The following is a 72089-nucleotide window of genomic DNA, read 5'->3' on the forward strand; positions in this document are numbered from 1 at the left end:
CATAAGTTCCAGGCGAACCTTATTTTAAAAACAATATTTCCCCAGAATGTTAATGTGCTCTTAGTTTTTATCATTACCGCATGTTTTCTTATTTCAGCATCATTTATTTATATATTATAAAACAAATCTTGACAAAAGAATACAGAACACGTGAAATGAATTATTGAAAACAAGTTGAAACATAAAGCATTTCAATATGAAGTAAATTTAAAAGAAAGGTTAATGATACAAATGACTCTAATATTTACTTGTCTCAAATAATTAGAATTGTATATTTAAATTGTCAACTCATTGTTTAATGGTTGTTTTTTTTTTCGATTATTCGTCATAAAATGCAAATTCCAGTTCACTTAATAATAAAACATTTTATTTCTCGGAGATTGCGTTTCAGAAGTCAGTTTAACTAATATTCCTTGTTAACCCTAATTTTATAGTAGACGCTAATACAAATATTTCACTTATTTTTTAACTTCTTTTTTATGTACGGAATTTTCTCGAATTCGTTTTCTTCGACGAAACATAAACCAATGTTCACAAAACTAACTAACAAGCTGTTTAACTGATTAATCATTCTTTATCTGTAACTGAATCAATTTGTCATTTGATACTGCTGATATTGTTCCCTACACTTTCAAGAGGGTCCTAGCACTTAAGTCACGCTTAGCAGATCATGTGAAAATTTCATCTACAGAAACAACAATAAGAACATTTAATTACAAAAATAGTCTTCAACAACAGTTGTTAACTTACGTGTGGAACAAGAGGAAGTGACATTAATGAAACCGGAATATCTGTATCGTTTGGTTTGAAGAAGCATTCTTTGGAAAAGGAGATAACTTCATTTAAGGAACAAAGTTCTTCATTTGATTTTAAGAATTCTCCTTTTACATCAGCATTACAGGTGGTTGGATAAAGCTGTAAAGAAAATCTGAAGCATGCACTTAACACCAACATAATACTACATTGGAAATTACAATATATTCAATATTCATGGTGTATGTATGAAATACATATTTATAAGTTTACAAATATGAGTCATAGAGTAATGAAAAATCAAAAACTAATTTAACTTATTTCTAAAGACAATTCCTATGTTGTTCATTTCATACGAGGCCCGGCATGGCCAAGCGTGTTAAGGCGTTCGACTTGTAATTCGCGGATTCGAATCCCACTCGCACCAAACTTGCTCGCCCTTTCAGCTGTGGGGCGTTATAATGTGACAGTCAATCCAACTATTCGTTGGTAAAAGAGTAGCCCAAGATTTGGCGGTGGGTGGTGATGACTAGCTGCTTTTTCTATACAGGGGCGTCAAACAGTAGCTGGCTACATTGGCATGTAAGAGAGGGCATCCTTTATGACTGAAGTGCGCTAGTGTGTAAATGACTGGATCTTTCAGCAGAACAACGCTGCAATCCACAATGCCTGCAAGCAAAGGACTTTTTCATGGGGAATAACGTGATTCTTTTGGACCATCCAACGTGTTTGCCCGAACTGAACCCCATTGAAAATGTTTGTGGGTGGATGGCAATGGAAGTCTATAAAAATGGACGTCATTTCCAAACAGTGCATGATCTTTGTGAAGCCATCTTCACCACTTGGAATAACAATCCAGCCAGTCTTCTGCAAACGCTTATATCGATCACACTAAAGCGAATGTTTGAAGTTATTCGCAATGAAGCTCTACTCAAATAAGTGGTTGAGTCTTTTTCTTCTTCATGTGTCAAATCTGCGGCAGACATCGACGACCATGGCATGCCAGACTTCTCTGTTGTCAATCCTCCTTATCAACTCGATGTTGCTCATTGAGTTCTTGGTGACATAGTTATTGAGGCTGTCGATATATTTAGTTTTTTGACACCCTCTGCTTTTCCTCCCTTCTATTTTTCCACATAGCATCTGTTTCTCTATCCCATTCTTCCTGCAGATGTGTCCTAGAAATTCCATTTGTCTCTTTCTTATAGTTTTCATGAGGGACCTTTTGTATCCTGCCAGTTCCATGACTTCCACATTTGTTTTTCTTTCAGTCCATGATATTTTTAGCATCTTTCTGAGGAACCACCTTTCAGCAGCTTCTAATCTCTTCTCTGTATCTTTGTTCAGTGTCCAGCTCTCGCAGCCATATAAGAGAACAGACCATACATATGATTTCAAGGTGTTAATTTTAGCGACATTTGTTATGTTCCTGTTTGTGAATATGGACTTCATTTTATTGAAGTTTTATTGAAAAAGTTAAAGAACCTTCTAGAAGAAGATAAAGAGCTGAAGAAGAAATACACCGTATGTGTGACGAATAAATTTGATATCCTTGACAGTTTGAATACTGCTGAAAAAAAATGGCAAAAAATGAAGGAAAGCATCCACGAAGCTGCTAAAGAACATATTCCTACTACCAGAAAAAGAGTAAACAAAAAATGGATTACTCTAGAAATCCTTAATCTAATGGAAGAGAGAAGGAAAGCCAAACCTAATAAGGAAAAATACCAAAAAATAAATAGACTTGTGAAGAAAAAAATGGAATGTTGCCAAGGAAGAATGGATTAACACCCAATGTACAGAGACTGAAAATAACAAGGTAAAAGACAGCAAATATATGCATAAAAAAATTAGTGAAATGACAGGAAAGACTCCATCAGCAAAAACAGGATGCTTAAAGTCTAAGAATGGAGAAATCTTGATGGATAAAAAAGATATACTTAACAGATGGTCAGAATACATTGGGGAACTATACAATGACAACAGAGGCCCAACCCCACACATAGGAATAGACACAGAAGGCCTTCCAATTATGCCTGATGAAGTGGAACATGCAATGAAGAAGATACATAAAGGCAAAGCAGCTGGTCCAGACGACATACCCATTGAACTTTTATTAGCCCTAAAAGAAGTGGGAATCCAGGAAGTTACAAAACTACTGAACAATATTTATGACACGGGTGAAATACCGGAAGACTTTAAAAAGTCAGTCTTTATTGCATTGCCGAAAAAGCCCGGAACAACTGACTGTGAACAGCACAGGATAATTAGTCTAATGAGTCATCTTACCAAGGTTCTTTTAAAAGTGCTCACGTCTAGAATGAGGAATAAGATAAGACCAGAGATTTCTGATACTCAGTTTGGATTTATAGCCGATAAAGGCACTAGAAATGCAATTTTCGCTCTAAACATGCTCATGGAAAGATCACTGGAAGTACAAAAGGATTTATATCTATGTTTTATCGATTATTCTAAAGCCTTTGACAAAGTGAGACATGGTGACCTATTCGACATGTTGTCAGACCTGAACATCGATGCTAAAGATCTAAGAATCCTTAGAAACCTTTACTGGCAGCAAATGGCAGCTATCAAAATTGAAAATGAATTGAGTGAATATAGACCAATTCAAAGAGGGGTGAGGCAGGGATGTGTATTTTCACCAGATCTTTTTAACTTATACAGTGAAATAATCTTACGAAACATCAATGAACATTAGGGAGTCAAAGTAGGCGGATGCAATATCAACAACTTGCGCTACGCTGATGACACAGTCCTCATTGCGGACTCCGAACGAAATCTACAGACTCTCCTCACAACAACAGTAGACGAGAGTGAGGAAAAAGGATTGCAGTTAAGTGCAAAGAAAACAGAGTGCATGGTTATCTCAAAACAATCAATTACACCCACATGCAGCATAACCAGCAAGGTTGAGTCTAATAACGCAAAATGCATATTTTTTCTTTATGTTCATTGGCCTTAATATTTTGGCCAGCAGTGTATGTGAAACAATATGTTTTAAGAACGCGCTCGAGAAGATCTGTTTAGATATTATATCAAATTTTAACATAGACCTTCGTAAATACCTGAACTTTTAATGATTTTAGATCCATATTCTCATAAAACGTGTTGTGCACATGCTGCAGTGATTTACATCTTCTTATTCCCATTTGCGTATTTGCTGATTTATCATATAATAATACTGAGACCTTTATTTTCTTTTTATTCATCTAATTTACTAAGACCACATATATCATTTGAATGTATATATCTTATCTCTCTCTTCTTCATTCACAAATTCTCTTTCTTATCTGTTGCCCCCCTGGCATGGCCAAGCGTGTTAAGGCGTGTGACTCGTAATCTGAGGGTCGCGAATTTGCATACTCGTCGCGCCAAACATGCTCGCCCTTTCAGCCGTGTGGGCGTTATTATGTGACGGTCAATCTTATTATTCGTTGGTAAAGATTAGCCCAAAAGCTGGCGGTGGGTGGTGATGACTAGTTGCCTTACTTCTAGTCTTACACTGCTAAATTTGGGACGGCTAGCGCAGATAGCCCTCGAGTGGCTTTGCACGAAATTCAAAAAACAAGCAATACCTCATTAAATGCACGTATTTGATTAAATTATGATATACGTATACTGTTAAAAACATTCTGTACAGCAAAACCGAAACACTTTAAGAATGATGAGAACAAAAGAAAAGTTCTACTATTTTCGAAATATCCGTTAGCTGATTTGTTTTGGCTAGGCTTATTCAAAAAAAAATTGTCATTTTCCAAAGTAGTATAACAGTTTCAATAGCTCCCAGGAGAGGACACTGTTTTAGCTTGTACCAAAGCAGTTACCACGGAAAAGCTTTCTGATTTCATAGTCAGTCGTTCTACGTAACGGACAACTTTCGTCATCTGGTTTATTAAAAGCCATGCTGCAGTGTTGTGGTTTAGTTTCTGCAGTGACAGTTGTAATAGTATTTCTATTTGGTCAAGGTAAGCTTACATTGTCAGTAAAAGTACATTTACCTGAAAATGTAGCTTATGATACTAGTGTGTTTTTTGTCTTAAAACATAAAACTAATGTGTATTAGAGATGTTTGCCATATAAATATGCATTCAATAATTCTTGAATTCAATTGTGCAACTACAGAATCGATGCACTTTTTTCCATGAACATGGATGTTTGTTTGTTTTTTGGAATTTCGCACAAAGCTACTCGAGGGCTATCTGTGCTAGCCGCCCCTAATTTAGCAGTGTAAGACTAGAGGGAAAGCAGCTAGTCATCACCACCCACCGCCAACTCTTGGGCTACTCTTTTACCAACGAATAGTGGGATTGACCGTCACATTATAACGCCCCCACGGCTGGGAGAGCGAGCATGTTTGGCGCGACTCGGGCGCGAACCCGAGTTTATTTGTTTAAAGTTTGATTTTATAATGTTAATGCTGATTTGCTGGGGTTTATGCTACATTAATCTGGATTTAATAGTTTTATGGAGAATATGTGCAATATGTGGTGGTAGTTTATTTTGAATATGCTCTTTTGATGTATTTTGAAATCTTTAACATTTGTCTTTGTCTCTATGTAAGTGTATAAACAAAAAACAACAGTGTTTTAGAGTAAGTCCATAACAAATTTTTACTCGTAAAAAAAAAATAAAGTGAAACAATTAAAACTGTTATCCTTTGCTACCAAATTACAAAAGTAGCATACTATAATGGGATTCTTGCTTATATGATGCTGGAAAAGCTTTATTACGTGATGTATAACCCATAACTTTATGAAATGTTTTATCCTCTGTGCATGTAGATTTGCAATAGTGGTCATGATTTTTCTCATTTTGCCTTTGTTTCCCATCATGGAAAACCTTATTTTTCTCCATTCTAAGGGTGCAGATATGATGTCATGAATAACTCACACGCAGATCTAATGTACTGGCGCCATCTATATAAATGTAATAACACTGTATGTTGTATGACCACGCAAATACTTCACAGGGTGTGGATGGATTTTCACCAAAACTGGTATGGAGGTTCATTAGGTCCATGGAGGGGGGAATGCACAAAAATTTTAGGTTTTGTAGTTTGAGGTTTTTATGAGTGTTTTTTGTAGGTTTTTTTTAAACACTATTTCTCCTCTCTTGATGGATTTTCACCAAATTTGGCATGAAGGTTTGTTGGGTCCTTGAGGAGTTGCATGTAAACTTAGTTTCACTTTTTGTGTTTTGCTGTGTGTATGGGCATTTTAGGTTTTTTTAAAAATTATATATAAAGGAAACAACTTTTCATTTCTTAAGATAACCTTTTCATCAATTGTGAATTTAAATAACTTTTGTCCAATGTGCGGGTACCCCAACTAGTAATTTTAATTTTACTTTTCTCTTTGAAAATTATAGCTCCATCATTGTTATGTAGTGCTGATTTTCTTACTTGTATACTGTTTACGCTATGTAGTGTTAGGCTATTTTTGTTATGCCTGTGTGTGTGTTTCAAAGGAAAATGAATCATGGAGCTTTAAAGAATGCAGAAAAATGAAAGTTTAAATGATTTTTCTTTTATGTATGTGTGAACTTCACAACACAAGTGTTACAAAATGACAGTCATAATGTAAAAGTATTTTTGTATTACAATTATTAAATTAAAGTTAGAACTATTATTTTTACATAAATTCGATATGCAAGTATGCACTTGACAACTAAGAGATGTTTACATGTCTTGGTAGCATCAAAGACTTGTGTAAATATTTTATCCAAGTGATATATTTGTTTTCATTTTTACATGCACGCACACATGCATGTGTGTATAATATATACAATCTTTTTTTTTTTCTTTTTAATGTGTATTCCAAATGGCACGTGAACTTGATGGTCAAAAAGATTTGAAAGAACTAGTTCTAGCATCCATTTACCAAGGTAACTTTATTTTAAGCATCTGAAAAATATTAACTTCTGTAATGACTTGTTAGATACTAATTTTGGTACTAACTTCAAACATACCATGATTTTTGGAAGTATTTGTTTTTGAAGTAGTTTTGATAAGAAAATTATTCTGTACTTTTGTTTCTGTTGTCATTTACAGTAGCACTGGAGTCTTTAATGCTGATGTAATAATATCTCGTATAAATTTCAGTGTTAAAACTGTGATAAGTAATTTGTTGTTACAGGTGTAATGCATGTAACTATATTTCAGCTAATCAACTTACTTCAGTATTAAATGAAGGCGTAAGAGTGTCTGAAGATGACATGTTTAATGCCTGTAGTGGAGAAGGTGAGTACTAGCTTTGAAAAACAACTTGATAGAAGCTTGTAATGAAATAGAATCTCTTGTTAATGTCAGAATATTTCAGCATTAATAGTTAAGCAAAGAAATTTTGTGAAGATATGACTATATAGTATTTTCTTTAGTTTAAGAAATACAGGTCTTTAATTGTGAAACGGTTTTTCACACATCCTTTTCCTGTCAAAAACAGCTATTTTCATATGAGTCGCATGTTTTCTGATTGATCGCTGTTCGATAAATGTAGCATGAGATTCTCTGTAATGAAATAAAGCAGCAAATGGACTAGATTGCTAGTATGGTTGAGCAAAAATAACAAAGGCCACTCTTACAATAAAATAACATTTGTTGAGTCTTTGAGATTATCATTTTCCCATATATTTGAAAATGTATGTTTGGGTGTTTTTGTTATTGAATTACAAAATGCTGGTATAAAACTGTTTTTGTTTCCAAAATAAAGTTGATTTATAACTTGTATTTGTTTTCATTATTACAGTTCTCTTTACACAAAAACAGGCTGGCTTAAACATTTTGTACTGTAACATTGTGAACGTAATTAAAAAGGAGAAAACAAATTGTATAATCCAACTTAAATGTTGTATTTACCTGTTTGCACAATCTGATAGTCCATTCAGATGAAGATCACTTATAAGGCTTAACATGGTTCTCAAAGCTTATTGGTAAGGAAATATTAAATGTTCTCTTAATATTGTAGCTTGTTTATTACTTATTTCATGATTTAATAATTCTGCTGCTTACAGTTGTGGGGGAAGAAAGCAATAACACTCATGCAGAAACTTCAGTTGTTGCAAGGAAGACAGGCCTGTTACTTAGTTTACCTTTGCCAAAATTAATAAATATATCTAGCACTGTAAATAGACATTTGACTCAACTCTTGGTAAGTTGTATATTTTATAGAATTTATCTTATCATAAAATCATCCAATTTAACAATGGTAGTAAAAGCATAGAAAGATGGGTATTGTTTGTAGAGACGATTTTTTAAAACATTTTTGTGTGTTTAAGATGTTGTGGATGTATTTAACCTATAACCAGATACCTGTTTTATGACTGAATACAATGTTTTATACCTGATTAAAACAATCTTCAAATAATATGGGCCTGGCATGGCCTAGCGTGTTAAGGCGTACACTTCGTAATCTGAGGGTCGTGGGTTCGCGCCCGAGTCGCGCCAAACATGCTCGCCCTCCCAGCCGTGGGGGCGTTATAATGTGACGGTCAATCCCACTATTCGTTGGTAAAAGAGTAGCCCAAGAGTTGGCGGTGGGTGGTGATGACTAGCTGCTTTCCCTCTAGTCTTACACTGCTAAATTAGGGACGGCTAGCACATATAGCCCTCGAGTAGCTTTGTGCGAAATTCCAAACAAATCAAATAATATTTGAAAAGAGATTTTATTTTATTTAATGTGTTACTTTTTCAACAAACAAGAGAAATGGAAATCATTCGTTATAACAATTGCTGCTGTTTCAAAAGATGAATTCATCATTTTCCAAAAAAGAATTTGAATTTGTTCTATTGAATTATGTTTATTATTTGACTAAGTATCAATTAATAAATGAATGTTTTAACTTAAAAAAACAACAGATATAATTAAATTCTCTTTAGTTTCCTTTGAAAATATAAGCACTGTAAAAATAAATAAAAAAGACAATTTATTAATTTCTTTTGTATGTAGTTGTATAGCCAGTAAAAAAAACAAAAAACTGTCACAAAATAGATTTTAAGGACCCAAAGTATTGATCAGGTTTGTCCAGAAGTAAAATTGAAACCACAAGCTGGTCAAAAATTGTTTAAGTTAATTGAGAAAGTGAACACAATAATATAAAGGACAAGAAAAGTCTTAAACAGTTACAGTTTCAGAAAAAAACATTATAATTTTCTGCTTTTTGTTTCTTTTTTTGAATTTGTGTACTTGTACTTATATATTGTAAGCCATATTTTACTTTCTAATTTTCTGATAAATCTATCTTTATTTAACTAATATACTGAAGTTCATTCCTCTTATTTCTCTTCCTATCATATAGTCGTATGTCTCAGAGAGGGAAGAAGAAAGACTGCGAATGCATGACGAACTTCATACTTCAAGAGAGCAGCTTCATTTTCTTCATGAAAGTCATTGCCTTTGTCACAGATTGTGCCCTTCTCCTAGCAACTTGAATGACATTCAATCTCGACCAAATAGCTACATGTCTGTAGCTTCATCAGTATCGGAAGGACCAATAGACTTCGTAGATGAAAGTGAAGAAACAACAGGTTTTGTGATAACACATTTCATAGAATGATACTTACACAGCATATGTCAGCCACTGTTTCTTATTGTATATTGATTCTTCTTTATATTATAAATCAGAATGAGGCAAGGGTTTCAAAGTATAATTTTACTTCATAACCACAGTAATAGATGAAAACCTCAAGGAGTCTGGAGATGAGGAAAATGAGTCAGAAGAACATCAGGACTGTGATCTTGAAGGTGAAGACATTGGTGAAATCGGGCAAGTTGAAGATGAGGGATACAAAGACACGGAATACCTTTTGTATGAAAAGAAAGGAAAATAAGAATATCTTGGGACTGAAAGAAAAGCCAAACTGGAATTTTCTGTTGAAAATTATACAGAAAACGATGTAGAACATGTTGAACCCTTTGAAGAAATTGTGCATCCTGAGGAGAAACTAGCAGAAATCTCTGAGAAAGGATTCTTAAAATTGAATAAAGATAAAATACAGCCCAGAGAATAATTGAGCGAAGATTGTGATAAACAAGCTTTGTATAGTAAAGAATGTAATACGGAATACGAGTCGGAGATTGGTAGTAAAGCAGTAACTGAGGAAGATTTGAGCAGTGTAAAAGAAATGGAACCATACAATTTGGAGGAAGAGGAAGATAACAAAGAACAAAGATTGTGTGAAGAAGATGAAGAAACCAAACCTGAGACTGAAGAACACTTGCAAATATTAAATTCTGAATAGCAAAAATTTTTAATACAGGAAAAAAATACAAATGTTTTTATACTTTATAAATAATCATTATAAATACTTTTGTCCAAAATATTCAAGGGCTATGTACATAACTTATAAGAAACTGTGATGAAAAATTTTCTCTTTGAAGTGATTCTTAAATAATTATTTTTCGTTGTTTATTGTAATATTTGAAAAGTAGTTTTGGAATATAAATTATTAGATATTATTGGACTGTGTTATTAAACATGTTTTTGAAGGTGGAAAAAACTCTTTCATTATAGACAAGATTACCTGTTTAGCTAAGTTGAAGAAATCTTATGAAAGTGAGATCTATTTGCTCTGAAGTTTTACATTGGTATCTATAAGTGGTTCAGATTACGATGGTATAAATTTTTCGAAAACGAAATCATTATGCACTTAATTTAAAATGTTGCAATAAATGTAAAATTCATTTTGTTAATAACTTGGTTTGGTTTTTGTTTCCTTTTTAAACCCGAAGCTTTCTCTAAGGTATTATGTTCATAAATAAACAAGAGGAAATTCTCAATAGCCATGGCATCTTAAATTCTTTTAGGCAGGATTAGAGTAAACTAATCTACGAGATCTTGAAGGTGGTTAAATACGCTCCCCCCTAGTACAGCGGTATGTCTCCGGATTTACAACGCTAAAATGAGGGGTTCGATTCCCCCTCGGCGGGCTGAGCAGATAGCCCTTTGTGACTTTGTTATGCAAAAAACACACAAACACACTGGTTAAATACTACAATCGAAAGAGTTTGATCTACGAGCCCAAAACTGCAATTAGATCTCGAATCGGTCAGGAAATGAAGGAACTAAGAGCCAAGTTTTTTTTTTTTTTCTTTTAAGTACAAACAATACCTCAGAAGCGTTCTATGAGCCGCACACCCTAGATTAATAATAAAAGAAGAAAAATACATGTCTTATCGTGATACACTTAACATATGGGTTACATACAACACGTCACGTGTGTAGAAGTAAATAAATTAACCTTGGTTCTCGAATCAACAATGGTTCGTGAACAAAGTGTAAGTGTAGGAAACATTACGTTTTATGTCGTGTTCAGTTTAGAACAACTGACCAAAATAAACTAAATTTTAAAGCCTTACCTTACCGAATTCATATTAGTGCAATTAAAAATGGAATAACTTCAATGAAATCGACTGTATCAGCAAATAAAAAAAATTATTGTATGAAGAATCCATGTTTGACTACCTTTTTACCTTGATGTATTGATTCGTTCGTTATACACTAGCGTTGTTCTGAGGTTATATATTTTTCATACAATAATTATATTCTAGTGCATCACCATTTTTTTATATTTGTAGTACACAAGCATATTCATACAGCGGAAAATAATTAAAACCTTTAATTAGTCTGTTTTTAAATTCTAAAGTTACACTTATTTAAACCTTCGAATTTCCAAAGGGATCTGAACGTCGTCGCCTTTCGAAACACTGTTTAATTAGGGATATCGTCAATGTAGCCAACTTCAGGGATGGAGTGCCAGATTTTGGTGTTATAAAGACTTAAAGAACTCGTTCATGGAAAACTTTCACCAGAAAATATTACACTACTTCAGTTATTGATGACTAGTTCAATATTATTGATGCTTTTCCTTGGTTTTTGATTAGTGGAAAGTTTGGGGACCTACAACGCTCAAACCTGGGGCTTGAATTGCGCGTGAAGGACAAAGCACATATGACTAATTCCTTATGTAACTATACACTAAACTAAATGTTCTTGGTGTTTTCGAAAACAAAATACTTGATTGTCGATGGTTACCGGTTAGTTGAATACTGTTTAAACCAATTGTTCTTGGTGTTTTCGAAAACAAATTACTCGATTGTCGATGGTTACCGGTTAGCTGAATACTGTTTCAAGTAGTTCTGTATTACTGGTAATTATTTGTTATCTAACGGACCTAACTTTTACAGTGATAAAGAAGAGCCAGGTTCTAGTTCTTATTGCTTTTTCTCAGTCAACTACGTGGTCACTGTTTATTTTGTTGACATTTTTATTTTTATGGAAAAAGAAATTACATTATTTTAAAACAAGTCAATGTATCTAACAATTCTTTTTCAAATAACGTCTGAGCTTGTAGCTCAAATGTGAAGGTAAGGTAAAAAATACTGCGTGTCAAAGGTAAGTAGATGATTAATATAATTGGGTATATGCCAGTGAAATGTGAATTTTTAATCTACTTTTTCTGTTGAAAGCATAATGTAATACGAACAGACATGCTTCCTCCGTGCGTTTAAAATTTATTTTGAAATGTTTAACGTACGATAAAAGTTTCTTAAAAGAAATAAAATAAAACGAACTTTTAAATCTGTTAACCTGATTGATGAACATGTCTCCAATTGTTGTAAATTTGATATCAGAATTCAAACTCGTTCAGAGAATGAGTAATTTCCCTTTGTTTGGCATTGGTTACCATAGTAACTTATCAAGCATTACCTACAGCTCTGTTTTTCAAAAAACTGTATTTTTTATACAAATATACTCATTTGCAGGTCACAGATAAAAAAGGAATTCATCTGTGCACTGAGATATAGTGATCAATACTGTGAAAGCACTAGTGCGTAGTGTCTGCACATTCATTGCCACACGGTATTATGTCACACTGTGATCCACAGACACGAGGAGTCGGACACAACTGGGATTTCCTACCTTAAACTTTTTAAGTCTGTCTTTTGAAACGTTCAGGTAGGAAATTTTCCTTATAGTTATATTACTGGGTTTTTTTTTTCATGCTCGCTTCTATTCAGAAACCAGATCTTTGCTATACTATACAGACGTTTAAGATAAGCTTGGCAAAATATAAGTAAATTTAAAAATAGATACATTTTTAGCAAAGGTACTATTCAAATTTACTATGAAAAATAAAAATATTAGTTGAATTTTTTCAGTACAGAGATAATCTGATGCCGTTGTTTTCCTACTTGCAGTTTCAAAGCTGGTCGTTTAATGGTTATTATTTCATATTTTATCTAAACATTTTGGAGTTGCCAGTGGCGAGTCGTATTTATTATTATGAAATACTTTTCAACCACCTACCAATTTGTATTTTACTTATGTTCTATCCACTCATCCAAAATTAAGTGTTTTTTTTAATAATCTGAATTTGTGACTTACGGTCCTAATTCAAAACAGTAAATCAGCATGAATTTGAACAAGCTTCAAAACTGCATAAAACGCTTTCACAAACAAAGCTCATAAAAATAAATTACAAAATATTTTTGTATTTTCAAAATGTGTTTTAAGTATCGTTAAAGTTTGCTTAATCCAACCGTATGTAGGCTCGGCATGGCCAGGTGGATTGAGGCGTGCGACTCGTAATTTGAGGGTCGCGAGTTCGAATCCCCATCGCACAAAACATGCTCGCCTTTTCAACCGTGGGGTTGAATGTGACGGTCAATCCCACTATTCGTTGGTAAAATAGTAACCCAAGAGTTGCCGGTGGGAGGTGATGACTAACTGCCTTTCCTCTAGTCTTACAGTGCTAAATTAAGAACGGATAGTTCTCGTGTAGCTTTGCGCGAAATTCAAAAACGAACTCACAATAGTATTCCAACAGTTTAAGTGGTGGATATATTGTTTGTTGTTCCTGTATTCGTAAATCTTTTTAAGTGTGTCCAGAATTGTTTTGGATCAGTTTTGTGATTTAGTTCGGAACAGAAGGTGTCCCAGTTTTCTTGTTTTTGTTGTCGGATTAAATGTCGTATCTTATTCCTTATAGTGTTGATCTGTGTTTTAAGTGTGGGGTTGCGATTTTGTATGTACTGTCTGCGGAGTATACGTCTATCTTTTATTAAGTGTATTATGTCTTTATGTGGTTGCCATGAATGAGTTGTTGTGAAGTGTTTTTGTTTCAGTATAGAACTGTTGGCTGCATGTTTTAGACACTCAGAGATGATATGACAGTATGCATCTATATCTGATGCGTCCGCGGCAATATGTAGTACTTCCGTCAATAGCAGCAACGAACCTACAACCAGTTCTAAATAACATCGAAGAATACTGCCAGAAATACAGAATTAAAATCAATGTTCCGAAAACCCAAGTGATATTATTCAGCAGACTCAATAAGCTGAAAAAAGATCCACCAAAGCTCTACATGAATGGATCACTTTTACTGACTGCTACTTCTGCTAAATTTCTAGGTCTAACATACGATTAAAAATTAACGTGGTTACCGCACACTAAAAGTATAATGAAACGAATCTGGGAAAGAGCAAACTATGCAGGAAGTCTTTCAGGTAAAAACCAAGGAACATCTCCAGGTAATATACTTAAAATCTACAAAACGTACATTAGACCCGTAATAGAATATGCATCACCTGCCTGGATTAACATAGCACCCACACATCTACAGAAACTTCAACGTATACAAAAATCAGTTCTAACTTCAGCATATAAAGTACCACGTAGCACCTCAACCACATTCATGCACAAGTATGCAAACATAGACACAGTATCTGAAAGACTCTTGCATAATTCTCTAAAATATTTCAATAAGAATTGGCATAAAAATGACTTAATGTGTGATCTCGACAGATATCACGACATGATGTAAATAGTCCTAAATACCTCTCCTCTTTTAACATGTATTTAAGAAATATTGCACAAGCTGGCCACCTTGCACTAGACACTTAATCCTTGTTTTTTTTTAATGATCCTAAATTTTCTCATTATTTTAGTTTATTTTATTTTTTCTTTCTTCTTTTTATTTTTTATTTTTTTTTATTCTATGGCTACTACTAGTAGTAGCAGCATTTTCTCCATGGAGAAAAGCAACAAAAGGAGAAAAACACACACACACACAAAAAGAAATATATATGTATATGAAAAAAATCAAAATGAAAATCAAAAAAAAGGAAAAAAAATACAGAAAATGTATTGAAACAAAAAAAGGAAGAAATAATCAAAGGAAAAAAAACAAAAAAACTTGTGCGTCCATGCATGGACTGTGCCCTGAAATGGGCCTGAGTATGGTGTTATACTCCTACTCTGGCCCAAAGCTATTATAAAACAAATCCCTGAAAGACAGACGCTATCAACGTTCGGGAGGGAGGAAGAGATCTAATGCACCTGACCCTCCTGGGTATTTAACATCAATACCCAAACACCCACACAGTGAAATTCGAACTCCAACAGTTTAATCAGAAACACGGACCAAATGGCATGCATCATCAGAAGTTAAAAGTTAAAACCCATATTGAAATGGATAACTACTGTCAAATAATAACGGAGTGCCTTCAGAAAGCAGCCAATAAAACAATACCAAAACAACACCATAAAACAACAAACAATACATGGAAACCCAATACAGAAATAATCACCCTAATCAAAAAACGAAGACAATTACGAAGACAGTACATGATAACAAGAGACAGAGAAACAAAAACGCAAATAAACAATATAAGAAATCACATCAGAACACAAATAAAACAACAAAAATAAAATAAATGGGACAACTTCTGCTCAAAACTAAATGATAAAACTGACCAGAAAAAATTAAAAGACTCATCAACGATAATACAGTCACAAAGAAATATCCTGCACTCAAACACAATAATACAATAGCGCACACAAATAAAGAAAAAGTCGAAGCTTTCAAAGCTCAACTTCAAAATACATTTAAAACTCACTCTGATCCAGATATAAATACATATTTCTACAATAAAGTCACCAACCATATACTAAACAATAAAAAACAATTTGAACCAATTTTCCCAATAAACATAACTGAGACAAATACAAGACCTAGCACAAACTATGAAAACTTTGAAAACACGATACTAACGAAAGAACCACTTGAAGCAATAAAAAACAAAACACAAATCTCCAGGTGAAGATGAAATACAAGCCATCCTTCTAAAAAAGGGCACTCCGAAATTGTTTGACCACCTAAAAACACTTTTTAACCTATCTCTATCCTCAGGATACATCCCAGTTTCTTGGAAGCTCGCTAATATATTAATGTTCCATAAGGAAAGAAAGCCAACAAATAAATCTAATAGCTACCGACCAATTAGCCTGACAAGCTGTACAGGCAAAATTCTCGAAATAATAATCAGTAATAAATTCTCCACATTCTTGGAGATAACATCAAAATTACCAAAAGAACAAAATGGATTCAGGAAATTTAGACAAACGACAGATCTCTTAATCAGATTAACCGAAACTATAATAAATAGCTTCAATAAAAAAGAATGCACTGTCGCTTGCTTCCTTGATATCGAGAAAGCATTCGACACTGTATGGCACGATGGTCTAAGGTTCGAATGAATGAAATTGGACTAGTGCGTGGAATTATTCGCTGGCTATCTAACTTTTTGGAAAATAGAAAGTGTAGGGTTAATGTAGAGGGTACCTTTTCTGAGTACTTTACTCCAGAAGCTGGTGTCCCTCAGAGAGGGGTATTTAGCCCTATACTCTTCATCATGTATGTAAACAATATGCCATTGAAGGATTCAAATCCTGGATTCTCTTCACAGTTTGCAGATGATGTGGCAATCTGGAAAAGTGCTGCAACACCAACAATAGCAGCCACAAACATACAACCACAACTCAATAGAATAAGCGAAAAATATAGAATAAAAATAAACACAGCAAAAACACAACTCGTAGTCTTTACGAAATTGACAAAACAAAAACAAGAACCAGAATTATATATGAATGGCACACTACTTCACACTGCCCCATCGGCAAAATTTTTAGGTCTAACCCATGATTCAAAATTAACTTGGATTAATCATGTCAATGAAATTAAAAATAAAGTATGGCGAAGAACTAACTATGCTAGAAGTCTAACTGGCAAAAAGAGTGGAGCATCTACAGATAACATACTAAAAATCTATAAAACATAAATTAGACTAGTAATAGATTATGCAGCTCCAACATGGATAACTGTAAGCGATAAAATAATTACAAATAAACTACAAAAAATCTAAAACACACTTCTCACAACAGCATACAGAGTTCAAGGAACTACATCATTTCAATTCATACACAAATATTCAAACATACCAGCCATACCAGATAGACTCCTACATAATACAATAACGAACTTCGATAAGAATTGGATGAAAAATGAATTACTATGCAAACTAGATAGGTATCTCATACATGATGAAGTTAGTCCTAAACATCTCTTTCCAGTCAATTTATATTTTAAGCATAAAAAATAATAAATAAATAAATAAATATAATAAAAATTAATTAAAAAAAAGTGCCACCAACAAACTTGACATTCTGCTGATAGAGCAAAATAACAACCACATATGTACCACAATACATGAAAAGGATCAGAATAATATTTAGTTCACTCTGACTTAAAAATAAAATAATTACAAATTTCAATACTGCAAAACCACATAAGTATGGGGAGGAAGAAGAGGTCAAAGAGAACCTGACCCTCCAGGGTATGAACATATCATACCCAAACACCGAGAGAGAGAGCGAATGATGATCCAACAGTTTGCGATGGCTATTGTTGAGTTGTTGCCTTCCCTTTAGTCTATCGTTTAAAAAATGACTGACCAGAAATACAGTTATCCCTTCTACGTCTTTCCCGAAAACCTGAAAAATAAAAATAGGTAAGTAATTCCTAACGTGGAATCCTGTGTTGATATGTTTTCTGAGTTTTGTGTATTAATTTGAATATTCAAGATAAACACATAGCTAACTTTGGTTTGTATAAATGCCATAACTCTTTTACTGTACTGATAAAAATGATGAAAAACATCAAAATATTTTTAAAGAATTATATATATATGTATACCGAGTATTGCTAAAGCATTTTAACATTCAAGAAACATAATATATTCACTTTGTAGTTACGTATTTGTTAAATTTTACATATTTCCTTACTACGGTGATTATTTTGTCTGCCACGCGCAAGTAGCATTAGGTTCTTACATACCTTTAATCCACTTAATACTTTTATCATTAATCCCATCACCAACATAGTGATAATTTACTTTGGAAAGCGCCATCTCCTGCTTCCTGCATTTATTAGTTATTGCTTTAAATTATAATAATTTGAAGCATTAATGATAACCTTGTCATAAGAAAGTCAAGCAATAAAACATTTTATCATTTTTATCGTATATCCTTTTTACGCATTGTACTTGACACGAAATAATAGGTGTTCTGTTGATTAGTTCAGCAATTAAAGTAACTTTCTCTATTCTCTCGCTTAAACTATGATACGTTAGAGGGACATAATATGGCTTTTCTAGGTGAACCTCTTCCTAAGAATCAAAACAATAGCGCTCAAAATTTACGCATTTAAATACTTTATTAACGTTATGTATCTATGATTCTCTATTACTTTGGCTGTAGAACATAATTTTAAATTCATAATATCGCTATCAAAATTGATAGAAACATACTTAGTTGTAAGGTAAGTTTTTATGTTTGCTTGAATGGTGGTGGATTGTCCAGTACCGCTAATTTCAATAAAAGAAATACTTATAAACTGATGTGTAACTTTGTGTATTATAGCTGAACATACATGTATTTATACAGAAGTATAAAATGGACTTCAATTAATAATGATCTTTTCAAATAGGACTCGTATATATATATATATGTGTGTGTGTGTGTGTGTGTGTAATTATTAAAAGAGTTGAGCGACATCAGTGTTAATTAAGGAGTTACTTATGTTTTTCATTCTTTATAAATCATCACTATTATACTTTAACCCAAAGTGTCTGTGAAAGCTTATTGATTAGTTATTGGGGATTCTGTCATAATAAATATATATAATACGTCTGAGAGGTTGTTTTGTTTTAACAGTTCGAGCCGAATCACCAGCTAACATTGTCATTGTTTTGAATAAAACTGCAACTTCTAAATCTTTACATCTTCATAAGGCTCACAAGACTGTTATAAAAAGATGAACAATTCTTTAACCTACACAACCTTGAAAGTGGCAAAAGAGTTCTGAGCTGCTATATCGAACCTATCTTGATATATGGTTGCAAATTATGAACAATAAATAAATAAATGAAAATAATCACTTAATGCAAACGAAATTTGATTACTACATAGAATGCTTACGGTTTCCTTGAAAGACCGGTAGACAAATGAAGTTCGATAACAAGAAAAAAGGAAAAGAACATTGTTAACAAAAATATAAAGACGGCAAGCAGCATTCTGTGGTCACGTGAAATAAGAAAACTGTGAAAAGCTGTGGAAATTACACTACATTTAAACTTTCGACTATGCAAGTGTTTCAACAGCAACTATTCTGGACATAGCAGTTGAACTTGCATGTGATAAATCAATTAAGCCTAAACAGAAAACATAATCATACATGTAACTGCTGTATTAATTTATCCAGGAAACCAAACTTATCTACGACAGAGAACTAATTATAGAAATAGTTGTGGAACTACTGTGAAAAAAGAAATTAATGAAAATATGTAGTTAGTGTTCATAGTAAAGGAAAACAAGTGTTGAACTATTGTGTATAGGAAGCTAAAAAACACGAAGAAATAGTGCATATAGGAAAATAATCATGTTAAAAGCTGTAAGATCGATCTGTATAAAAATAACTCAAACACAGAATCAGTGTAACCAATCAAATTTAAAGTTAGCTCAGTTAAATGTAGAATTTGTTGAAGTTTAAATTGGTGTCTTGAGTAATTCTATATAAGCTAAGGAAAATGTTTTGTAAAGTTTATGTAATTCTATTTAAGCTGAAGAAAACATTCTGTACAGTGTTTTATTGTGTTAATTCTGCATAAGATATTTTCGTCTATAAATTTAACGACAGTTATCAAATGGTAAGTTCTCTCTTTGTGACTAAGAAGGACTGACATTTAGAATTGAAAATGAAAAAATAAACAAAATTTTAAAGTAATTTAACTTTAATATTAGTTTAGTAATTATCATATTGCACTGGCTACTACAGCTACAATAGTTCAATAACAGATCAACTTGTATAAGATTTTTTATTAAAGTGGAAGTCAGTAAAATAAATAGTATTATTACCTGTACTATAGGCACAATTTTCTACAAAATGGAGACGGTTATCTTATATGTTATGTCTTAAAAATAGGAGGAGAAGGTTTTGTTATTATTTGGTTAATATGTTTTAATTCATACTAAACATGAATGTAAAGTAGAACATTTCATGATGTTTAAAAATAAGACACCATTGAAAGCATCTAACACAGAATGTGACTTTAAATATCCTAGGTATAATCCTGTGTGTATCGAATGAACTACTAGATTACTTTAAACACGCATTATAGAAATTACAAGTATGGTTGGTGAAAATAAATGATGTGTTCGTACTCACGTTCTCGTGAATGAGACGTAGCGGTACACTACACCCAGTTAATTGTCTTCACAATGGGAAACAATAAGAAAAGCTTGGATGTAATAGAATGAGGCCATAACGTAGTGAAAGAACGGAAGTTGCAATGTAACAACAAAAGTTTCCTACAAGCTCAAGTACTATTATATAAATATAATTATACTGTCTGTTGTATTTCTATATGATAGTACTATCTGTTGTATGGATGTTGTAAGGCATGAAATGATTTTTACCAAACTGGTATGCGAATTTACGAAGTCCTTGTGGGTGTACATACACATTTTCAGATTTTCACGAAGTCCTTGTGGGTGTACATACACATTTTCAGATTTTCATGAAGTCCTTGTGGGTGTACATACACATTTTCAGATTTTCATGAAGTCCTTGTGGGTGTACATACACATTTTCAGTTTTTCACGAAGTCCTTGTGGGTCTACATACACATTTTCAGTTTTTCACGAAGTCCTTGTGGGTCTACATACACATTTTCAGATTTTCATGAAGTCCTTGTGGGTGTACATACACATTTTCAGATTTTCATGAAGTCCTTGTGGGTGTACATACACATTTTCAGTTTTCACGAAGTCCTTGTGGGTCTACATACACATTTTCAGTTTTTCACGAAGTCCTTGTGGGTCTACATACACATTTTCAGATTTTCACGAAGTCCTTGTGGGTCTACATACACATTTTCAGATTTTCACGAAGTCCTTGTGGGTCTACATACACATTTTCAGTTTTTCATGTTGGGTTTTTACAGCCGTTTTTATGTTTTTTACCAGTACTTCACCAAATTCTGTATAGAGGCTCATTGGGTTCATTGGGACAACTATGAAAATGCAATTTCATATTTTATGTTTCGCAGTTTCTACAGGTCTTTTTTAGTTTTTCACAATTACATATGAAGGAAGCAGCTTTTCACGACCTAAAACAGCTTTTATTAGTCATGAATATACGTTACTTCGGACTAGGGGACGATTACTTCTTATAGTCTGTAATATAGAAAAGAACAACAGTACATTTCCTTTGCTAAACCTAAATAATTAAGAGTATCACATAGTTACTGTTCAATTAAAATCAGCTCCTAATTTTGGCTAATTCTTAACACGACACATTAAGACTAATACACATTCAACGTAAAGTTGACTAAATGTTATCGTATAATTCCGGTCTCCAAATATAGGTGAAATTATATATTCAATCAAATTAGAGCTGCTTTAAATCCTTCAGTTATATTCTGGCTAATAAACGAACTTAGTATATACTATTCTCATAGCATAATCCGATTGGTTGAAATTTAACTTACGCCCTCCTCCCTCGGGTTAGCTCCCCAGTGGCTCAGTGGTATGTCTGCGGACTTCCAACGCTAAAAACCGTGTTTCGATACCCTTTGGGGGCAGAGCACCTACAGCCTGTTGTGAAGCTTTGTATTTAATTCAAAACAATAACACCAACCATCGGGGTAATCAAATTGATTTTTCGGAGTATCACATTTTGGTAATTAGAGTAATAATAGCTAATAAATTGTCATTCTAATTAATTGCAATCACAGTTGGATAATTTTCACTTTATCAGTTGATTCCCATTTGAATTCAACTAAACCAGCATCTATTATAGGCTTCATCCGTGTTCGTCTAATTCAATGCTGCAGTACAAATAGAGTAATATACTATGCTGTACGTTCCTCTATTGTTCAAAATTACAATTTTAGTGATAACAAACACAAGTTTATTACCTAAATAGTTGAATTGTTCCTAAATATTCTGTAGCAACACATTCAGTAAATATCCGCACACATGTGAATTGAATGTGGTTAGTGAAGAATGTCCAACATCGTTATTAAAAATCATATTATCAATTCATGGTCATTTTAGACATCAATTCTCATTCTTATTGGCCATCATGGCCAGGCGGTTCGGGCGTTCGACTCGTAATCCGAAGATTACGGATTCAAATCCTCGTAACACCAAATATGCTCTCCCTTTCAGCTGTGGGGGTGTTATAATGTGACAGTCAATTCCACTATTCGTTAGTAAAAGAGTAGCCCAAGAGTTGGCGGTGGGTGATGATGACTAGCTGCCTTCCCTCCTGCCTTACGTTGTTAAATTATGGACAGTTAGCGCAGGTAGCCCTTGTGCAGCTTTGCGCGAAATTCAAAACAAGTAAACAAGTTTACCGTTTAATTTTCTGATATAATTCATTTTATCCTATATAATAACAAATGATAAAATAAAAATCAAATAATAATGTTAACCTCCAGTCTTTTATGACTATTTTCATTTAACTGAAACTTAGCACTATTAATTCAGTAGGTGCCTAACATTACCTGGACATAAAGAACATCTATCTTAAACAACAGTGTTACCCACTTCAGGATTAAACTCACAAACTGTCAGGAAATGGGGATAATTTTGACACAATATTTATAAAAAAATTCATACTCATATACTATCTTCTGATAATAATGCATATGCACTGCTGGCCAAGATCTTAAGGCCAATGAACATAAAGAAAAAATATGTATTTTGCGTTGTTAGATTCAACCACTTATTTGAGTAGACTCTCGAAAGATAAAAATAAGAATAGGGAAAATAAAAATAAAAACCTTTTTTAGCATTTAATAGGGAAAATAAACACTATGAAGTTAGCCTAAATACTAGCTGGTCAAAAATTTAAGACCATACTGAAACGAAGCGTTAATCGGTAAACACGTAACGAAATTTAATAATTTGTGTTCAGGCATTATCGTTGTCAACATCTTCCAGACATCTCCTGTGTTACATTAGGTAAAAACATGGCAAAGGCTAAAAAGTTGACAGAGTTTGAAGGTGGCAGAATTATCGAGCTGCAAAAGCAAGGTCTCTATCAACGTGCCATCGCTGGTGAGATTGAGTGTAGTAAAACAGCTGTTGCAAATTTCTTAAAACACCCTGAAGGATACGGAACGAGAATTTCAAGTGGTCGGCCCAAGAAAATTTCGCCTGCGTTGAGCAGAAGGATTCGACGGTTTGTCCGGCAAGACACTATCCGATTGTCGAATCAGATTAAGCCCTTACGGACGCAGAATGCAGCTCAAGAACAATAAGACGTCATCTACGATAGAAAGGCTTTAAAAACCGTAAACGTCTTCAAAAGCCACGTCTCCTTCCACACCACGAAACAGCTCGGTTAAACTTTGCTGAAAAGCACCAAACATGGGACGTAGAAAAGTGGAAGAATGTTTTGATCTCTGATGAGAAAAAATTTAACCTGGATGGTCCAGATGGCTTCCAATGTATTTGTTTTGTTTGTTTGTTTGTTTGGAAATTTCGCACAAAGCTACTCGAGGGCTATCTGTGCTAGCCGTTCCTAATTTAGCAGTGTAAGACTAGAGAGAAGGCAGCTAGTCATCACCACCCACCGCCAACTCTTGGGCTACTCTTTTACCAACGAATAGTGGGATTGACCGTCACTTTATAACACCCCTACAGCTGAAAGGGCGAGTATGTTTAGTGCGATCGGGATTCGAACCCGCGGCCCTCGGATTACAAGTCGCACGCCTTAACCCACCTTGCCATGCCGAGCCAAATGAGATACGAACGATTTTACCATTCGGTATGGAAGGTCAAAGCATCATGATAGTAAGGACTAGAATGAGCAGATGGGAACGCTTTGAAAGCAGCTACAGGCATAATATTATACCCGACTTATTGCACAACATCCACCAAGGTTGTTCTAAATTGTTCCTGAATACCTCTTCGCGCAATTTGGAAACTTCCATGTTTATTGAGTTTGGCCGTTAAGTTCGTGATGTGCTTTCCAATCACTTTTCACAGTTACAACAGCAAACCAAAAAATCTTTTAGTTCAAATTAAAAAATATATTGGGTAGTTTTTAACAAAAATGGGTCCCTCTGGATTGTAAGTGGCCTGTGAGTAAAATATTATAACTTAAAGGTAAGCTGGATATTGCATAACTAGAAAAAACTATAGTTTTCCAGTTAACGGTTTCATCAAGTGATTTGTAACTAATACGGTAGTATTCCAGTTTACGGTTTCATTATGTTATTGTGAACCAGTACGGTTTAACTATTTCATATAGGATTTTTTTTTATAAGTTGCGCTGACTGATCGCTTCCTTTCTTTCCATTTACCATTTTTAACAGCCTGCATCTGGCTTGGCATAGGATCCACAATAATCCAGAAATAACATGGGAAAATTCCTTATATAATTACAATACACACAGAAATTTGTATTCACAAGTGTGTCATATAATCTTGTCGGTGTTTTCACCCTATCATAGCTATACAACAAGGTGAAAGGCAACTCATAAGTCCACATCATCTCTTCCCGTCATGCTTTTCACCCTATCATAGCTATACAACAAGGTGAAAGGCAACTCATAAGTCCACATCATCTCTTCCCGTCATGCTTTTCTGTTCGTGTCGGAGACAAACTTTTATCACATTGTTTGTCGGGAGTCTGTGTAGTATCTGTGATATCGTTTCAGAAACACCATTTGCAGATACAGTTTCGTAAAAAAAGTGAAAAATGAAGTTATATGTACAACTTGTCTGGCAATGTTTAATAACGTTACGGACCAAATTCATCTTCCTTCGGGCCAGAGATACATTTTCCTGAGAATTGAATTTACGTAATCGTTTGTAAGAACGATGATAAGTAAAGTTTCAAATATGTCTTTTAGAATTTATTGTTAAGTAGTTTAGGAAATTTTACAGGTTTCATTTTTTTCAAGTACATATACACCATTTTGTTGGATGTTATACATTTGAATACACAAATATCTGTGAATTTGAAAAATGAAAACAGTTTATATTAATTGTCTATAGAAACCATGGGCTGCGGATATTTCAAAGACATAAACTGTTCTGTGACTAAGGGATACTTGTTGGAAAAGATATTCGAACACAAAGCAGGAATTAACTGCATGGCCCTCAGTGAGGACGGTTCGTTGCTTGTTACTGGGAGTGAGGACATGACAGCGAAGATGTGGAGTACCCACACTAATTCCGTTGAGCTGCTCGGAACACTCGAGGGTCACACTGGTTATATCATGTGTTGTGCTGTCCATAAACAGTTTGTCATCACCGGATCATCAGATAATACTCTTAGAAAATGGTCAATGACGACAGGTGAATGTCTACACGTGTATGAAGGACACGAGTTGCGAATTAGTCGAGTGATATGCAGAGGTGATTATATCCTTTCATCATCTTACGACAAGACTGTTCGAGCCTGGCTGTTTTACATCCACGACGAACAGACAGATGCTTGTATTAGAATCTTTGAAGTAAGTATAAGGTGAGCAGATAGTGAGTTTAAAAAAATGTGTCTTCAAGAAAATGCTAACATTATTAACAAGCTAATTAGTTTTCATAATTCGATAATTACGCTTATAAAGATTTTTAATAACTATGTTCGAGCTTCGCATTTCATGAGTTTCTGTTAAAACGTTCTTGTCAACGTTCACGAAACTTTCTTCGTTCGCAGAATTATCTACATCAATCTTCTCAATCAAAGTTTGTATTTCACTAGAATCGTCATAACAAACAACTTTTAAAAAAGGAAGGTATTTAGTAGCTTTTTAAAAAAATGAGAGGATTAAGTAAATTTTCCCTAAATTTTAAAATTAGAGAAGATAGGAATTTATTTTTTTATGAGAATTATTTAAAGAGTAGAATTTTGCACTTAAAAGACAAATGTATTTCTACAAATCATGAATCTAATTTAACTGCAAAAATAATGACGGCAGAAAAAAGAACAGAATATATTTAATCAATACTTACTGTAACAAAATGTCCGATAATTTATCAATATCTAAAGAAATTATTAATTAAATAAGAAATTAATATTTAATTAAAAACATTTTTTCCGCTTTACTCAGGTTCTAATCCCACTTATTGATAGATGAGGTAGGTGAAAAATAGTTTCCCGTCTGCGTTACGCAAATTCCACCATATAGAGAGCCTTCTATAAGAGAAATCTTAAGATGGCGCTGCAAAATTTTGATATTTCCGGCTAAGACAGGATTTACTGTACTAATGTTCAATGGTAATCCACTGAAGTTAAACGGTTTGCAATATTCGAAATCTGTAAATGTTCCTGGTTAACTATTTGTAGATTCCCGATTAATAAGTGTTTATCACAGTTATAGCTTCCGATGCATAAAGTATACCAACTGTTGCAAACCAACAATATATAATATCTCTTTGTGTTGCATTTGTCACCTTTTATAAGCTTGAGAGGAGATTTTCTAGAAATTTTATTTGGCTCAATAATACTGACGGTACCCTAATGTTTTCTTAAAACATATATTGTTGGTTCTTACACTCGAGAATCTTCTTCAAATTTAGGAAACAGGAAATTTCGCAGTACACATTTGACAATATAATTTATATATGTTTCTCAACATACATTTCACTGAAACACACATTGATATTAAAATAAATATGTAATAGTACATTCGATACATGATTCTGCCCTGGAAACAAAAATAATTCCAAATACTGAAGACGGGCTTGAAGACAAGGACAAGTTAAGTCTCAGGGTAAATGTTTTTACCAAACCCTATAATTTTTTTAGTTCATGTAATCAATAGAGAAAATGGTTGTTCAAAAGACATTATTTTTGGACTGTGACATCGTTACGAGTGGAAGCAGACTTCATAAATTTATGGGCAAAATAATTGTATATCTTCTTGGAAAGTGTTCTAACTATTAAAAGCACTCTTTATAGTTCTTTATATGGCTTACTTTTTTGTTGAAAAATGGAACTTCATAAATAATAAACATGGTACCAAAATTTTAAAAAAGAGTTTCATAATAAAGAATATATAGAATTCAGTGATGTCGAGAAAACCCACTTGTAGAGAAATTTATATGTAAAAAACGGCTCGTTTGGGTTGGGAAAATATTTTACATAGAAGAGCGAACAACGTTTCGACCTTCTTCGGTCATCGTCAGGTTCACAAAGAAAGACTTCTATATTGGAAAAAAAAGTAGAAAAATGGAAACCAGATTCAAAGAACATAAAAAGTCACCTTCACACGTTTTCGAACACTGAAAGTCAAATAAATACAACATAACCATAGAAAACACTCAAATACTAAATAAAGAATCAAACATAAACAAACGCAAAATTAAAGAAGCCTTACTTATACAACAACTCAAACCCAAAATAAACCAATATAATGGAACGCCTTTATACCTATATTAATATAATAAAATAAATAAAATTATATATTCAAACATCTAACACCGCCCTCTACGTTCCGACACTCAGTTGCACAACCCCTTTCAAACATGTGGTCAGCTTCCGGTCAGTTACCTCTTTCTTTGTGAACCTGACGATGACCGAAGAAGGTCGAAACGTTGTTCGCTCTTCTATGTAAAATATTTTCCCAACCCAAACGAGCCGTTTTTTGCATATAAATATATAGAATTATCAAAGTTAAAACACAATCCTGAAAAATAGCTTTGTGATATACTAATTTTTCATATCTATCTTCTTGATTTTGAATGTCCAGAAAAGGAAACATTGGTTGATTTTGATAATTAGTAATCCATAACTTGTTCTGCCTGTTAAACACCAGAAGATTATCTTCAACATGTGTAATACATAAGTGATTATTTAATCTTAGTTGAACATTTTTTTAAGTACAATTTGTTTAGAATTTGGTGCAAAGTTGCATAAGGGATATTCGCGCTAGCCATCTCTAATTTAGTAGTGAAGGCACCACCTACCGCTAAGTTTTGGACTACTCTTTTACCAACGAATAATGAGATTGACCGTAACATATTAACGCCCCCGTATTTGAAAGGGCCAGTATGCTTTGTGTTACGGGGATTCGAACCCAAGACCCGCTAAAGAAATCTGTCGTCACGTTTCAAGTTTATAACTTTTCTCAGATAACTCAAAACTGGTTCCCGCTAGTACAGCAGTAATTCTACGGATTTGCAACACCAAAATCAGGGGTTAGATTCTTCTCGGTGGACTAAGCAGATAGCCACACACTAACTCAAAACCATATATCATCAGATAGTTTAACAACTTAAAAAAACTGCAGTAAAATCAACGGTACTTCTTTAAAAAGCAGAATTTGTAGAATGCCACAAAAAATTATAAACGTAGAAACCAAAATCTATAGGTCTACTTCTTGGGCCTAACATTAACTAATCCTAACAGCCCACATCTGATAAAGACATAAATTAACACTGTAACTTGTGTACGTTCTTTGCTGTAATATAGTTAAACTTATTTACTAGTATCAATTCTACCAACCATTAGATATTTAAAGAAAAAACTTTAATATGTTGATGTACAAAATGGCTACTAAATTATATTTCCATCCACTTTTTGTTTTTATATGTGCATTTAGAATCTTCGAAGTAAGTATAAGGTGTAAAGGTAGTACGCTTAGAAAATGTGAGTATTCAAGAAAATGTTAATAACATTATTAATAAGCTTATGATTTTTTGCGCGAAGATTTTTAGGAGGTACAAAGACTGTTTATTACTGTAATATATTTTTTGTTATAACCACCTATGTTAACAACCGCTCTGACTAATTAGCTCACTTTTATTTATGTTAAAATGTAAAACCCACCTGTATGTGACCATGGGGTTTGATTTAAACATATTTCTTCAGAATAAACTTTTTCGCTTTCTAATTTAAGCCTCTTTTATGTTCAGTTCTCTTTTTATATTCATTTTTTTTCTTAGCTTCCAAAGTACACATTACTTTATTACTACGAACCACTCTGTTTAACAGAACAATATTGTTTCTTATATGTAGCTTACAATAATGATATTTTTATTTTCACTCAGAATTAGTAAATATATCAATTTTTCTTCATAACTAATGTATGTTTATTTAGTTTTAAATCATTCGAATATGCAAACTTTTAGATGAATGTTAATAATGTGAACATCAATATCCTTAAAGATAATACCCTCCAGGTGCCTGACATGGCTAGGTGGTTAGGGCGCTTGGATCATAACCTGAGAGTTAGGGGTTCTAATCCCTGTCCAAAATATATACTCTCCCTTTCAGCCGTGGGGGCGTTATAAAGTAACGGTCAATCCCTCTGTTCATTAGGGTAAAGAGTAGTCCACGAGTTGGCGGTGGAAAGTGATAACTAGCTGCCTTCCTTCTAGTCTTACAGTACTAAATTAGGTACAGATAGCGCAAATAACCCTCGTGTAGTTTTGTGCGAAATTCAAAACAAGAAAAATCCTTCCGGCTTACATCATCTTTTCTTCATGCTAAAGTAATAATTCACAGATAACAAATACTGAGTAGCTTCAACACTCTTTAATCTGTAAAGCAAATCTCAATCCAAGCGACAAACTCCTTATTTCAGTATTACTTAAGACAAATTTTGGTGGCTCAGTATTACCTAATACTTCTTAGTTTAGACCTTTTTTGAAGTTACATCAGTCTCGTAGCATTAGTCTAGTTTTCACTAACTTTTTAAACAAACAAACTTTAGGATGCATCGTATTTTTTTATGAATAACAAACAATTAAATTACGATCAGAGCAAACTATCAACTTAAAGCAAATCTAATAATTAACGTAGAAATGGGTATAGTTAGTTAAATATATCATCATAATGGTCTTATAAATATTAAATTGAATTGCTTCATCAATTGGTATACTAGCTTCTAACGACATTTTCGGTCGTAAATCCAATAGTGTTTCACAAAATGAAAATCTAAAACAATAAAACGTCATTTATTAAACATTTTAACTAATATTCTTATTGAAAATATCAAAAAAATAATCTAGTATTCTTTACTTATGGTTCAAACATACACCAGCTTTTGGCTTCAAGTAGTGTTGTAGAATTGCTGTTGTTGTGAATCTCATTGTGTGAGAATAACCTTTATATTTCATATTAATAAGACGTAACTAATTACATTTAAGTATGGAAAAACGGATGAAAATAAGTGCTAACTTTAATACATAAAAATGTATAACTTTACTAAAGAAGTGTTTTAATAAAAATGAATGCTTAAGTGAAGACGTTTGAAGGGGGCAGTTATTACCCATTTTCACTTCTTTTCATTAGTAACACAGTGTCTAAATCATATAATAAATGATACGTTAGTATTTGTACTTTTACAAGTGTAGGTTTATTACTTTAATTGAGAAGACTTTTCTTAACTTACTGGGGGGATTTACACATTCTACTTAAAGTTAAGAAAAAGAATCCTTACATGCCAGATAAATATAAAAGATATATTTTTATTTAAACCGACTTTTCGCTTTAAGGATTCTTTAGATTAAACAGTTATGTATTAATATACATTCGTATACTCTAAAAAAGCCGCAAAGGCAAAAAGTTGGTTTAAATAAAAAATATAATATTTAATTCTTATCTGGAATCTAAGGTTCGTTTTTTCTTAACTTTCGTGAAAAGTTTATGTATCGTTTATTTGAAAAATTGTACATTAGCTTGTTTTTATATGAGCACAATAAAAATGTTGTAACGTATGGAGTCATACACAACAATATCGGCATTATTCCATGACTTGTATTATGATTTCTCTTACTATAACAGTTTCAGAAGTAATATACAAAATTACAAACATTTTGTTTAAACGAATATGTACTGTTAAAGTTCAATAACATTATTTAGTACTTCTTAAAAACAGTTAAGATATTTCAATAAATCACGTTGTTAAAAACTTGTATTTAGCCTATTTCAATTAGTGTAGCTGCTGCAATTCGTATTTAGGCTAATTTCATAGTGTTCACATTTTTCCTATTAAATGCTAAAAAAGTTTTTTATTTTTATTTTCCCTTTTACTATTGTCATCTTTCGAAGCTCTACTCAAATAAGTGGTTGAGTCTAACAACGCAAAATGCATATTTTTCTTTATGTTCATTGGCCTTAAGATTTTGGCCAACAGTGTATATTGAGGTACGTTATTATAAAGATTAGAATGAAGTTTCACGTTGTGTCTGCTATTCGAGGATCGCGAGCAGATTAAACACTATATTAATATGTGTTAGAGCTGGTGACATATGGTCTAGGCATAGATCATTAACAGTGACAACACTGACCTTCGTGTTTTTTGAATGACACATAATATGGAATGCACTCTTACATGTGCAGGAATATCAACGCCAAGTTATACAGTTTAGCAGGATAGGAACTTTCTGGAAGAAGTAAGTATTAAGTAAATAGATTTGTCCAACACTTCCACCGGATTTTTATCCGACTGAATGTTGAGGAGCAGTTGAGGAAAGCTATTGGCGGCAGATAATTCACATTAAAGCATCGCTGATGAAATAAAGTTTAAACACAAAATGCCAATAATTCATTAAAACCTTAATTCGTCAGTTTCCAAGGTGATTGACTGCTTTATTACTAAATGTTTTAAGAACATTTATTGCAAACTTAATAACAGAAAAAGACTAAAATCATTAAGTTTCTGTCTCTACAAAACCTTCTCACCAAATACACTATGCCACGTATTATAATTTATCTCAGACGAATTTCAGATTTATTATGTTACGTACACTAGATATTAAGATTTAAAATAGCTGGAAATTGTAATTTAAATTTAAAAGTTAATTAAATATTGTTATGTATTAAGTTTGTCCAATTTGCTAACAAGACTGACACACATAATTTTCTTTCTTCACACAAATATATTTTAATATACAAAAAAGATACAATTTATAATAACGGTTATTTAAAATGGTGGTTTACGTACGAGAGTTTTACAAACTTACAGACAATATCAACTATTATATCCGGTCTAAAAGTGAATATTTTATCGACGATCCAGATCCACGATGGACAAATTAATTGTGATTTGTCATACCTCATTGGTTCTTGTTCGATCTTACACATTTAAAAACTGACTTATTCAGGCGGAGATATTCAATTTTTTCTTTAAAATAATAACGTCCGAAATAATTCACTGAAGTTGAACGGTTTGTTATGTTCGAAATCTATAAACGTTTCTGGTCAAATTCCGTAGTTTTCGATTAATAGGCGTTAATCACAGTTATAGCTTCCGAGGTCCATAGCATATTGATTGTAGCTGTCTCTCGCTAGCTGCTTTTTATACAAATCACGCGAGAATCTAGAACATTCACAAAGTTCGATTGGGAAGAATACTGTTAATCAATAGTATTACATACACGTCTATTACATTGTTGATTCTTACGTTCAAAAATCTTCTAAAAAACATCTGGAGAACAGACGAGAATTGCGCAATACACAGTCAAGAATATATGCCCATGCACAAAATGAAAACTATGTAGAAAGAAGCGCAGACACAAAAATAAATGTACAACAGTAAAATATGTTACAGAATATTTTAATATGTATTATTAAACTCAGTCTTTAAGGTTCGGATCTGATCTATCAACGAGGAAGTAAATTAGTGAAATATTTCATTAAAATATGAAGTAATTTCAGAATAATTTCAGTTATCTAATTGGTTTACATTTGTGTACGGTTCTATGACGTAATATTAAAATAACTGTCGAGTGAAAGCCATTGTGCGCCCGCGTCGCGCTAAACATGCTCGCCCTCCCAGCCGTGGGGGCGTTATAATGTGACGGTCAATCCCACTATTCGTTGGTAAAAGAGTAGCCCAAGAGTTGGCGGTGGGTGGTGATGACTAGCTGCCTTCCCTCTAGTCTTACACTGCTAAATTAGGGACGGCTAGCACAGATAGCCCTCGAGTAGCTTTGTGCGAAATTCCAAAAAAAAACAAAAAAAACAAAAAAAAAGCCATTGTGTCAAACAAATATTTGTAAGTTTAAAAATAAATTAGTTGGTTTCGTTATTTCATTTTCTAACACATGTTGTGAAAATTTAATGCAGATAATATAGTAATTTACATAATTAAATCATGTTTTGTTTCTGTTCATTACGAAGAATATGTTAACGGCTTAATCAAATTCGTATTAATCACGCTTTTGGAATTTGTCGCTAAGCTCTCTGTCTTCAGTAGAATAACTTATGATGAACATAGTAGTGTGTCTATAAAAAGAGATAATCATACCTTAGCGGCTACTTTATTTTGTTGGTATGATCCTAATTGGATCCAACTGAATATATGTTTTTATTATTCCATAAATGCATAGTGGCTGCTTTTGTCAGTTTCACTCACCAAACACATATGTTTAGTTTCATTACATGCACCCAAGTATTAAGTTTACAGTAAATCAAAACATTTATTTTTGTAATTTTTTGAATTTGAATATTGAAACTTTCGGTGGTAATTTTCTTTTATTTTTGTTTATTTTCGTTTTCGTTTTAAGAAAACATGATCATTAATTTCGTAGTTTCATGTTCCTTTTTTTTAATAGCCCCTCACTACGGATTTATAACGCTAAAATCAGGAGTTCGATTTCCCTCGGTGGGCTTAGCAGATAGCCCGATGTGGCTTTGGTATTAAAAAAATACACACACGTTTTTAACAAACCGGAAAACAAAAAGACACATCTCCATTGAACTGAACACATCTCCATTGAACTGAACACATCTCCATTGAACTGAACACATCTCCATTGAACTGAACTTCGCCTTTTATTTATTAATGGTGTAGTGAATAATTATTTAAGTCAACTTTATATTTCTCCTGTAGGATTTCTTCACTCAGCATTCGTGTATTATTTATCAATACATAGCAGATAATTCAACAGTTCGCTCTCTTTCATTGCGTATAAAATAACGTATTAGGCCAAAAGCAGTAATTTCGAAAATAACTTGTTTATAATTGTAAAAACTATCTACAAGTTCAGGTTCTACATCTGTTTTAATTAGTTTTTAAATTAACTTATTCATAACTTACGCTATACCGTCGATATAATGGACGAACAGGTTTTAGTCCTCTACACAAGACAGACTCACAGATGCCTAATTATAGTTACAATTGTATTATCATCAGCCTTATACCTTGTATATACTATTATCAGTTTATTGAAACTGCTGTATTCCACTAAGAGTATTTTGGATGTTCTAAATTGGAGGACCCTATAAAGACACTGGCAGTATCATTGAGTCTCCAAGGTGTGTCTACTCTGAAGGAAACTGTTTCACTCCTTTTCATTCAAAGGTCGGTGATTTTGATCATCTTCAAATCGAGAAAATTTATCATGTGAGGAGACAAAGTAGTTGCAACAGATTTTTCATCCTTTCTATTTATTTACACAATAAAAAGAGTTTGTCACTGACAAAACCACAAGTTATCCTCCCTCCAACACGTTTGTCAGAGAGCAGTTGAATAGTGTGACGCTGTCCCTAATTTCGAATCACCGACTACAGGGAGCAGTCATTTTTACTTTATTTCAAAAACACTATTCTAGTAGTCCTACAGCACCCTCACAGTTTAGTTTTCGTGGCCCTTCAACTCAAGGATGACTTTTACCCATGTTTCTTCTCATCCCGGATTGGACTTCTTTACTTTTATTGTTAAAGATGGGTATTTTTACTCCGTCTGTACTAATTCTGCTCCCTTCAAACTTGTTACAAAAGTAGTTGAACTTTACCTCAGGTGTGTTTCTGTACGTTTTCAGGATATTCATGATTATGTTGAATGCTCATGATATAACTCACAATAGAGTAGTAGTCTTTCTTTGTTAAGCTTTTTTGAAGCTATAGAATTGCTAGCTACTTCACAGTTATTCTATCATTCATGTTGACCCTGTTGATCACAGACAAGTTTTATGCCTTTATAATTAGACAGGACACGTCCTACCACCATGCTCATAATAAGGACATTTCTTTTCTTGAAGGTTTGTGTGTTAATATTGTTAGTGATTATTTCCAAGTTAGTGATTTTTATTGTTATAAACCCTGTGCTGCAGTTTACTACGAACACTTGCTCTAGTTGTTTTTTTAAATGTTAGCATTTGTGTGATTCTCTGTGTTGATTTTAATGCACATTATTGCCTACAAAGATCTTATAATAAAGATGCAAATGAGTCAAGCATATTGAAACCTGTAAGGTTTAGTATAATCCTGTTATGTTAAATACCGGCTCCTCTGTTGACTGCATCCACTACCCAGGAAGTTTATCCTGCTTCATCTTTTTTGTTCCTGTTTTTGATAACATTTATACTAGTTGGCCGCATCCTGTCTGACACTTGGAAAAGTAAAACTATCAATTAAATTTTCAACTTAAATCGTTTCTGAATTAAACCCCTTTCTGTTATATTGCCAATGATTTTAATAAAACAACAAACATCTTTAATTAACAGAGACTCCAGTTTTGTTGTCTGTACATTTAATTTTATACTTTTGTTGCTAAGAAATATTACGTGAAAGGAATAGTTGAAACGTAATATCAGCACAATGCACTATATATATATTCGAAGTTGTTAATCAAACTGATTTTCACCAGTAATTATTCATTTTTCATTTCATCAATGACAGTAATTTTGATTGGCTCACAAAGGGATTTACCGATATTTAACTGCCTCGACTGCACTTTTCTGCCTCTTTATTGATATCGCAAAATTATTTATTTCAGTTAGCTATGAAATATGAGGTTAGGGTATTCCTTGTAGTGAGAGTAGGACTACTTGTGCCGTCAATTCGGACAGGCTATACGCTTGTTATTCATAAAACTGAGCATTTCCATTATATTCCTATTAAAGCTGCTTGCTTGTATTAACTATTCTCTCTTCGGTAGTTTAATGTTATAAATGCTTTTAACATTCTCCTTTGTGGAAGGAAAATCCAGCCCCTTTTGATCCGTACAGTTGGTACGATTCTATGATAGCATCTGTTTTGTGACCGTACAGTTTCTATGTTAGCATCTGTTTTGTGACCGTACAGTTTGCTTGATAGCATCTGTTTTGTGACCGTACAGTTTCTATGTTAGCATCTGTTTTGTGACCGTACAGTTTGCTTGATAGCATCTGGTTTGTGACCGTACAGTTTGCTTGATAGCATCTGTTTTGTGACCGTACAGTTTCTATGTTAGCATCTGTTTTGTGACCGTACAGTTTGCTTGATAGCATCTGGTTTGTGACCGTACAGTTTGCTTGATAGTATTTTAAAAAGAAGTTTAAAGGGTTTTACAATCTTACTCAGTTTCATACCAATCTTAGCTGAAAACATAAAGGTCACGACCTTTACACAATACTTAATTGTTGTGATATATTTTCTTGCTTTTTGATTTTATATACTTCTACGTCTTATATTCTTGAATCTCGTATAACTTTTTAGCTTCGAAAGAGCTCTTAGAAGCTTCTCGGAAGTCCATGATAGCTTCATCATGAAGATAAATTTAAATATATGTCCTTACTTACAAGGCAGTTCTCCAGAACAGTGTAGCTAGTTTTGATGCTGCTAAGGAAGGTATTCATTTAGATTTAGGCAGTGACAAGTGTTTAGTTTTGTTTGTCCTCGTAAAGTGTGAGAATAAACAAGTTCCTTTACCTGTTTCTACACATAAAATTAGTTTCTTAGTCGTCATCATACTGTCCTACTTCTTTTCTTGGTTACCAAGAGTGTCTCTATCACTATTTGCATAAATATACTTTCTGTGTCAAAATTTAAAATATGTATTGTTTCATACTGTGTAAGTTAAATCTTACCATGTTTCAGTAAAGGTTTACTATTTTTTGTGGAATTACTACAGTCAGCGATTCGACGGGATGGTTGTCTGAAAGAATATATTTATGGTATATTTGATGATTATGTCTCCTTTGAGTCACTCCTTAAAAGAAGCTTTGAATCATATTAAAATTTGTATAAATATTGTAGTTTATCTTTTGCTGCTTTATAGTATAGAATTATTATTTTTACCCATCACATGACTCCTTTTCTTATTTCGTGTTGTAGCATGAAATTCTTATCTGTAAATCACTTCAAGCAGTTGGACGTGTTATTTCATAACTGATTATCGTAGGAGGTTTACATTCCTGTCTGGATTTTAATTATGAGTGGGCTGTGGATTCTTTTATAACAGGTGTCTGGGACTTGTTGGTGATAAATTTGACAATAAACGGACAATATACACTCTGAATGGTTTCAAATAATACACTTAATACAAGTCTAACGTTTACAAAGTTCTTTATATTATGGAAATTACCGTTGTATCTCGAACTCTAAAGGCTCCAGTGGTACAATGGTATGTCTGCGGGCTTATACTGATAGAAACCTGGTTTCGATACCTGTAGTAGGCGGAATAGAGATGTAGCTTTGTGCACAACAAAACAACCTCTAAATATCTTTCTTTTTCTTGTCAAAAGTCCATTTAAGCTGATTCAATCACATTATAATACAAGAATGACAAGATTCAATTATTTTAGAACACTCTTTGATAAGACAAGTTATTCTCTCATCTCTACCAAACTGTGAAACTCACTTTAAAATATCAACCATTAATGCTAATCACTCACACGCTGGCACATTTTCTAATGTCCCTCAATTTCATCTTTACTTCATTTGACTTCTTCTTAAATTGCCTTCGAGAGTCACTTACGTAAATACTTTATTCACTGAGGCCTCGAACTTCTTGTAAAAAACACAAATGGTGCTGATTTAACAATACTTAGCTAGAGTTATAAGAAAAACACTGAATGCTTTAAGCGGGACGTCATCAATATAGCCCTGATAACAATAAATTAGAAACACGTTCTGAGATACATTTTAATTTTAACTTAACAAAATTTGCCATACCTATCGCCTTTAAAATAATTAACTTTTAATTATCTTGTTATGAAAAGCAAAATAATCATTAACTATTAACTCACAAAATAAAAGCCCCCCAGTGGCTCAGCGGTTTGTCTGCGGACTTACAACACTAGAATCCGGTTTTCGATACCCGTGATTGGCAGAGCACAGATAGCCACTTGTGTAGCTTCGTGCTTAACTCAAAAAATAACAACAAAAACACAAAATAAATTGAGTCATAAGACCAACACTAAACGTGTTTTATACACAACAGTGAATTTGTTTTTGGTTACAGGATGTCAGAGGTTCTTAAATTTCCTCGGGCTTTTAGGAGTACCTTTTTGAAAGACCATATCATCACACTTTTCTTTTTCTGTATTGTAAAATATACTACGGTTGTGACCTCTATTATTCTGCTCTCTGTACATTATGTTCATCAGTTAAATTTGTTTTTGTTTTGTTTGTTTTTAAATTCGCACAAAGCTACTCGAGGGCTATCTGTGCTAGCCGTCCCTAATTTAGCAGGTGTAAGAATAGAGGGAAGGCAGCTAGTCACCACCACCCACCGCCAACTCTTGGGCTCATCAGCTAAATACCAGGCGCGGCACAGCCCGGTGGTTAAGGCACTCGACTCGTAAACCGAGGGTCGCGGGTTCAAATCCCCGTCATACCAAATATGTTCGCCATTTCAGCCGTGGGGACGTTATAATAGTTCGGTCAATCCCATTATTCGTTGGTAAAAGAGTAGCCCAAGAGTTCACGGTGGGTGATGATGACTGGCTGCCTTCCCTCTAATCTTACATTACTAAATTAGAGACGGCTAGCACAGATAGCCCTCGTGTAGCTTTGCGCGAATTTTAAAAAACAAATAGTCAAATATAATAATATAATCAATTTAAGTACGTTAAAATTTCCCCGTGTTTAATATTAAATGTCCTCTAAATCGATGCAACAGTTTATTTTTCAGTAAGACTTAATAATTTTTCAATAATTTTTTTAGCTGAAATATTAGAATAATTCTCATTATCCAGTTTTTGGGCTTGTGCTAAAACCTTTTCTCCCATTATCCATACATTATATTCTGAAGCTTAATTTGGAACAATGATCCGTTTTGGAAACTCCATCTTCTTGGTAACTTTGTAATATTTCTGTAGACCCATTACTCTTTTACAAACATGTATTGTGGTGTTATTTCCTTACTATCCCCAGTGGCATAGCGGTATGACTGTGGATTTACACCGCTAGAAATTGGGTTTCGATGCCCGTGGTGAGTAGAGCAGAGATAGCCCCTTGTATAGCGTCGTGCTTAACCTAAAAAAACAAACAAACTTTTCCTTACTACTTATTTATTGTAGCAAAATTTCAGAATTTTTTTTCTCTATTGATGATACAGTATATGACACATTGACTGCGAATGTCACTTGTGCTATTTATGTTTAATTTCCCTCATTACTCTGTATCAAAAAATGTCTGTATTTGTACTTTTCTGGCTTGGTAGTGTCAAGACTTTATTTTCCCAAATCACTGTTTTCTTTGATTTTGTAAGTAATGTACCAAAGTTGGACTCTATTGACCAGAGCATTCATCTTCCTCTTCTGTGGAAATGTCATTTGTTTCATTATCTTATTGTCTCGAACCTTGATTGCCGTGTTTGGATTCTTGTCCACTTTGGAACTTATTTAATTAGCAACGTTAGGTAAGTCGTTTTAACCCTGTCTTTGTGCCAAACTGTGCGTTACTTTGAATTATAGAGAGCATGGTATTCCCCTGTTTCAGTGACATTTTAGAACATTTGTGAATCATTTCTTTCACGACATTAGGCAGGTTCACTGGCAACTTCCCAGCTTTTACCTTCTTTCAGTTGTTATAATTTCTTCTTTCATGAATAGACAATAACTTTAATCGTTTTGGATGGTGCTTTTAGAAACTTTCTCTTTCTGAACGTTAATCTATTTGCCAGTTCATCCCAATAACTTACATAAAAAAAAGTGCAGTTAATTCTTCCCCTAAGACTACTGAGTTTAAAATTAAATGTAAGTAATGTATTAGAGGCTTTTTTCACAAAATGTCTCAAATTAGTACTGAAAGATCATCGGTGTTTTACAACTTTTATAGAAAAGATAAGTGATTTTGATACTGCATAAATCAACAGCTACTGCATTTCAATAAATGTTTACTATTTTTTGTGAAAAAAATGTTAATATTGGATAGCAATGGAAATGTATTTGTAGCATAATATACAGAATAGAACTTTAAGTATGATCACAAAGTTATATGTCACATATTTGAATGTAACGTTTTCAGGGGCACAGCAGAGGCGTCTATCCGATTATTTTCATTCCTTGTGATGATATCCATTTTCCTGGACACGACATTTGGACCAGTGACATCTTGATTACTGGATCAGCGGACTGTACTGCGCGATCATGGTCATTCTATACTGGAAATTGCCTTCAGGTGGGAACAACTTTAACATAAGAGTGTTGTTAATGTAACAATTAACACTAACAGCTTAGTTACGTAATTTCTCCTGTATATCCTAAATCAAATGGTGAGATTATGGTACATGCATGGCCCAACCATAAGCTAAAGTTATTTTTTAAAGTTTTTTTTAATAACCTTTCATTTCATGTAGATATTTTGATGGTGATTCAACATTTGAGGTAAGATATCTTTCTCCATTTGAAACGTATTTATACACAGCTTTGACGGTCCTGCATGGCCAGATAGTTAGGGCGCTTGATTCACAATCTGAGGGTCGCGAATTCGAATCCCCACCCCATCAAACGTGCTATTCTTTATAGCCATGGGGACATTGTTATGGTGAATTCCACTATTTGTTTTTAAAAGAGTAGCTCAAGAGTTTATGGTGGATGGCGATGACTAGTTGTCGACCCTCTGGTCTTTTAGTGCTAAATTAGGAATGATTAGCGTAAATAGCCCTCGTGTAGCTTTGCGCAAAATACCAAACGAACAAATTTTCAATTATAACAACGCAATTAAGAAAGATAGAGAGAAGCAATTACATTTGGAATATTTAATCGAAAGAAAGAGTTTTTGGAATTTTCTTCATGCTTTTAAAATCAATGTAATTTGGTATTACAAATATTTTTATGTCCTTTAGTATGCTATTATTTATTCTGTTTTTAACTTATAGTTGTTTAGTTAATTAAGATGTAAGAAGAATAAGTATAAAAAAGCATTTAAAGGGATAACGCTTGCGAATTTCCACCTAATTAAAGTGGACATTGAATATTTCGTATGTGTAAGAGTTGGCGATGGATGGTAATGACTAGCTGCCTTCCCTCTAGTCTCTCACTGCTACATTAGAGACGGCTATCGCATATCGCCAAACGAACGAAACTATGACATTGATGTCTCACAATTATTTTATACATAATTTGTCCCTATCTAAACCATCAATTGACAATGTTTGTGTATGAGTATCCACATAAGAAGATCAGCGCTCAGATCTCCCCCATGTCACTCTTGGGGATTTTATATGTTTCTTATGCGTTGAACGGATACATCAGCTTGTATAAATATAATCTATAACATGAGGTAAAACGTATGTGATATTTTTATTAAAAGTTTAGTAAATATACCTCTACAGGAGTTGATGAAATATAAGAACATTATTGTTCTGACAATCGTAAAATCGTTATTGGCGAATAATGAAATGCCCAAGTTCCTGGCATAACCTAACAATTTTGCTTTTCAAGTAACCCTATGTTTTCTTACGATACGATAGAAATTTAACGGGTACATAAGAAACGAAGGAATACAAGCTAACATAATTTTTATATAAAGTGTTACCGAATACTTCCGACCATAAATACGCACATATAAATGTTTTTTAATGCACTATAATTCGTGTTTCTACATAGTACAAATAATAAAGGAGTCAAAGCTTATTTATGGACCACATAACAAATAACTTTTAATGTAACTAATCTGAAAGATGTTTCAGACGCTATAGTTCTTAACGTTTTACTGCTAGTACATAGTTGTTGAAGTTTTCATACTAAAGAATGATCATTCTAAAGTGCTCATAAACTTCAAGCACTGTTCATTTAAATAATAATCAAAACGTAAATAGCACGTATAATAAATTAGAACGTATGGAAAATTCACTATTGACATTGAAAATAATTAAAATAATAAGATGAAACATAAACTGAAAGTTTAAAAAGTAAACTGATAAAGGGAAATAGAAATTATCAATGGACTTGATAGTCTACGAATATAAAAGTGAATTAAACAACTCACATATTACAAATGCTTTTTTGTCAAATCCTTAAATAAATGACAAACAATGGTTATATAGTTTATTATACTGAAACTGTAATTGTTACTAATCACAGCTGTTCTTGTGAACTTTGTTAATTTGATTTTACTGTTGATAGTACTTGCGGTAATATCGATTAGAGTATTCGCGAGTTAAATTAGGGCCTTTTTTATAATATCATCATACATTACGAACAACAAGTATCTTCATAATTGAGTATTGATATTAAATTAGATAGGTGATAGACTATATAAAATTGACTTTTTTTGAAATCGGGCATCACAATAGTCACGTCCAATAGACCCCAAGATGGTGATCTTCAGAATTTCATTCACTAACAACTAACAGGAATTCGTATCACCTGAGTTATTCTTTATTTTTGTCCTATGATTTCAAGAAACACTATGGGAAATAATATTTTTTCATTCAAACAGCTTTGTTTTACTATAGACATTTATTTATAAAAAAATGAAATGAAATTACAAGTAACTTCAAACTTTAGTTGTAAGGATAATACCGCTAACGATAAAATAAACTACTGTAACTGGTGGCCAGTAGTCGTGGTCGTTGGGTTCGACTTCACAAAAGTTACAAATTAATATATTTAAATTCAGGTTTAGCTATCCTTAGTTAAGCATCCGAGCTACCAACCCGAGGAAGTTTACGTTTGGAATAAAGAAACTCACTCAGAGACAGTTGTAATATAAACACATATTTTTTTATTACAAGCTGTTAATTAATTCTTCTGCATCAAAGCTTCCAAAGTTATCTTGAATTCACGATCAAAACTCCCAAACATTTCGTTTTGTATGCTGTATGTTTGTTAATCAAACCTTCTACTATGTTTATTAACACGAATATAATATTGAACAACTTATCGATTAAATGATACGGGAAATTCCTTCAGTCACATTTTTTATTTATTTTACTATTATGTTTAGAAATCTTTCAATATTTCTCTTGGCAATACAATGATATATCTTACTAGTTTTAATAAGTCTTTAATACAAATTTTTTATCAATTTTCTCTCTTCAAACATTAAATATTATTAAAGTGAAATACTGAGAGTCTAAAACAGAGATAGCATTACTTGCTAGAGTTCTGGCGACGAATCTTTCGAAGAGATTGTAACATACTATAGTGACTCAGAATAATTGCAGATCCGCCACTCGTTCTGGATCAGCTGGAGCAAGATATTTCCAAGGTTGAAAACAAGATGTAATATACACATTTTCCAGTTCCATTATAATTTCTCAATGAATGCAATGGATCTACTTTTGCAAGTGGCTCCTCCAACTTAATTGATACAAGTGGAATCAATCTCCAAACTAAAACCATTTATTAATTAATTGATTTGTATGGAACCAACTTTTGGTAATTATTTTAACCCATAGTGTATATAAACAAACCATGTAATTTCAGTATTTTACAATATCCTTCCACTTATTGACTTTTCTTCAAATTTTTGTTAGTCGTTTTCTATGTAGTTGCTTCCTCTAATGATGACTTCTTATACAAACATTTGTTACATTATCTCATAGAATCGCGTCTGTTCGGCCCTGGTAAACATAACTGCTAGTTTCCATAATTCTTTGATCAAGGTCTGGAATGTATATCCACCTAAGCCATATAATGTGTTTCGAGTTTGTCTCATTTTTATTTGGTAATGTGATTCGCCATTTTGTGTCGTTTGGTCTGTTATATTTGTCTAGGATTCTAGTATTTATTTAGAGTCATATATTTCTCATTTTTCAATGTAATACCTCATATGTTAATTAATACTACGTTTCTTTGAATTCTTAATATACGCGTTATAGCAAATGCGTCCTTACATGTAGCAACAACGCTACTTAACTTTTTCTGTATGACTTTCCTGTTGGTTATAATTATAAAATGACTTTGATGCTTTGGCTGAAGATGACACCGTGCTGCATTTTTTACTACTATTCACTACTTTGTTGCAAACTTAATCATAATCTATAAGATATTTTTAATCAAACCAAAGCCAAGCAGTATATCTTCGAACTTACAACGCTAGAAACCGAGTTTCGATACCAGTGGTGAGCAGAGTACAGGTAGCCCTATGTGAAGCTTTGTGTTTAACTATAAACAAGGAAATGAAAATCATTGGAGAACACTCAACTTCTGTATATCCAAACTAAAATAATATTACCTTTTTGTTTTACTTGTTTAAATGAATTATATGTTCAGTGAACATCACCTATTTTTGAATGTTTCTACTGGAATTTATAATGGTTTCATTTTTTATTACTCATATTTAATTGATTTTAACTAGTATTTGTCTCAAAAGGCACTCCTGTAGATTAAATCCCTGCCAGTTATCTTGTTCACATTTCCAAGGAAGCTGAAACGTTCTTGGACTACTTAACTTTCTTCACTACACAGTGTGCAAGTAGTAGTCAATCTTGAAGTAACTTGTTTGTTTCCCAGCTAATAAATGCTACACATATTCCTTTCTTCAGAAAATATTTCGCGCCTTCCATGCCTTTCTAAGAGAGCATTTCATTAAAAATTGCTGGGATGTAATAACTACTAGAAGGTATCAACCATGGGATTATTTTCTGAAAATACTGAAGGTTATGAAGCACAACCGCTTACAGTATTAATAACAAACGAAGAGTTTTAACTATCTGCGAATGTAAATCACTACCATTCTTCGAATGGATTGCAACAAAAAGATAAGCAGTTTGAAAGTGGGAATGGCCAATTGTGAAATGATTATAAGGGAGTTCTTCACACAGATTATGAGAAATGCACTATACGTTTTCTTTTTTTCTATCATATGTTAACATATTAGTTCCCTGTAAAAATGGTTCTTTATGCGATATAATTGTCATAACGATAATGTTTTATTTGTTACATATATCTCGCATGGATCTTTCGTTCAAATGCAAAATCTTAAATTCTGTAATCACAGTGACACCTGAAAAATGGTGGACGTTCATTTTAATTTATATGTGTGTTCCTTACTACTGTATCATTTGAAGATTCTTAAAGTAATATAAATAACTTGAAATAAATATTTTTGTAGGTTTCAAAAGCAGCAATAATTTGCTAAAAATTTAATCCTAGCGATTCTGTTGGTTTAGAAAGATCTTACGTTTCCCTAAGTTTTAGTGATGCATTTTATGTCATAATTATGCAGTAATGTAATATATTTTGTCTTTATTAGGATCGATTTGTTATTTGTTTGTTCTGTTTGATAGGTTTTTCGAAAACACAAGCTAACAGTGAATGCTCTTGTCACAGACATGTGTGCCAAGCGCCTTTATACTGGTGGTGGAGATGGTTTGATTTGTTGTTGGGACATTTTGACGGGTCATTTATTACAAGAGTTAAAGGGGCATGAAGGTCCAGTTATTCACCTATTGGTAAGAATATAGTTTTGATAAAATTCTTTATTTACTGTATGTCCTAGTGAAGAACAAATTATTCCAATCAATTTTTATTGCCCCCCAGTGGCAAATAACGCTAAAATCTGGGTTTCGATACTTGTGTTGGGCAGAGCACAGATAACCCATTGTGTAGCTTTGTGCTTAATAATAGCAGGAACAGCACCTAAGATGCTAAATAAGTTATATCCTTCGATGTCTGACGTTAAGAGCTTCAAGCAAAAAGCAAACATAACACTCCAGATAATTTAACTCGCTGTTTAATATATAATTTTTATATACGAGCCAAAAGTATGCAGGTTCATAGATATTCAAGGTATGTGAAACAAACTTTTTAGAGAATTATTCTCTATAACAAAGGCTAAAATTTTATGACGAAAAGGAAACGTTTGCTCATAGAGCTCGCAAACACGTATCGCTGAGTATGTGTAAATTTGTTTCATAGCAAAGTCACAATTGGCTAATCTGCTGTGTCAATTACGGGGAATTCTAGTGTCTAAGTCCGTAGACTTACTACTGTCCTACTGCTGGTGTATGAGGAAGAAGTACTACAAGTTGTTAATTAACGATCAATAAACTGTTTTTGAGAGTAAAGACTGGTTAATTATATATTTAACATGTTCACATCTATATAGAGACATAAAAGCATTTTACATTATTTTAACAGTACCATCCTACTACATTTCAGACAAAGTGTTTATTTACTCCTATTTTCATACACGTTTATCATTTTTTGTTTTATTTGTCCTCTCAGAAAGTGAATCTGTTTTTCTACTGTTTCATTTTCTTCCAAACAATTTTCAACCGACCGTGATTCCTTTACTTCTGGTAGGGTTTCAATAAACTTAGACATCTTTCAATCTTTTTTAAGGAATTTATGGGATGAGAGGTAAAACAACCACTAAATGTATATTTTGGGCTCCTATGTTGATATATTTACAGTAATCAAAATGGAAATTAGCATAAATTTTCGTGGGCCTAACACACTGACGTGCAAAAAAGTTGGCTTTTTCATTTTGAGTCTTTTTAGGGGAATCAGAACTTACAAAAAATCACAATTTTAGGAGTTTTTTGGCCGATTATTTGGTAGTGTTTTGACCAATTTACAAGTTGTTGTGACTTGTAAGTTTAGGGCATGATTAACGATAAAGGGTAGCCTACTTCCTACAGAAATTGTATTTACATTTGGAAATATAGTGACCTACTTATATAAATGATGTGATTTATAATTCATGTATAATTTATGTTATTATAACTACAGAGTAAATATATTCTTATACACAGGTTCATAACCGTATGATGTATTCGTGCAGTTCAGACAAAACTGCACGAGCGTGGGTGATAGAGTTCGGAGAATGCACCAGAATTTACTGTGGTCACGAACACACAGTTTCCAGTATGCGGTACTTTGATGGAATGTGTAAGTAATCTACAAGAATAATTAAAATATATGTAAAACCCTGTGCAGAAATCTCACAAAATTTATATTTCATAAAAACAAGCACAAGGATCTCAATTTTCTACTTCAACTTGAAACGAACTAAGGAAACCTAATTGATTGAAATTGCTCTATTTTCTGGTAAATACTGAAAACATATTTGAACCCGGAACATTTCAGGGTCTTAAATCTTCGTTATAAGATACATGAAACTTTAATAAGAGATAGATAACTCGCATGAAGCTTTAATTAAGAGGTATATGAACCTTAAATAAGAGGCTGACAGTCCCAACAGTTTCAAGAAGTATTCTTGTTTGTTTTATAATCACTGTTTAGGGAACTATTTCAATAAATTGACTCCGATGTTGAAGAATTAGTTTCAAGAACGAAAGATAGACTTCAGTGTAACAAACAACTTATGAAAAATTTAAGTATATGAGGTGAGTGGACAAGGTAGTCTTAAAGTGGCTGAATGCAAGCTCTGTATTTAAACCTACAATGGGGCTGGCATGGCCCAGCGCGTTAAGGCGTGCGCTTCGTAATCTGAGGGTCGCGGGTTCGCATCCCGGTCGCGCCAAACATGCTCGCCCTTTCAGCCGTGGGGCGTTATAATGTGACTGTCAATCCCACTATTCGTTGGTAAAAGAGTAGCTCAAGAGTTGGCGGTGGGTGGTGATGACTAGCTGCCTTCCCTTTAGTCTTACACTGCTAAATTAGGGACGGCTAGCACAGATAGCCCTCGAGTAGCTTTGTGCGAAATTCCAAAACAAACAAACTGAATAAATTTCATATTTGGTCGTTATGAAGAATATTAAATGCGCCCTTAATTTTTTTAAATATACGTGAATAAACGTTTACGTAAGCACACAGATTATCTTCTTTATCCAAAAATAAATTATGATGATTAAACACTATCTGAATGTATTTAGGTATTATAGGCAGCATACGATATGAATAAAATGTCATTACAATGCTGTATTTTCGAAAAAAAATCACTTACTATTCGATGCAAGTGTATCGCCTGATGACCAGACATAACTTACTTGTTTGTTTTTTTGTCACGCGCGTCCTCTACAACGGTTCTTTTAGTGTATATAAAAAGTATTAAGTTTCCTTCAAGCGAGAGAGAGAATTTTTTTAGTCTTAATTTGGGCATTTCACAGAGAGAGTTTTTGTATCAAACTTGAAAGAGTTTTTGAACTGAGGTTTTTGTATAAGCTGTTATTAACTTTCTGTTTGCGACTCTAAAGAGTTAGGAAGTTTAGAGTTAAGAATTAACCTTAGATTCTGTAAGCCTTTTGTTTTTTGAGAAATGTTGAAAACAGTTTTGAAAATATCAACAAGTTTTGGTGCAGTTGATACTGGAACAGTGTATGTTTTGTAACTGTCCAGTCAAGTGCGAATTTTAACTTTAAACTTAACAACCTGAAGATCAAATTCGATATACTATGATTAAAGTGGTTACGTTGACTTGGAGAGACAGTTCCTACGTGGATATACCAAGAAAGAAGATATTGTAAATCATTGTATATAATTTAATATTTGATGTCGATGTTTTTATCTTGTATCTATAAAACTATAAAAGAGCAGAGTTGTCATTTTTTGGTTTTATATACTTTTCATTTACGCTAATATGGGATGAGCAGCAATATTCATTTGTCGAAATTAACGAAGTCAACGACGGATGTGTCAGGCTGTTATTTCAGCCATTTGTATTCACAGGGACATATCTTGCAACATGGTACACGAGCTTTAGCATATCCAAAAGTTGTGTTATTTTGTCTATTACCTCCCTTCATTGGCACAGCGGTATGTCTGAGGACCCAAACTGCTAGAAACTGGACAGAGTACAGATAGCTCATTGTATAGCTTCATACTTAGTTCCAAACGATCAATATTTGTTTGTTTGTTTGCCTTTGCATTCACATAGTAATACGTTCATATTTTCTTGTGATGTTAGATAGCCAGACGGTTAGGATGCTTGACTATCAGTTTTAGGGGTGCGAGTTTGAAAGCCTGTCACACCAAAATTGCTCGCCTTTTCAGCCGTAGGGTCGTTATAACAAGACGATGAATCTTACTATTCGTCGGTAAAATAATTAGCCTAGGAATTAGGGATGGGTGGTGATGACTTCCTTCTAAATTAGGGGCGGCTAACGCAGATAGCCCTCCTGTAGCTTTTAGCGTAATTCAAACCAAACTGATGTTATATATTCAAATGGGCATATTCAAATCAGTAACATTAATCCAACCATTCAGCATTTGAAATGTGTTATGATATCCATAGTTTGATCTACCAGGCTGCTCTCTTTACGTGCTGCTGGCTCGGCATGGCCAAGCGTGTTAAGGCGAGCGACTCGTAATCTAAGGGTCTCGGGTTCTAATCCCCGTCATACCAAACATGCTCGTCCTTTCAGCCGTGAGGACGTTATAATGTCACGATCTATCCCACTATTCGTTGGTAAAAGAGTAGCCCAATAGTTGGTGGTGGGTGGTGATGACTAGCTGCCTTCCCTCTAGTCTTACACTGCTAAATTAAGGATGGCTAGCACAGATAGCCTTCGAGTAGCTTTGTGCGAAATTCAAAACAAAACAAAAACATTTACGTGCTGCTTGAATCCAGCTCCTATGGAAGGCAACTACGCTAGAGAGCATTCCCTGTTGTGTCCAGCCGCAGTCGTTAATAGATACTTTTCTTTGGGTCATAACAGCAAACTAGCTTTCAAGCAAATATCAATTGGTTTATCTCATCTGTCTGCCAGAATGATGCCACATTTTTGAAAAATTCAGTTATTTTGTCGGCCATGATTTCTCTCACTGATTTTTTCCCTTTCTTTAAAAACTTTGACGTGTTTCACAACCACTGAATGCATAGACAGCTGGTAAAATACTATCGAAACGTAGATGATTAGTTTTCCAAATCTAGTGGATTTCAGTATGTCGTTGAAGGTTCTTGTTTTGGGTTATCCATAAATTTCCAATATGTTCTAGTTTTCTGAAATAGTAAAGAGACATAACCACAAAAACAGTGTCAGAATTCCTTATGGTAACAGTTCCTTAGAGGTTTCTTTTGACGAATTCCTGATTTACAAACTTAGTATGCAACATCATTCTGATGTCTGCCTCCTCGTGAGAACTATAGGGTGAAACCATTATATGCACCCAAGCTTATGTCAATTCTTCAACATCTTTTGGTCTTAATTTTATATAATAAATTAGATGACTGTTAGTTTCTTCATGTAGAAATTTGTACACATCATCCCTCAGTTTAATAGACACTCTTGCCATGTGACACATTATTGTCTGCTGCTAATTTCCCTTTGGGGAAGGGAGGCATTGGAGCCAGTTTAAGTGGATTGTGTAATTCACTAGCAGGTATAGCACCACAGTCACCACAGCTGCTGAATGCCATAATGTAATAATTATACACATACCAATTCAAACAATGCTAGAAGCAATGGTTCCATCAAATGAAGAAGCCATAATTCTCTTTCAAACTACAATTGCAATCAATATACAGCAAATTAAGCACGTAGACAAAAGAGATACAAAATGTAAGTAGAGTCTATATTAGTGAAAGTATAATAACATTACATTACACTGACTTTAATACAATGTAATTCATGTTAAATATAGTATAACGATAGAATCTCCACATAGAAACATTAGGGTTAGAATTAGGACTGGTACATCGTAACGGGCGACGTCATAATTTGACAATTGTGATGGGACAGCGGATTCTACATGTGGACTTTAAATACTAACTTAAAAAGGCATAAGTAGATTATAATAAGAATAAAATATGCTAATGATTTCATAGCACTGTTTAGAGAGGTTTTTTTCGAGTTTCAAATTATTATAGTAATGCAAGTTTTCAGTACCATTACCCTTCTAGATGTAAGAGTTTCATTTGTAGTCATTATAACACTTGAGAAAAGGAGAACATACTGTAATATTGTTCGTCTCATGAAAACCCAGAATGGGTGTAAATGATTTGAGGTGTATTCCATTTATAGATACTTCAGATATAGGGTTAACAGACAGTGTTAATGGCACTGAAATTGTCATTCTGTAGAATAGGAAACGTTCTTAATTCTCGAGAAAACTGACTTGTAGAGAAATTTGAAACTCTGGAAGTATTCATCACATGCATATATCTAGTGTTTTATTTTCATCCACTAATCTATTTTACCATGATATTTCACAACATTGTAAAACAGTACAAATCTCTCATGTTTTGCCCGAATAAAAGTTTTCTTCCCTTAAAACGTTTATATTTTAACAATTATTTACAGTAAATCAATTAAATTTTGTTTTTATTTATGAAATCCCTGCGATTTATTCTGTTACACATGTTTATGATCTTAACCTATGAGTGTAAAATTAATGTCAAAAGTATGTGAAGCATATCAAATTATGTACATTTAGACATTTTAAATAAAGTTTACAGTTTTATTAGTATACAAAATATTGAACATTATGCGTTTCATAGCAACCCTAAAATTAACCAGCTGCGTTACTTTGACAAAAGTGTTTTTGGAAATTTTGAGAGTTGTGATTACAACAACACAGCAGTTCTGAAAGTTGAGATTCTACACTTCAGGGTAACAGCTCATGTGTATAAAAATGTGTTACATAAAGAAATAAATAAGGTTTTTCATTAATACTTCTACGAAGTTCACAGTTTTCGACAATGCTCAAGTTGAGTCTTCTTTATGACTTTGACTATGAAAATAATGTCAGTTGGAGATTATAATGAATTAATTGCTTTCAAAGCTGGTGTGTTAATGGAACTTGTTTGTGGTTACTTAAATTAATTTCCTGTTCCTTTTGCTGTGTAGTGCGTTACTTAAAATGTGAGACAGTCTTCAATAACCACTTGATTATTCTTTATTGTTTAGGACAACGTTCACAAAAGCAGTATTAGAAGTCTTTCTGTTCCGATCCTAAACAAAATGTTCACATAGATTTTGTTTATCTTCGAACAGATAAAATTTATTGGCTCTTGTTTTCTTACCAATTCCTAAAGGTATGTAAGATTTTGTTCTAATCTCCTCGAACATTAATCAATATTTATTCATTTTATCAAACAGTATACACTGGATGCGGCGACAAGCTTGGAAGAATGTTTGAAACTAAATCAGGCTCTTTGAAAAGAATATTCCGTGGTCACACTCACGCCATTATGTGTATGGAAGTAAGTGACACGAATTTTGTTACATGTATGTGTGTTTCAATTAAACACAAGATATATTTTCTTTTTGTTGCCATAACTGAAATTAATATTGTTGAAATTATAGTTTTAATTAATGTCTACAGGAATACCTGTTATAGAACTTTAGTATTAGGTTTAATTATTCTTGAAATAATAGTATCAGTGAATGTTTACTATGATGCCTGAAATATTAATATTAGGCCTAAACACTACATTCTTTACTTAACTAGTCTTTTAGGATTTTAAATGACTAGAAAAGCTCTAGATTGAGTGAAATGTGTTGTATAGTATTGTTGGAGTACTCTTATACATTTTAACTCCTTTAAAGTTCATAAGGGTCTAGCAAAAGGATAGAGCATTTACAGATTTAAAGTTCTTATAATTATTATCATTCTTTGCTAGCTTTTAAAGGGAATAAATGTTATAACAATTATTATGTAAAGTTTACATGATCAGATTACAAACTATACACATAATTTAAATCATGCACATTGATTTAACTTGTGTACTTCATGTTTCATAGATTAAGTAAGGTCAATGTTATCCCAAACCTACTGAGAGCGTAGTTTTTTGTAAATATATCAAATGCTGTATACATTATTAAAATGAGAGTAAATTCTCTTATTCGACGAAAATGGTCGAACAAAGCCTTTCTGATGGTAAATAACTGATTCCCTTTTTCCTCGCTAGTAGTTCAAAATTAAGAATCAGTTTGAATTTCACTCACAAAGATCTTATTTTAACAACAAAATATATTCATCTGAATATGAAGGCGAGCAGAGCATAAAATAATTATGTTAACTATCCGAAGGGTATTAATGTTACCATTTAAAATAACTATTCCTGGATATTTCTTCAACCTGAACTCAACAATTAATAACTTTTATATGAAGCAATAAGGCGGGCATAGTTATGTTTTAATTATTATTACGATATCTTAGTATATGTAGTAAATTCCTAGTTACTTCTGCATGCCGGGTATGGCCAGGTAGTTAGGGTGCTCTACTCGTAATCTGAGGGTCACGGATTCGAATCCCTGTCACACCACGTGAACGCCTTTCAGCCGTGGAGGCGTTCTAATGTCACGGTCAATCCCACTAATCGTTGGCAAAAGAGTAATCCAAGAGTTGGCGGTGGGTGGTGATGACTAGCTGCCTTCCCTCAAATATTACACTGCTATATTAGGGACGTCTAGCGCAGATAGCCCTCGTGTAACTTTGCGAGAAATTAAAAAAAAATATGTCTGTTCTTCAGTTTTCATTTAAAATTAATTAATTTACCAAACTGTACTTTGAAATATAAAAAAACCGTTAAATTTTGAAATTTTCAGAAAAACTAGAATAATCGCTTGAACAATTAATTATCCATTGATGTCAAGCATCTCCTAAAGCTTTGTGTGTGTATATATATATGTATATGTATAAATTATAACAATAACCAATTTTTATATATATTTTCATTTATTCGTTCGACAGAGTATTTAGTTTGATGTTGAAAATTAGACGTGTCTGTCCTAAATATTAATTTTTATTATTGTGTTGTCCATAAAATACCAAACGTTCTTCAAAGGGTGTCACTTAATAAAGTTCAGATAGCATCTCTCGTGGATTTTTATTTACAGAGAAATTAGATAGGAAGAAAAACACAGCTCCTAATACAACCATTTTACAAACTTGAGCAATTACCTTTATTTCAATATTACACTAGGATTAGGATTCTGATGTTTGTTATAAGCACACACACGAAGCATTTCTCGGCTAATTTAGATTAGCAGAGAGTGAAGTCTCTGCTTAAAAGTTTGAACGCAAAAGGTAGACTCTTATGGGCTTCTTAACAACCACTGAAATCAGACATTGTCACCATGTAACTACTAGGTAATACATATTTATCAAAATATATAATGATTTAAAATCCAAAACAAACCAACAGAAAAGAAGTCTGATAATGAATAGTAGAATCACGGCAACAACTGTAAACATCTTTCACGAACATTTCTGAAATGTAGAAATTCTATCTTTAGCCAATTATGAAAATAATAATCCTTAGTGTAATTACTCATATAAAAATGCAGTGGATAGCGTTAGAAAATAATAAAACATCCAATTCAAAGAGAGAGATAGAGGTATTTGAATAAAGCAAGGGTGAATGAGTTTGAATTTCTATTGAAGCTTTGATTTTTGTTCATAATATTTATACTTTACTTTATCAACAGTTCGTGATCACTCCAGCCAGAATTGAAAAGCCTTATAAGGAAATTTTAACTTCCTTGCAAGGAAACAATCTCCTTGTAATAGATCGCTCTAATAATTGCATAATAACAGTGCCTCCTTTCTATGTTGTATTTTCCGTTTGATGATTATCGAAACTGTTGCGTCATTTCATATCCACGAATCATCAATATGTTTAACGTTATCATAAAGATATATTTACTTTAATATAGCTTTTAAATCACCGCATAACAGTATTTGTTGCAAGGGAATGAATAATTTTGTTTCCAGTCACTAATATCATTAGGTTTGAAAACAGAATCTCAACAGTCAATAAATTAACATTGTACTTGTTAAGCGGTATAGTTATAGTTGGGATTAATATACGTTGAGTTTGGTATATTAAAATGGTTTTAAATATGTAAATCAGCAAATCACGTGAGAACCGCAAACGGTATAATGTTATTGTGAGACGGCATGAATGAGAATTTTATTGTGAGTTTGAACTCGGTGGTTTCATGGATAGTTTGATAATACCAAAAATTTATTGCTTTGTGGAAAGGAGTGTAACAGCTTTATCTTACGCAATATATTTATACAATGAGATAATAAAGATATATTAAGATGAGTAATTTTGAATTTTCGAGACGTGAATATTATTTGTATTCAAATGCATGGGTAAGAAAAGAACGTGGATCATGAAAAGCCTCCAGATACGAATAGTGTGTTTTGGACATCAAAGCCTATCGTAATGAAAACATGACTGGACCTAGTGACATGGACAAACGACATAGTGAGGCTATAAATTAATGCTATAAAGTACCTCAAAATTAATGCTATAAAGTACCTCACACTCCACATCTCATGAAGAAAATACTAAACGATTGTTCTTTATTCACAATTGTATTTAATAACAATGGAGTTTTTTAGATCACAAAACTCGAACGCACTCACGTCGGCTGAAAACCATGTCTCAAAGGCTCAGTCATTCTTTACTTTAATATGTTTGTACTAAGTGCATTCTGCAAACTATTATTACTGATTTTTAGCGCAAAGCTACAAGAGAAATCTAACCACATATCTTAGCGTTGGTTTTTTTTTTAATTTCGCACAAAGCAACACGAGGGCTATCTATGCTAGCCGTCCCTAATTTAGCAGTGTAAGACAGCTTGTCATAACTCCCCACCGCCAACTCTTGGGCTACTCTTTTACTAACGAATAGTGGGATTGACCGTCACATTATAACGCCCTCACGGTTGAAAGAGCGAGCATGTTTGGTCTGGCGGTGATTCGAACCCGTGACTCTCAGGTTGTGAGTCGAGTGTCTTAACCACCTGGCCATGCCAGGCCTTTTTAGCTTTGGAAGTTCATAAACATTCCGCTAATCCTCCAGAGGACTGTAATGTGTATACTGGAGTTTATTTGTTTTTATTAAATAAATGCAGTTAAAATATTTTGCGGGCTGACGTTTAATTCAAACATTCTATAGAATGAAGATGAAATATAAATCTTTACGTGCTTTGTCACAACTAGTTTTTATAAACACTTCAATGCAGTTTATCATTAAGGATGAACATTTTTCACAGTTCATACATGTGAAGGAACTGGGGATTTTTTAAATTAATTTTAGCTTTATATTAAAAAGAATATTCCATCCATTCCATTTCAAAAGTACGACTGAAGTTTGGTGATTGTCTCAAGCTTTATAAGCGCTGGTCATTGGAATTATATTTGCGACTACACACTTTTTAGTTTCGCTATCTAAATGGCTTCACAGAGTACATTCCTGAGTTCAAGATTGGCGTTTTTAGTTAACAATTTCCTAAATATGTCACGTATGGGACACTTGGAGAAGTTGATTTGTTAACAACAACAAAAACCTAATATTGTTGAATTTGAACGTATCAAGTTTTTATTGCATTATCGGTGAGTCATTTTTGTTACACTATTAATTGAAGTCGTGTTACATTTATATATATGTGTATGTTACACTATCTATCAATTGTTACATTGTCAGTTGTAACACGCGTTCACTTAATAGTTTAATATAAATTAAAAAACAAGTCAGAAAATCAATTATTTTACAAGAGCAAAATTGTCACATCTTTGCCTACACTTAGTTTCTCTAAAGTATCAAGGATTTTACAGGTATACTAAAAAAAGGCTCGTTTCCTCAAAATTTACAAATGATAACAAATTCACTGCCCGATTCACCATAAGAATTGTTAAACTCAGAGGTATTTTCAATAAAGTTTGTTTGTTTTTGAATTTCGCGCAAAGCTACTCGAGGGCTATCTGAGCTAGCCGTCCCTAATTTAGCAGTGTAAGACTAGAAGGAAGGCAACTAGTCATCACCAACTTTTGGGCTACTTTTTTACCAACGAATAGTGGGATTGACCGTGCCATTATAACGCCTCCACGGCTGAAAAGGCGAGCATGTTTGGTGCGACGGGGATGCGAACCCGCGACCCTCAGATTACAAGCCGCACGCCTTAACCAACCTGGCTATGCCGGGCCTTTTCAATAAAGGAAAAATGCAATAATTTGTTTCTGTTCTGAGTAAAATGAACACAAAGTAACATGTAAGAGAACGTCATTAACACGTGGAATATGCAGCCACATCTAAGAGTCGAGCATAGCCACCTCTAATGTATAACTTTTAGCCAGATAGTGGAGAAAGAGTCAAAAGCACCTGCTACCTATGCGGCTACTCTTTACCAAATAACCGTATTGACTGTCATTATGATAACAAATCTCACAAATGAATGTGTTCATAGGTATATCGCTATTAGTGATCTGCCCACCACGGGTATCGAAACCCAGTTTCTAGTGTGTGAGTACTACGGTAACATTGTTGAAAATAACTTTCTAGCCAATAAAGATTAAATTACTCGTATGTTCTACTGTAGATGTATTTTGGCAGGTGGTAAAGGGTAAGCTTTTTACGGGATCCTACGATGGGACAATGCGAGTGTGGGACACCACTGGAGTGACGGACGAGACTGTATTTGGATCTGGTATCGATGAAACAGATGCTAAAGATGAAGATGAAGATGACAGTGAGGAAATTCAAAAAGCGCTGAAGTCTATAGATCCATATATACGTCACTAATTTCCTTATTATATACGTATTTCAATTCAATACAAATATAGATCAACACTTACTGGTTAATAAACTTTCTGTTTGTTTCTGAGTTTATACAATTAAAAGTAAACGAAACACAAAGTTCTAATTAGTTTGGGTAAATATATTGAAAGCTAAAGACTTATGATAAACAAAACCAAATTTACCGTTCGTTATTCTATATGATTTAATAACAAAATGTTACGCCATTTTTCTACAAACAAGTTTATTGCAGTTGATGTTATTGAAAAATCATGAAATCTGGAATGCATAATTTTTAATTTCTTCTGTTAGACATACAAAGCAGCATATAATTTAATTACTGCATTTGATGTTCAAAAATTTTAAAGAGTTTTCATGTTCAGATTAAAATCATAATTTGCATTTCAAAGGACAGTGTAATAGCGATCGTGACGATTTAAAAATAAATATTTGATCTTTTTTAAGTTTTGATCTTATATTTCTAAAAGCGTTTTTCAGTTAAATTTTGTTTGCATTTTTTACAAAAGTAGGGTAGTATTTTACGTCGAATATTTACTTCAGTTGTGTGTAGAAATACGGATATTTTATTTACATAACAGCGACTTTAGTTGTTTATTTTCTATGATTATTTTTCCTACTACGTAATAATAAATAAATGATTTATTGCACTTAAAAACATTATTAAAATTACTGGTTATATGGATATGACATTGAATTTCTTGCTGTTCTCCTGTAACAACGTAACTTTTCTCAACCTAGGTATTTTGATAAACATTACATATATATGTATATATATATATAATGGAAATAACACTTGACTTAACGTAGTACCTGCCATGTGTGTTCTGCGGCGTCTCTTGAACTACTTTTTGAGTTAGGCTTGGGTAAATGTATTCTTGGTTTCTACTGCTTTAATAACTAACATTTACTGTGTAATTGCAAAAAAAGACATTCCATGAACACGTCAAAATTTTTAAAATAAAAACAATTCTGTAATTCATAGACATGTTTGAATATTTTGCTTTTGAAAATAATTAAAATAAACTAGAAACATTAAATACCATAAAAAATCGTCGTTTTGTTTGTTACGTACACTGTTTTTCACTGCATGAATCACGAGATGTTATATTACGAGTGTCTTGATGGCTTGGATACAAGGTAAAAGATGTTTAAAATTTTATCATTTACGTTAGACATTATAAAAATAATATACAGAATTATAATTTTATAACTATGTTATGTATAATGTTTTTATTTTAAGTACGATGCAAATTTTTCATGTGTTTTACAGAGGGTGTGTGTTTGTGTGTTTTCTTTTAGCAAAGCCACAAAGGGCTATCTGCTCAGCCCACCGAGAGAAATCGAACCTCTGATTGTAGCGTTGTAAATCCGGAGACATACCGCTGTACTATCGGGGAGCTCTAGAGAGCGTCTTATATTGGAATGATTTTGCATTAGGTAAAAAGAGCAATTCACGTAACAAACATCGTAAAGTTACTGTGGATAGAAATGTATCAGAACTCCATCTTGATATTGTTTGATGATTCGTAGGTAGTGTGTTGCCATAAAAAAAAGTGTATAGCTTTTGGGAAGGGTGTATTAATTAATAGCTGTTTTTGAAATCAAATAGTCATACTCTCAGATCATAAAGTCCGAGGATAGGAACTTTTCAAGTTGGAGGATATCCCTTATACGTAATGGCGTAGGAGAACGGAATAATTAGGATTAACGAGAAATATCGAATGGTATTCAACAATCTTTTTTGTGAAATCTGACATTGGTTTATATGTTTGGCCGAAAACACGCGAATATGTTTGATCTGTGAGATAGATGAAAATTTTTCTTAATCAAGTATGGTACTATTGCCAAAGTCATATGGGCAGTTTGTATCACTGATTTATGCTTGTGAATTCTCAACTTGATACATGTTTCTTTGTTTTCCAATGTCACTGAATACAAGAAATATTTCTACCTTGGACATTCTAAATCCCTGATCAGAACAAATCTTTATCATTTGAGTGTATGAATATTTTGCGTCAGAAAAGGCTGTTACATACCATACATAAAACGATCAATTTCAGGTGGCATCAAACTACTTGGGAAATGCCAAAAAATGTCAACATATTGTTCTTATGTAAGGCATTTTACCGCAAATTTATAGCAGGTGTGGTTATCACAATTGATAAATTACGTATGTAAAATCGTTTTAATATAAGGTTTTAAACCCTGAATAAACATGGTTTTACCCTTTATGTAGAAAGCAGACATCATTTTACTTCCCTCCTTAATCACTTAGAAAATTAAATCTTCAAGTTGATATTGTTTTGGCATTTAAAACAAGCGAATTAGTGAAGATTTGGAATAAAACGAAAAAGAAAATACAATAGAACATTCGCTTTTTCATTACACATACTTTCTCAGGACAATTTATTTTCCTGTATAATACTGTAAAAATAAGTTACAAACTAAATTTTGACAAGTCCATTATAATTTTAACAATGTTTAATATGGTTTATAGCACAATATTAAGAGATAATGTCGGAGAAGAAGAAGAAATATCCTGAAATTTACTTCAACATTTTCAAACGACAGTAATGATGGGTCAAGCAAATTATTTCTATCTGTTAAAAAGATAAACAACTGTTTCTATGACAATTTCAAGAAAAAAATGCCTTAAAATGTAAAATACTATTTGTTTCGCTAAGATGTACATTGAATAACGTTAAGAAGTGCTTTCAGCAAAAACGAGTATATTCATAACAACATACATCATATTCGTTTCAAACGTTCAAATTGAAACCAAATGAAACAGGTTTTAAATAATTAAAAATACTGCTTGTTCATAAATACTTTGAATTTCATTAGGATCTTATATACCTAAAATAAAGTTTTTATCTCATATTGAACACTTTAGCAAACTATAATCACATGTTAAAGTTTTAATTAAAAATAAAAGATTTGATTTTTAAAAAAGCATAATAAAACTTGATAAGATCACTGTTTGAAATGTGGTACACATCCTTAACCGTTATTTTATATTATTATAAATTAAGTTTCGGTAGCACAGTTAACTACATAATTATAAAAATCTTATTCATACTTCTAGTTATACTAAAGACTTTATGTGAAAATAAAGTCATAGACAGCTGAAAGATTATACAGGCTTACTGTATAACTGTACATTTTCTTCAGGATTATTACCGAACATATTCAAACTGAGTTAGGACCATCTATATGAAAAATTTGAGACTCCGAACCGCTCTGTACATAAAACCATATGCTGTGCTTAACAACAGATTCCCCAAATGCAACTTATGAGTAACTGCGATAACATTAAATGCGTTAGTGAAATTCAGATTCTGTTGTAGAGTGCACATTAAAGTAATAATATATAATCTTATATATCAAAACCAAATAGTTTTGTAAATGTCATAGCTTTCTCTCTCGTTGCCCAATAGAATACGAAACACAAAGCTATATATGTAATTCCCTGACAGTTGCTATAGATATATATGTTTAAACGAGTTAATAATGGGCTTTTTAACAGCTATTAAACAGTGCGTCAAGAAAGAAACAAACTAACTAAAATCCATCCATTTTATGTATAATATTTTATATTCAGTAACATTAATAACAGACGTATTAGGTTGTATTTAATTATTCTAAGTATTTCGGTATATTAACCTTGACTACAAGTCTAAAGAATACAGTGAAAATCGCAGTTATTAACGTCGAATCACAAAATGTCTTCTGATCGACGTTTTCTTGCATTTCTAAAGCTTATCCGTGTAGAATTTGTAAGATAAAAGGCCACAGAATCTACGGACATTTTCTGAAGAAGGTTGAATTGGTTCATCCACTGTTCATCCATTGGAAGTCGCACAGTTCCATTAGGATCAACACTTCGACCATATACTTGGCATACAGAGACCAAGTCATCGACAATACTGAACGCTCTCTGTCTCACTAAAGAACGGCGCATATTTTCGTTGATTTATAACTATTAATATTTTTTTAGAAATAATATTTATTTCTTAAAACAAAAGACCGTGTTCGAAAAGAAACAAAAGTTATATTTAAAATAACCTGAGTGAGAGACTGATATTAATGGTAACACTATAAGGAAGTGACACAATATATATTTATTCTCACATACTTAGTCCTTATATAAGAAGCAACCTGTACTCAGCACTAACAAGATTAGTGCGCTAGCATCTTGATTTTAGAAACCATTATAATGACTTATAGTATATAATGATTGTATGGCTTCCTGCAGTGTTTACACAAAAGTATTTAAAAAACAACAACAAAAGTTCACGTAACGCTTTATGATCCAATTAGAACAAATAAAGGTATCAAGCCGCAAACTTCTGGTTTAATTCCGCAAAGACATGGCAGAGTGCGCTGTATGTATTGTTGAGTTCTGTTGTCCCCATTTTGGGGATACATGCTTAATACAGTATTGTCTTGAACTCTCTGTGTATTTCACTTTAAGTAGAGGCTTGAGGGCGTGAATGTTTCAAACACTGCACTCAAACATAACCTATTTATGAAGGCGTAAGTGAATGAATTATATGAACTAGTTTAAAACTACGTATTTTGATATTCTTTAAGTTAAAGATCGGTGCTCTGAGTAGTTAGAAGATGAGCAATATATTATTTGAAAATAACAGTTTTAAGTTTCGAACAATTTATTCTAATGTTGTAAAGTAGCGTTTAGGTAATATTCAATATTGACAAATGTCACCAAGCATCCTTAAATATAGTTTACGAAAAAAAAAGAACTCCTTAAATCTAGCAAAGGAAAAAAAACTACCAGAATCTAGCAAAGACAAAAAATTAAATGTTCAAAATAACCAAAACTGAAGTGAAAAAACCAACATTGTACAAATATTAAAATGGGGTTTTATTACGTTATCGACCGTTATCGTCTTCGCTATTAATTAATATTTGCTTTTCTCGTTTAGTAATTATTACATAATCATCTTTGAGCTTTTTATCTGAAGAGCTCGTTTACTAAATAGATACCAAATTTAAAGGAATTTAAATCTTTGTTGTTGAAAGAACCATTGGCGAATCAATACAAATCATATATGAGCATATGAAAATGTATTATTTCTCTTAGGCCTAAAGCGTTTATTAACTTATATTGTAAACTTACATTTAACTCAGTGTGTAATTTTGTTTGAACAATCTTAGCATCAGAAAATTATGCTATTTTCGATACATTTGTATCATTAAAATAATTTAAGAAACGCGTAGACTTTACCTTTGCATAATATCATAACTTGGGTGGCATTATATTACAATAAGACTGTTCATAATAGGTTTCTTTCTTTACTGGCCCTAGCGGTTTGCTAATAACTGAATTTTACACTTCAGATGTTTCACACCGCTTCCAACAAGGCCTTTCATATGAGCGAACATCGTTACTAAGGCAGTATTCACACCTGATTGATGAAGGTACAAGCTGTTCACACTTGTCTTGTGTACAAACATGTCATCATCCTGTGGTCCATGTTCATGGTTTATTTTTTAGTTTTCCCGCATACATTTCACTGGTGTTTACATTGCAATAATCAAAGGAACTCAATTCGTTTTACGACCAGACGTTACGCTGCATTTTGGTATATCTCAAAGATGGCGACGATTTTCGAACTCCTTTTGGTGTTTAGCAATATTGTTTCATTTTTCAGTCTGCGGGAAAATCAAGAAGAACACAGAAGAAGATTGAAGATGAATTTTATCGTCGCCTTCACTGCATTTGCAATACCAGCAGGAAACAACTGCGTTCTATCAGAACGGCAATTAGGAGAGAGCGCTGGCAGAAACTAATGATATATTTCAGGACAGGAAACGTCTCTAAGCACCTTTGTTTCTGTCTTATTCATGTTGTTTCCCTGAATTATTTCCACTTGTGTGTGTGTAGCTTATCGCACTACTGGACTGTTGAAACTACGCTAGAGAATGTAATTTCTGGATGTGTGAAATGCATAGTTATTTTCCTATTTGCAAACAAACCGAGGCTCTTCGATATTCACATTCTAGCTTATAATGCGAATTGAACTTAGGTCGACTCGGATCGTTTGCCAATCGTACTTTGTTGTTCATACTTTTCTCCAAAGGAAACGAAACGTACCTTACTGGATTTTTTTATCATTCACTGTGAATTGGCACTAAATGTGCAACAGAAGAATTGTCAGGTACTCATTGTATGCACACACTCTCTCTATTACTACAAATCGTCGTGTGATGTTTGAAATAATCATGGACTTCATATACGTGGTAGCGTAAATTACATAATTAGTGGCATGTATTATAATTTATTTCAAACGAGTTTCTGATTTATTATATTACGTACGTTACGTATTAAGATTTTAAGTTACCAGAAGTTTTAATTTGCGTTTAGAAGTTAATTAATATTATGAAGTTTATGATATTTGCCAACAAGATTGATACAAACAATTTTCTTTTTTAACACATAAATTTTAATATAGAAAAAATACAATTCATAATAACGTGTATCTCAGAACGGCTAGTATGGGTATTAACACTTTTATTGATAAGCAGAGAACAAGGTTTCGACCTTCATAGGTCACCTTCAGGTTAACATCATCTTTGTTAATCTGAAGATGACCTAGGAGAGTCGAAACGTTGTTCTCTACTTATCAATAAAAGTGTTAATACCCATACCACCCGTTCTGAGATACATTTTTATTTCAAGTGGGTTTCTCGTCATCAAGAATTTATAATAACGGTTATTACTAATTGTTATTACAAATAATGATTATATACAATTTTTTTATATACTGGGTCTTTTATCTGGTCTAGAGCTGAATATTTCATCGACGATCCAGGTTCGCGACGAGTAAACATATGTCAGCTGATATTAGCATAACGCACTTAAACTAGCTAGCTTGGTTGGTCTCACGCCGTCGACTTTTTATCGATGAAGATATTTAATGTCCTTGTAAAAATTCTAACGTTTGAAGATAGTTCTTTTAAGTTGAATGGTTTGTAATGTTTGAAATCTATGAACGTTCCTGGTCGAATTCTGTAGATTTCCGATTAATGAGTGTTCATCACAATTATATCTTTCGAGGCTTTTAATATAATGACTACAGCTGATCAATGATATTATATTACTGTTTCTTGGCTAGCTGCTTTTATATGAATCATATAAAATTCTAAAATAATCAACAAAGTTCGAACACAGTAGTATTTTCATAAAACAAATGTTGTTGATTCTTATTCTCAAGAATTTTCTACAAATTTAGAGAAAGCCAGAACTTGCACAATACAATCTAAAAATACATGTCGTATGGATAAAAACCATACTGAAACAAACATAAGCACTAAAATAAAGATGCAACAGTATACGTGTTACAGTAGAAATAAACAGATGAAAATATAAGTTATAACACGCTCAGAGTACAAATAAATATTTCATTCTACTGCTACTTGTGTGTCTTTTCGAATAATAACCAAAACAAGAAATGATAAGGGAATCAATCTACAAATAAATTTATCATATCACAAATATTTCTTTAATTTGTGAAACTGAAACAGGAAATAATAAGAAGTTAAATGCATAAATAAGTAACTCACATTACCAAAAGTATACTTTTTTAAGGTAAAAACATTATCGAAAGAATAGAGAATTGATGCGCGTAGCGTCTAGACGAGCGTTTCCCAAAGAGTGGTCCATGACCCGATACCGATCCGTGAAAAAAAATGCCGGTCCGCAAAAACTAAAAATATTAAATTAATCTTAACCATTTCACTACTAACCGCCATTTTTATACTTTATCCAAGTCTTTGTTGCATATTAAAGAAAATGTAATTAAACCAGTTATTATAAATATATTTTAATGAAATTAATATTTTCAAATGCATTATAATTTAAATTTTCGTTTCATCTAACTTGGATTTCTCAGTATTTCAACTTAGCTAATATAACAGAAAGGAAAATTAAATTCACAAGTTGACAGTTGCCTTTATACCTTATATCAGGACTTTAAATGTTCTCACTTAGTGCAATATAGTGAGCCTAATATTAAGTATTACGGTATTGATAACCTTGAGATTGCTGTAAAATGTCGTAGATTTAAACCACATGTTAGCTAGACATGTCCTCTGTCCAAGCTGATTTTCCCCTCTCCGCAGGTAAGATCATAGAAGAGATTTTGTCTCACATAAAAGGACCATTTGTTCATTCAAGTTAACCAGTTCTTCGACACCAAAGTTTCAGAAGTTTTATTCAAAATGTAATAAATTTGCTTACTCTGTTAATGGAAATTAACAGGCATGCGAGACCTGAATCTTATGTCTGGTAGCGCCAGATGGCAGCAGACAATCAGATAAGTTGCTGGTGGCCGGTGTTAGAAGAGAGATAATTGTTTGTGTCTTAGTTTGTACTAACTAATTTTTTTTAAAGTTGTTCCTTTTTAGGAAAAATCCCTCTTCGATATGAAAAGATGGTTGAAGAAACATGCATCACACAAGGAAACCTCAAGTGATGTGCAAATGCAGCCTAGTTCTAATGAAACTGAAGTTAATGAAAATAATATGCCTAATTATAAACTTTTAAGTGACATGCACCTTAGTAGGAAAGAAAGGGAAACAAAGACTTATTGGACTTGACAGTATTGTGATGAATATTTAAAGTATGGTTTTATAAGTGGTGGTGACAGTAATGACTTGCCACTATGTGTTCTTTTTTGTTCCCAGTTATCAAATAAGAACATGAAACTATCGAAACTGAAATGCCACTTGGATACCAGACATCCAGAATACTCGAGTAAACCAATAAATGTTTTTCACAAATAAGAAAAACGGAATAGTTTTTTTTTTCAAAGCAAATAATTTCACACACTTTTTTCTCACGAGGTCTTCCAGTGGAGACTTGGTTATGGCATCATATGAAATTTCAAAACTACTAGCCAAGACATGTTATTTGCATACTAGTGGTAAAATGTTACTACTTCCTGCAATAAAAATAATTACATCTCGTTTTATAAAAGAACAAGAAAATCAGTTGAATTTACTGTCCCTATCTAATAATACAGTGAAGCGTAAAATCGTGGATATGGCAAAAAATATTGAAGAATCTCTTATACGACAAGTTTACTGTAATAAGTTTCCTTCATTAGAAGTGGATTAAAGCACAGATATAGCAGATAATGTTAATTTAATGTGCTTTTAAAGATATAATTACAAGAACACATTTCATTAATTTTTATTGTTTTGTGAAAAACTTCCAACAAGAAAAACAGCTGACGAAATTTGTAATTTAATCAATACTTTTATAAGTCAGAGCGGTATTCAATGGAAGAAAAATATGTTGGATCGAGTACCGATGGTGCTCGCTCAGTGGCAGATTCCCAAATAGGAGTTTTCCACAGAATCTGAGCAATGACACCAGACTGTGAATGGGTGCATTGTAGCATTCACAGATAGGTGTTAGCTGTGAAGAAAATGTCCTTACTTTTGAATTCAACTGTGCAACAATGTGTTAAATTCATAAACTATACAAAATATAGTTCGTTGAATTCAAGAGTCTTTACTGCTTCGTGCAAAGAATTAAGAAGTGAACACGAGCATCTCCAATTACATTATAAAGTTCTGCGGTTATCAAAAGAAAATGTCTTAAAAAGAGTAATTGAAATGAAGAATGAAGTTATCTTGGTTTTGGAGCAACGTCCCCCATCAGCAAAGGATGCAATATTTGAATTCAGAGACAAGTTTCATAACTTGCATTGGTTAATTTAGGTGGCCTACTTATATGACATTTTTGGCTTCTTAAATGCATTAAATCCAAATTAACAAGATGCTAACATATTTTTAAAGTCCAGGAAAAGATTGGTTTGTTTTGAATTTTGCGCAGTGTAAAACTAGAGGGAAGGCAGCTAGTCATCACCACCCACCGCCAAATCTTGGGCTACTCTTTTACCAATGAATATTGGGATAGATCGTAACATTTTAACGTCCCCACGGCTGAAAAGACGAGCATGTTTGGTATGACGGGGATTAGAACCCGAGACCCTCAGATTACGAGTCGAGTGCCTTAATCGCCTGGCCATGCTGGGCCCCAGGAAAAGATAGAAGCAGCTATTAAAAAAAGTAACTTGTTCATATCTCTAGCATGTTTTAATCACAGTTAATCAAAATTATGTTGTAAAGTTTAGAAACACTGTAATGTTCGGTTGTTTTTATGTATATGTTAAACATTTAACGTTGCATTTCTCTTCCTTTCTAATTTCAACAGGTTTGCAACTACAGGTTTTATTTGATTTATTTTTCAAAACGATTGAAAAATGGAAACAGAAGTTGCTTTACATGAAATAATAATCCTCAGAATAAAGAGTGAATATCAAAATTTACAAGATATAACTAGTGTAATTTTGGATGAGTTAGACATTAATCATACGTTTGGACTTTCTTATTTTCACTACCATGGGTAATTTTAACGTTTCATAAAAAGCAATATAAAAGCGTCAGTTATTATAGTAAGCAGTCAGAATGTTTTTCAAGCAGGTACATACAGATGTAGGAACATCTACATTTATTGTGTACTTTTTATGCTTGAAAATAAGAGGAAAGTAATAAACGTCACAATCTGTTATAACAGTTATATAAGGTATTACTTGTCACGTAATTTGTTTTATTGTTTGTTTTTTTAATTTCGCTCAATGATCTACGAAGGTTATCTGTGCTAGCCGTCTTTAATTTGGTAGTGAAAGAGTAGATGGAAGGCAGCTAGTCATCACTACCCACTCTTGATTCAGACGGAAGGCAACTAGTCATCACTACCCCCCCCTTGATTCAGACGGAAGGCAGCTAGTCATCACTACTTACCCTTGATTCTTGATTTTTTTAAAATTCAGACGTAACCGTCGTTATCAGAGTCTTATGATCGTAGCTTTTGGTGGATGAGGAAATGGTGTTAAGATCTCTGTTCATCAACCACAAAAACATATTTAGCACTTTCAAGTTTATCTTTGTGGGCTTATTGGCCCAACTATTTATGATCGTAGACTGAGCCGCCCCAATGATGTTTCTATACAAATGAAACTGATTTACCATTCCTAACATTATAAGTGTCAAGTCATTCTTTTGTCTGTACGCCCATGTGACATTTTTTCTGTATTTTATATATTGCAACGTTATTCTCTTAGTCTTCTGTCATTTACTCCACGTACTTAACTGACTGACACAATTCCAGACTTCAAAGATGGTACTGTCGAGCAAATGACCAGCATACTAGAAGTAGATGCAATGTCCATCATTACACGGATACAACGCAATATAAACGCTGGAGAAGCACGTTACGAACAGCTGTCGTGATCAAAAAGTCATTATACCATAGTGATGATCCTGTTTGCAACACGTGACAATTGATTTCTGTTAACATGATAACATCAAGACTGTTGTGGAATTTTACCTTCCTACGTCAAATCGTGTAAGATATGTGGCCAGATGAACAGAGAAATGTTCTTTATAACCACCTTTCAGATGAGTAATTTAACTAAAAACATCTACTCTGAAAAGGCATTCTTACACACATGCATAAACTAGTAACATATAGTCATTCCATTTCATTAATCAGTACATAATTCATCAAGTTAAAACAAATTCATGGAACATTGCAATATGGCTCATTACAATAAGTCGGCCATACGTTTACCAAACTCTAAACAATATGTAATAAAAATGACCACTTGAGAATGTGTGACGGAAGTAAAACCTCTCACCAATTTATGTTGTTGTTATTGTTGTTATTGCTTCAGAAATACGAATCATGTTAGGGGAAAGTTCACGAGGTTGTAACCTTCTCAGTTTCAAGGGTTTTCTCTCTATCAATAACACAGTATAATTGGTCGCCCAGAAAACTAGAGAACTTTTAGTTTACGAGCCATAAAAATATTAGAAAATAACCATAACTGGGTAGGTTATCTATACAACTCTTCAGTCTTATATCTAATTTAATATCTTCTAATATAAACCTTTTTTGGGATAATATGTATTTGCTATAGCGATATTTTATTGATCTCTTCTTAAATACAGCAAAAATGCACTGAACTTATCTAAGGAAAGAAAATGAGTTGTTTCATACAGGTTGAGCCATACGGTGCAAACACGCCTGGGTTTTAATCATGAATATTCTCTGAAAATATTTCAGTAGTTCAGATGAATTTAATCAGCGTGATCACGTGTCAGTATTTAAACCGGTCAAAACCCATCTCTTGCTATTGTACATAACGTGAGAGCATGGAAAAACTTTTGTATGCAGTATACACTGTTCCTTCAGCCTATAAAATGCCTGGTTTTAAAAGTTTAATTTCACCACAATAAAAGATGTCACGACTGACGCAAGAAAGCAAAGATCAGGCGGTCGGGATGATAATGACAGGAAAGACACTAGCCAGGGTCGCGGCACACTTTGGGGTGCACCTTCATGCACGTCCGCACACGGCAAGGGTGTGTACAAATCGTTTGAATGAGAACAGTGTGAATGTTCTGGACTGGCCTTCATATTCGCCCTATATGAATCGCATTGAGCATTTCTGGGACATTCTGGATCAGAGCATCCGTCATCGGGATCCTGTTCCCAGCTCTCTCGCTGAACTACGTGCAGCACTTCTGGCTGAATGACACATCATCCCCCAGAGTCAGTTTTACATTCTGTTGACATCTACGCCACGCAAGATCTAAGCTCTTCTGGCGGCAAATGGAGGACATACCCGTTATTAGTGTTCTGGACATTGAAATCCTTATTAAACTGTTTGTGTGCAGTTTCTAATCAAATTTGTATATTGTGTATTGCAAAGACATGATGATTTCATGATATGTACATTCAAAACTTATCTTTAACCTAGCGTATTAAAATTGTTTAAATGTATGTACGTTGTTGCGTTTTTAATGCCACTCAATATGTTACTCTAACGCTTCCCTAACAATTCATCTTCCTTGACAAGGTTTTACGGACACTTCAACTTTTGAGAAAATTAACTTCCATATATCAAGTGTCTCAAATAATATTAAAGGAAAAATAACTGAAACACTTTTCTCACTTACAGTCAGTCAAAATTTCGCTTACATGCAGCCACATTGACATTCTAAACACGGTATTTCGCAAGATAGATTGCACTGGGAAAATAAGGTACTTAGGGTAAAGTTTTAGTTATAACAGAAATAAATCTGGTTGTCCATAAACATAATTTGTTATTCTGATATCTATTTATCACAGCAAATGCAAATGAAACTGGATTTTTTCTATATAAATGCTATAAGTTACAAAAAAGTGTGAAATTAAAAGCTTGCAATAATAAAAAAGGTCAGATGGGTACAGACAAGAGTAACGGTTGGCACTTATAATGTTTTTAATTTGTAAATTGAGTCAGTACATAAATCTTATTTGGATAGCTCAGTTTGTGGTAGTAAATATATGGGGCAACAAACCCACGAAAATTAACTTGAATGTAAGAAAGCATCTTTTTGAGGGTAATGAACAAAAAAATTAACATTATGTTTCATCACCCAGAAAAGAGTTGTGATTATAGAATTCTAAATAATACGCAAGAATTACATTAGGAGAGCTAAACCAAATAAAATCACGTTGCTTTACTAATTTCTGACACATATAGATTAAAAATTGATCAAGACATCTAAATCAACAGAAATACTGGTAGGCTCAAATATGATACCATAAATAACTGTAATAATAGATTGTTACAATACCCTTATTCTTAAGCATAAAAATAAGGAAAGCAAATTACATTTAACCATATATGTATGTACACACCCCTCAATGGCTTAGTGGTAGGTCTTTAGGCTTATAACACTAAAACCTGGGTTTTAACACCAGTGGTGGACACAGCACAGATAGCCCATTGTTTAGCTTTGTGCTCAACAACAAACAAACAAAAATATATGTACATGTTTAGAAAACCTCTAACTTCTCACTATAATTATACTATCTGGGTTACTGCTTGTTTTCGTCGAGGCCCGGCATAGCCAGGTGGACTCCATCCTGGCTGCTCAGTTAAAGTTATAATCCACAGCAAGTTACACTACAGAGTTATAGTTACTGTAACGTACACGTTGCAATATCACTATTTTCCTTATAAAACGTTTATTGGTTTTGTTGCTAAGTACGAAAAACACATTAGGTTATTTTTGCTCTGCCCATTGCATGTATCAAACCTCGATTTTTAGTGTCATAAGTCAACATAATTTCGCTGATCTAATGGAGGCTTCATAAGTAATATACACTAAACAAAAAGTTTAATTAACATGAATCATGCATATTGTAATCAGTCAACCCGCAATGAAACAATATCTTACTTCTATTGTGAACCCTTATTGACTGGACCAAACATTGAAGAGAATAAAATTGGATCATATAAAAAAATCT

General features: G+C 33.2%; 2 protein-coding genes across 2 annotated transcripts; both read left to right on the forward strand.

The window, feature by feature from the left end:
• The first annotated feature begins 6590 nt into the window (after nt 1–6590).
• LOC143234928 (uncharacterized) lies at nt 6591–9871 on the forward strand. The gene is made up of 4 exons (XM_076472622.1): nt 6591–6654; nt 6932–7009; nt 7780–7916; nt 9064–9871. Exons 1-4 carry the CDS (start codon nt 6591–6593, stop codon nt 9319–9321), a joined length of 537 nt encoding a protein of 178 aa, XP_076328737.1. The 3' UTR covers nt 9322–9871.
• A 2681-nt stretch (nt 9872–12552) lies between these two features.
• LOC143234284 (uncharacterized) lies at nt 12553–59948 on the forward strand. The gene is made up of 7 exons (XM_076471529.1): nt 12553–12723; nt 25180–25640; nt 40310–40462; nt 45522–45686; nt 46992–47127; nt 52239–52342; nt 57491–59948. The coding sequence occupies exons 2-7, from the start codon at nt 25185–25187 to the stop codon at nt 57677–57679; spliced, it is 1203 nt and encodes a 400-aa protein (XP_076327644.1). The 5' UTR covers nt 12553–12723; nt 25180–25184; the 3' UTR covers nt 57680–59948.
• Nucleotides 59949–72089: the final 12141 nt, after the last annotated feature.

Source organism: Tachypleus tridentatus, chromosome 12 (genome assembly GCF_004210375.1).
Source record: "Tachypleus tridentatus isolate NWPU-2018 chromosome 12, ASM421037v1, whole genome shotgun sequence".
In the NCBI taxonomy this organism is placed as follows: domain Eukaryota; kingdom Metazoa; phylum Arthropoda; class Merostomata; order Xiphosura; family Limulidae; genus Tachypleus; species Tachypleus tridentatus.

Bases quoted from the DNA above. Each gene is read 5' to 3' on its own strand.
- LOC143234928 (XM_076472622.1), top strand. From the start codon at position 6,591: ATGGCACGTGAACTTGATGGTCAAAAAGATTTGAAAGAACTAGTTCTA. The intron at 6,655-6,931 runs GTAACTTTATTT...ACTATATTTCAG, and splicing joins TCTAGCATCCATTTACCAAG to CTAATCAACTTACTTCAGTA. The intron at 7,010-7,779 runs GTGAGTACTAGC...TGCTGCTTACAG, and splicing joins TAATGCCTGTAGTGGAGAAG to TTGTGGGGGAAGAAAGCAAT.
- LOC143234284 (XM_076471529.1), top strand. From the start codon at position 25,185: ATGGGCTGCGGATATTTCAAAGACATAAACTGTTCTGTGACTAAGGGA. The intron at 40,463-45,521 runs GTGGGAACAACT...TCTGTTTGATAG, and splicing joins ATACTGGAAATTGCCTTCAG to GTTTTTCGAAAACACAAGCT. The intron at 45,687-46,991 runs GTAAGAATATAG...TCTTATACACAG, and splicing joins GTCCAGTTATTCACCTATTG to GTTCATAACCGTATGATGTA.